The sequence below is a fragment of the Peromyscus maniculatus genome, chromosome 9, assembly GCF_049852395.1.
Source record: "Peromyscus maniculatus bairdii isolate BWxNUB_F1_BW_parent chromosome 9, HU_Pman_BW_mat_3.1, whole genome shotgun sequence".
NCBI lineage: Eukaryota > Metazoa > Chordata > Mammalia > Rodentia > Cricetidae > Peromyscus > Peromyscus maniculatus.
Genome location: NC_134860.1, coordinates 115,432,590 through 115,504,678, shown reverse-complemented (window position 1 = coordinate 115,504,678; position 72,089 = coordinate 115,432,590). Strand labels below are relative to the sequence as shown.

General features: G+C 42.6%; 2 protein-coding genes across 6 annotated transcripts in view; one reads left to right on the top strand and one right to left on the bottom strand.

The window, feature by feature from the left end:
• Positions 1–35,859: 35,859 nt before the first annotated feature.
• Gpr180 (G protein-coupled receptor 180) lies at positions 35,860–62,990 on the bottom strand. Of its 3 annotated transcripts, none has more exons than XR_013042610.1 (9): positions 62,758–62,990; positions 59,963–60,121; positions 52,717–52,917; positions 45,989–46,169; positions 45,807–45,856; positions 42,129–42,286; positions 38,764–38,955; positions 37,183–37,438; positions 35,860–36,222 (listed from the first exon to the last, which is right to left on the bottom strand). XR_013042610.1 is itself a non-coding variant. In XM_006978746.3 (9 exons), exons 1-9 carry the CDS (start codon positions 62,903–62,905, stop codon positions 36,064–36,066), a joined length of 1,326 nt encoding a protein of 441 aa, XP_006978808.1. In that variant the 5' UTR covers positions 62,906–62,990; the 3' UTR covers positions 35,860–36,063. The 3 variants fall into 3 exon arrangements, 2 of the variants coding, with proteins under 2 accessions (XP_006978808.1, XP_042141306.1); XM_006978746.3 differs by having other exon boundaries at positions 37,183–37,260; XM_042285372.2 differs by lacking the exon at positions 38,764–38,955 and having other exon boundaries at positions 37,183–37,260.
• A 3,180-nt stretch (positions 62,991–66,170) lies between these two features.
• The window catches only part of Tgds (TDP-glucose 4,6-dehydratase), a 20,473-nt gene continuing 14,554 nt past the window's right edge, over positions 66,171–72,089 (top strand). Inside the window, exons 1-5 of one of the 3 annotated variants that reach the window (XM_042285374.2) lie at positions 66,171–66,369; positions 68,465–68,527; positions 68,670–68,736; positions 70,208–70,276; positions 71,090–71,180. In XM_042285374.2, the coding sequence (XP_042141308.1) occupies positions 68,716–68,736; positions 70,208–70,276; positions 71,090–71,180 (181 nt within the window). In that variant the 5' untranslated portion in view covers positions 66,171–66,369; positions 68,465–68,527; positions 68,670–68,715. The remainder of the gene's footprint in view (positions 66,370–68,464; positions 68,528–68,669; positions 68,737–70,207; positions 70,277–71,089; positions 71,181–72,089) is intronic. The other 2 variants (XM_006978745.4, XM_076545554.1) reach the window with 2 other exon arrangements.

Sequence of the window (72,089 nt, the reverse complement as noted above, 5' to 3'; positions counted from 1 at the left end):
CTGACACGGCCGAATCCAGAAAGAGTCTCTGCCTCGCTTTGGCGCTCCTTCCTTCTGTGCCGTGTCTAACTCAGTCAGCCTGTGTCCACGGAGTTGCCTGATGACCTTCTCACAGACGCTGCAACACTGTCTCAGTGTGATGCTCTGGGCACAGCCTTCACCCCTCCTGGCCAGCCTGTATCCAGATAGAGCCAGGGCCGGAATGTATGACACCCCTGGGGGAGGGGGTGGGTGGCTGCAGGGGGGAGGGGGTGGGCAGCTGCAGGGACTGAGGACGTGGTGGGAGATACATGAAGGAGGGAGCAAGGCAGTGTTGCCAGAAGTGAAGCAGATGCAGGCACTGGGTAAGCCAAAACAATCACACTTACCTCCCTGTCCTCACAGTCATCTACTGGGGAGGGGAGATACACATACACACACACACACACACACACACACACACACACACACACACACGCACACACCTTATCAGCGAGCTAGGTGGACAACATTACAGGACAAGAGTCATCTACTGGCATGTGTGAGCAGAACTGACAGCCCTGGAGAGCACTGTGAGAACACGTGAGAAGATGCAGCAATCTCCTTCCAGGCATGTCCGTTCTCTATGGGAGAATATGAGAATAATTTCAAAGTACTGGAAATCTTCATGAACTACCAGTTGCCGTGTGGTTTGGTAGAACTACTGCAGAAAAGAATCGGGATCACTTTGTCAAGTGGAATATGCACATTGTCTGTGACCAGCAGCCTCCCCCAACTACAGTGTTTATCTTTGAAAACTGCTTTTAGGTGTACATGAGAACGGCCAGTATTCACGGACAAAAGACTGTTAAATGACTCCTAGTTTACTCACACAGTGGCAAAAAGTAAATCTCATAGATATACGACTTGTCCAGTTACGCCAGAAGCTGGGGCATGGGATTAATTCTTGAGATGTAAAAGGTTAATGGGTCTTTCCATGAAGATAAGCAAATCGATTTAAAGATGCATGAATGAGGCATAAGCTTAGGTATGCTGTAGCTGTCTTTTATCATGTTTAGATATGTATCCACAAATCTACCAAGTGAATGTGCAGAACACAGGTCACATACGCACACACACATAACACAGATAAAGGGTGAAAGGCCATGTAGAGAGCTATGTTACGTAGTACTCACAGACACAGATAAGAATGGAACAGCTTCTTCAGACCCATTCTGTGTATTTACTAGACTTGTGTTTGAAGCACATATCTAACTTGGACCAAATATCTAAGAGCCAAACTTACCTTCCAGTCATGAGCCTTGTTCACCTCTCAGCTTGCATTCAGAAAATATTAGTCAAAATGTCATAGGAAACAAAAGGTGCAATCCAAGTCAAGTACAGAGAAATCCAGCCCCCATAGCAGGCGTTCCTGAGAAAGGGTGGGCAGCTCAACCCTAACTGTACACTTCTCAAAGTCCTCACGCCGATGGTGTGCGCTTTTAGGCAAACAGACTGGCTTTTGCAACACATTGTACCCCACACACAGTAACTACAAAGCCTGACTTGTCACACGCTGGCAAAGGGAAATGGTGCTGAATTGCGCTTCCTGGTAGATGTGAAGAGAGTAGATTAAAGCTCTCACTCTGACACACACAGCACAAATGTGGAAGCCAGTGGGCGGATACAAAAGAAAGTGAAATGAGACATATCTAAAAAGTAGCTGCTGTGCTTATGAGTTAATCACACCTCAAAGCGTAACATTGTTGTTTTTTAAATAACAGAAGCAATAAAAATCCTAGTATGGATTAATCTTCTGCCAAATTTTGTTTTTTAATCAAATCTATTTTGAGCCAAAGAAAATACAAAAATGCAAATGAAGGGCCTGATCCTCAAGATCTTGAGAACATGTAAGGGCTGATACACTTCAAAGATTGTTTTAACTCATCACTTAAGCTACAACACAGCCAAACACACTTATTTGTAAACCTTTTAATTTTACATCCCATGTAAAGTTGGGGCCTTTTAGAAAGAAGGGTTTTTAAATCCTAAAAGTAGGTATTTAATAAGTAAATCCTGATCTAATTCAATAACCCGAGTGTGTTATAATCTGAGACTGTGAGAGAGAATTCAGTCGTTTTTCCATAGTAAATTGACTGCCAACAGCAAAACTGTGCTGGGGTGCATAGCCCGGGCCTCTCCAGACACACTTCCCACCGGAACACAAGGTCCAGACCTTTCAGGGAAGGGTTGTTTGTGCTGTGTTTCCCTGTGTGCTCTCTCCAGCTGGGATGCAGTATGCACCAGCAGACCTAAACAAACTCCTGAGAGCATTTTTACCTCCTCCAAGTATGAAAATGCTGTTCAACCAGGCTGTTAATGAAGCCATCCGCCATGCTGTTCATTGATGTTCTCGAGGCTGAAGAAAGCTCCGGCAGGCCCCAGGCAGTGCCTACACTCAGCTAGCAACTGTTTTAACCTTTGTGTGGCAACTGTGAACATGCTGTCCAAGCGAATCGTGATAATGTCCATGGACATCAGCTGTGTGGTGGCAGACATCACACCGACCGCCATTTACTGTTTGAGGCCACACTCTGGAGAGTTAGCTACATAATGATGTGTCGTTATGAAGGTGATCCTCAGAGTCCAAAGCACAAGAAAGGATGTGGTTTAGTTTCCTGAAGCCAGGGATCCCAGGAAGCACTGAAAAATAAATACATATTGTTAATAAAAACAAGAAAAAAAAAAGTAGTATTACACACATTTTCCCCAGGACCATCTCCTACCAAAGAGAAGCAAATCTATAACGGGAACTAATTAATATCATTTCAAAGCATTTTTGTTTACACATAAACACAAGAACGCACAGAAGAGCAAACACAAAGTGGCAATCTGCGTGTTAAATCTGCAGTTACGCAGAAACAGTTGGGAGGAATCTGCTTGCTTATATTCAAACGGGCAGGCGCGGTTAACAGGGAGATTTGCCTTTGTTTCTTGCAGCACTTGGGACTGAACCCAGGGCCTCACAAATGCTACACAAGAACTCGGAGTTATGTCCTCAGCCCAGGAAAATGATTCTTCAGTATTTGTAATGACATGGACTGTGCGCCAAAGCTCACATGTGCTCTGGGGAAAGTCATCAAATACAGTGCTCTACTCGGGTGACGACCACTGGTACTTGAAACTCAGTACCTCAAATATCAAATCCAGTGTTTAACCCCAGAGAGATTGTCTCCCTGTTTTTTTTTTTTTTTTCTGTTCTATATCTGTGACAGGCAGAATTCTGAGATGTCCCCTAATGAGTGAGGACAGGACTTGAGAATTCCAGACCGCACTCAGCTTGGTGATGTTAAACTGTGTGGAAAGATGAAGGGGTTTTGCACACGTGGAGTCCCCAGTGGTTGACCTTGAGTTAATCGAAAGGGAGGAGAACCTGAGTGAACCTAGTCTAATCAGGTGAGGCGCTTAAAGAGGATCCGGAGGTCACGGACGCCCCTGCTGGCTCTGAAGCATTGTATTGTGTTGGGGGGGGGGGGCTTTGAGAGGGTCTGTGGCAAGGACCTGAGATCAGAACCGTCTGTGGCTGATCACAAGAGACTACAACAAGAGAGCTTAGTCTCAGGACAGCAAGGTACTCAGTGCCACCAGCAACTGAACACACTGAAGGACTCCTCCATTGAGAACACAGCTCCACTGAGAACCTGAGTGTGGATTTGGACTCTCAGCCCACATATGCTGTGACAGAGAAATTCGAGTTGTTTTAAGCCACCACTGTTTGAAATAACAACAACAAGAGAAAAGAAATAACCATCCAGCTCGGCTCTCAGAAGTAAGCAGAAGTCTTGGGAATCATTTTTGCCCGTTCCATGTCCACCGACATGCACGGTCAACTACACTGCCAGGTTACATTGCTAGGCCTCCTGAGCTGCTTCTGGCCTGAGGCCCAGTCCAGGGTCTTTGACAATGGAGTTAAACTTCAGACCTAAAAGCTGAATCTGAGGCTGGCCATCTCCATAGAAAACTCTCCTGTCCCTTCCTCCCAACACATTTGTGGGGACAACCCTTCCTTAGTCTGATGTCCAGCACTTTACGATCATCCGCCGCTCAGCTTGCCCACCACAGCTTCTGGTGCTGTCAGCTCCGACGCTTCAACTCCACCCGACTCAGACCTCTATGCTTCGCACGGGCCATTTGCTTTTCCCAGAATGTCAGCCCTTCCAGGGTGGACCTCCTACACCTTGCCTCCTCTTCATAATCCTGAGAGCTTCACGTCCCCCCTAAGCCCTGGGTGCATACCTGACGCCTGCAGTCTCTCTCTGCCGCCTTCCGGGAAGCTCTGGGCAGAGTTCCTTTGATGCTTACCTACACACTGCTTGACTCCATGTTTCCCCTTTCTCTTTCGGAACTTCCAGAGCCTCTGTTTCCTCTCTCCTTCTCATCTCCACCTCCCCTGCTGCTTAGACAGAGGAGACAGGAATACAGCCTCACCAGTGGAGAAGGACGTAGCAGAAACTCACCACGGTAACTGACTGTTGCCTATGAAATGCCACACGTGGTACGTTAGCACTGTGCCTTTAAAGGACACAGTAAGATCAAACATCACTGGCAAGAGTCCTTTCCGGTGCTTCAGTGGGCACACCGCTACTGGGATTGACCCTAGTGGGCAAGAGCACCTCCAATCACTAACTTCTAAAAGTCTAGCCTACATCCTTCTTCCTGTTGTGTTGAGTTGTCCTGCATAATTCCGCCACTGGTGCATCATGAGATGCTTTCCCCATGCCTGTCCCCCTTCACACTTCTGTTTTTAAGAAATATACTTGGGCTTTTTTTTTAATCCCTATGCCCTGCCTTTCCAATTTAGTTATGCAATCAACTTCAATTTCATGTTGTTTACATTCATTTCCTTCTCAGATTCCTACAGCAGTTGAAGCCAGCTACACTAACAGGAAGGAATAACACCCGTGCCAGCTCCTCTCTGGACGGTCTACACAGTCGCATTTCACTGATCTGGACTCTGCTCTGCACCTCCCTTGCTGACCTCAGGCAGCTTCATCGGCTAGCTGCTTTCACAGCTGCAGGTACAGCAGCATTTAAATATCTTTACATTGTAGTTCTAGTAGAATGCATAGATTGTAAATATACAATTCAATGGATTTTGATAACTGTATAAATCCACGTAACTAATACCCAGTCAAGACTGTTTCTAGCACCCCACAGAGTTCCCATGTGTCTCTTCCTAATCAGTTCTCACTGCCTACATTCCTTTTGCTCTAGCTTAGCTTTGCTGGTTCTAAAGCCTCACGCGACCACAGAACGCTCTTTCACATGAAATACGGACTTTCTGCTCAGCACGACCCTGTGACTCGTCCACGCTGCTTCCCTCATTCCTTGTTAGTGCCGGGATTATTTTTATGTTACTATGATTTGCTCATTCCTTCTTCTCCATATGGAAACTTGGTTTGTTCTTGGGTTTTGGTTATTGGGAATAAAGCGGCTATGAGCATGTGCTCCAGCAAGTGTTTCTCTGGGTGTCTGTTTTTTTTTCCCATCCCACTTACGTAGGACATAGGAATAGAATTGGATCTTAGGATCAGTGCATCTTCAACTCGATAAGGAAATGCCATTCACGTTCCCAAAGTGTGTGTGCCGTTCTACATCCAAACAGCCAAACAGCAACTGTGTGAGTTCCAGCTGATTTTCAGTTCTGCCATTTGAAAACTACTGTCTCTCTGCTTCTTTAGTAAAAAGGTAAAAACAGTTTTCTGTTTGAAAATTTCATAACGTATACAAGTGTTTTCATCTGTATGATTTCCCTTCTCCAACCCCTCTCTTTCCCAGCTTTCTGTCCTTTCCAGTATCTCATTTTCTGGCTTTTCATGGGGTGTCAGTTCAAGACTTCTGACCCCTTTTGTAATCGGGTTGCAAGGTTGTTTTTTTCTAATTCATTTCTACACCTTCCTTATCCAGTGCAGTTAAAACTCTTTCATGGCTCTCTGCATCATGAGTATCTTCTGCCATGGTGTGGCTCACTGTGTATCTTGTCACATGCCTCTGAGCAGGGTTTTCATTACAATGAAACCTGTTTGAAATATTTTCTGATGCTACCTGTTTTCCACATCTGGAATTTTTTTCCCTACCCAAATGTCTTAACATTTTCTCTGAGAAGTTTTGCAGTCTTTTTTTTTTTTTCTTGGTTTTTCGAGACAGCGTTTCTCTGCGTAGCTTTGCGCCTTTCCTGGAGCTCACTTGGTAGCCCAGGCTGGCCTCGAACTTACAGAGATCCACCTGGCTCTGCCTCCCGAGTGCTGGGATTAAAGGCGTGTGCCACCACCGCCCGGCAGTTTTGCAGTCTTAACTTTTGTGCCTTATGCCTATGATTCCTCTCATATTAATTTTTTGAATGTTTCATGAGCTCTACATCAAAGTTTATTATTTTCCCATAAATTTGTCTCATCATCCAATGTCATTTATTGCAAAATCTTTCCCCCATTTAATTGCCTTGGCAGTTTTGCTGTGAAGTCATTGACTCTGTAAGTGGCATTCAGCGTCTTAGTTCTGTATTCTGTCTCATTTCCATTTGTCTGTGTTTACACTAAAACTATGTGATCTTCATTACTACAGTTGTATAACTATAATTTACAGTCTTTGTGGTTTTGAAAATGCAAAGAAAACTTTTGATTTGAGTTTTGTAATTTTATTTAAAACTCGTTTTGTGTGAGGGAGAAAACGCTATGGCAAGAGAGCTCCACACTAACACTATGTACAGTTTCTGCGGGGAGCATTTTCCAGCTCTTACTAATAACACACCTGGTTGAATTCTAGGACAGCCAAGGTACTTACACAGAGAAACTCTGTCTTGAAAATACAAAAACAAACAAACAAAAAAGAATAAGATAGCTAGGTATACAACTTAAAGGTGTAATAAAAGTAAGTGAGAATTTTCTTTTAAAAAATACTCTTTGAGGAAGGTATATTTAATATGAATGAATTGACAGTTTAGTTGCCGAGAAAGAGGATGTGTTGCCAACATCAGGCATACAGAGACCAAGAAATACAGCTGCCCATCCTTCCTTCTGCACACAGATGCGGCACAGCGGTACCACGCAGGATTCCCACCAAGCATCGGCTGCCCCCTTGCTCCGAAGGTCCAGGAGTGTCTAGGAAATCTGTCAGTCTCTGAGAGCAGTTGTCGTCTAGGGAGCATAGAACGTTTCACCTGAAGTTTGTTTCATTGAGATAAGGGGATGGGATGAAGCAGCGAAAGGGTTCAGAAAGAGATGTGAGACGTCCTCCCCGGTCCTCCACTTAGCTGTGTGGTGTCAGGTAAAGCACTTCAACTCTTTAATTCATCTCCTTTTGAAGATGCTGAGACAATTAGGTTAGATAATATGTGTTTAGCCACGTCCTTGAATTCTATAAATGAGGAAGTTGTCACTGCTGTTTCTTTTTTAATTTCCCCCCACAATAAACATAAAACAAATATGTACAAATAGGCACATAATTAAATTTAGTACAGTTATTACAATGACTTCATCAGCCTTGACCCTGAATGACAGGAATATGAACAGAGAGAGATTTTAAACTGAGTAGGACTGCCAGCAAATTATTTACCTCTGACACCTTACGTACAAGACCTCATCAACAGAATTGTTTCAGATAATCTTTAAAACTCTGTTTCTGACCTGAGATCTGACTCAGTAATATTGCTGGTCTGCTCTGGTATAGATACAAGTGTTTAAGACAAAATGTCCCCTCCCCTCATTGTGTGCTAGCACTTTGGGAAGGTTGTAGGCCTTGAGTCACCCATGTAGTCAAAATCTTTAGCAGAGAACAGGCAGCCGCTGTAGGAAGGTGCACTGGCTTTGGGAGGAACACACAACTCCACACAGGTCATCGTAGGGTCCCCTGCCTTTTCAAGAAGATGTGGCCTCTAGTACTTCTCAAACTGGGTCCAGCAGAACAGTCTCTGTCCTGTGGACCAAATCAGTCTCTAAGCAAATTAGCACACAGAGTGTTTCCTTCTAATTTGCTATAACATTCATAACTTAATTCTTGGCATGGTGTAGAGCAATCTAGCTGTGAAAGTTTTTATCCCTGGATATATTGGACAAGTAGACTGCTGTATTATTCTGTGTTCACAGTTCATAAGAAAGGAACCCAGGTTTCACTGATTCCAAGGTGCACATATTTTTCAAAATTTAAAATCTCTGTAATTGGATACCTTTATTGGCCATTGTGTTTGGGAGGCCTTTTGTCATAATTTGATTGGCAGTACTTTTTCTATTGTAGTAAAGTTAACAGTGCATCTCGGGAGCAATGGAATCTGAGGTTCAGTTTGATGTGGTGAAACCCTCACCGTCCAGAACAGCACAGGCACAGGTGAAACAAAGTCTTGTTGACGGTGAAGACATACCTTGGGCTCTCACCTCCTTCAGAAGTCCGTCTGTCCTCAGGACCACTGACCTGACTTCCTCTGTGAAACAGGGAGTGTGAGGTGAGAGGTTAAGGTAACACCGTACTGGCTGTTGTGATTTCCTTGTCTGCCAACGCAATAACTGCTGAACTACATGGGTGAATTTTCCGACCAACCTTCTCCAAACTGTTTTTTTCCCCCTCAGAGATAAGTTACAGTAAAAAGAAAACTCTAGTAAACTTGAAATCAGCTATAATTTAAATTAATATATATATAACTAATCTTTTAAAAATAAATAAATGCTTATTTATAAAACAGAAGCCGGAAGCACTGAAATACAGGTTCATAGGTCTGCATATTCTCATCGAGTCCTGCACTCTGGCGGGGAACACACTCCGTCTTGACACCTGAGCACGGGGCAAACACTTGGTGCTCCCTTGTCCATGTAGCTTTCTGACTAGAGGTTAATCTTTGTGTTTAAAAGTTAACGTTTTTCTGCAACTGATTTTCTCTCGAAGAGTAAGAGATGGCTCTTGTCCAAGGATTGGGAACTACGAGGAGGATGGATAAGGACGTTTGCAGTTTACCTTCCTGGGACTGGGGTGACAGCTCAGTGGTCCAAGTCATGCGCCACCGCTCTTGGGGAGTCTTGCCCAGCACCTGTGGCCGGCGGCTCATCCCTGCCTGCAACTCTAGTTCCAGGAGTTCAACACACTCTTCTGCCTCCTCTGGGGGGCACCTTCACTCATATGCATAATTAGAAATAAAAATAAATTTAAAGTGTTCTACCACCCTGAGGTATTATTAAGGTTTTATTTAATTTAAGGTTTTGAAATTTTATTTACTTAAGGTATTACTAAGAGTTAAGTGTATTTATCCATCTTTTGGATAACACTATATAGGATCATAAAGACGGAATTGGAGTGTTGAGATGTATAAAGTTTATATCCACTACCACCCCTATTCTTCTCACTTTATCACTACTGTTTTCATGTCCATGTGTTTGCAAGGTGAATTGGATCAATCCGGGGAAGGGTTACACTCTTCCTGACTCTGTAGGGTAGTTCTCCCCTCTGGTTTTACATCATGAACCACTTGTAGAATTCTAAAAACTACAGAGGTCATAACCTACCCCAGAGAGTCTGAATTACTCTAGGCATGATTTGTTCTTCATGTGACCCTAATACATCTGGATAAGAACTACTGTTTCATGTCAAAAGAAATTCCAATTAGACTGAGAATTGATTGTAAAAAAAAATAAAATAAAATAAAACCTGAAACCATGGAATTAGTGAGTGAAAATATACATATAACTGACATCTTGGAGTACTGAGGAACACTAAAGACGTATTCACATATGACACGAAAACTTGGCATTTCTGCTTCATACACAAAACTGAACGCTAATGACAAAGTAGGACATGCATTTCCCATATGTGTTATAGGTGAAAATTCATTAAAAACTTTATCCAGGAAGAGCTAGTAGAAAAGGCCTACTACAAGCAAATCACCCGAGCCGGGGGGTGGGGGGAGCCATGATGATGTGTATGGAGAATTAAAACCATTTCCTTTTAAATCCTAAATGGCGGAGAGCTGACCTTCCCTCCAGGATATCTTACTCCCTTACGGCTCTCTGCCGTCAGTAACTCAGGGGCATCCAGCACTGTTTACACTTGTGTCCTGACTCAAAGAAAATATATTAAAACTAAAACCCAAATAAATAAAGAGGAAAGTCAAGTCACAGTGACACATTGAGGTTCATAAAGTCAGATGCAAAGGAATGTTGAACCTCCTCATTACCACCGAGTCCGGCTCCATACAGGTTTAACCTGCAATAGAGGAAGTCTTTCCAATCTGCTCTGAGACTTCACTCTGACTGGAATGCACACTCATTATTTCTTGATTACTTTTCTACATAAAGCAAACCATTTCCCACTTTGGTGTGCACAACCCTTGTTCAATATTCATATTTTATCTCTAAAGAGTAATCAATCACTTCAAATACAATAACCTATTTAAGAATAGGTTTTATAGGCCGAAAGGCACACCTTTAGTGGTGTCATGGCAGGCATCAGATTCTCCGATTCTTCTGAGGCACGCATTACAGGATGCTCAAATGAGGCAGCGTGCAGAAGAGGCTGTCAGCAGCTGAGTGAGTCAACCCGATCCAGTGTGTGCTTCCGGGTGTCGGGGCGTATCCATAGGAACCCTTTGAAATGTTTTGTTTTAGTCTTTGGCTCCTTTCTCACTCTTACTAGTGCCAACACTTTTCAAGATAATGTAGTTTAGACATGTTGCAGCTGTTGAAACCCAATGAAAGCTCAAGCCGGTGATGGAGCGCAATCAGGAAACAGAAACCTCCATACAGCGTTATGATAAAGAGTCAAGGATGAGGTTGAAAAGACAAAGGGTGGGAGAGAATGCCTGACTGGCTTGAGTCAACAGGAGCCTGGGGAAAAACATCTGGCTGGGAGCAAGCACTACCTCTTTTACCCCGAGATCGAGAGCGGGCCTCACTGGGCAGCGTGGAAAAAGGAGGGATCTGAGAGATGGCTTCAGGAGACTGAAGAGCAGGCAGAGGAATGTTGCTTTTGGAAAGGGAATTCATATTCAGAAAGTAACAAAATCTAGATGGAAGTCATAATCTGCAAGTTTTGCTCCATGCTTAAGACTCAAATTCTTTCTGGCAGGCTAATGTCAAGATCCATACTATAATACACACTTTTGAGAAACTGTCCAGGACAGAATTTGCACCGGTATAAAGGGAATGTACACTTCAGAAGAGTAAATTTTCACAAACGCTGGATGTTATTTATTCCCAGAAAACTTGAAACCTTTACAAAATAAAATAAGGATGATCACAGTGTACAAGTTTGATGGTGAATGTGAATTATAGCAATAGGTGGTGTACCCAGAAAGAAGATATTTTCCAAGTTTAAAAAAAACAAAAACCAAACAAACAGAAAAACTTTATTCCTCCTGCCCTGCCCCTGAGGGGGGACTTTTTACAAACACTGGCTTCTGAGTAAGTCTTAAAAGCTAATCTTTTAAAAGATCTATAAAGCTCACAGGCTAGGCGAGAGATGTAAAAGTTTGTTTTGTGTGGGAGTAAGCTGGAATTTAGTCGTGTGTGAGTTAGACAGAATCTTGAACACCTTCCAGTCACACCTACCTTCTTCTGTCTTAATCACATATGTATGATCATTTAAAACAAACATCTCATCTCAGGCCATTTAAATATTATCTCCATGAATGTAGACTAGTAACAACCTTGGGTTCACTGACAATTCCGCACACCCTTTAGGCCTGTACATATGAGCAGTGAGCCAAGGAGTCGCAACACCATCCACACTTGCTACAACAATCCTGGGAATTAGTGATGTTAGAACCCACCTCTCAGATCAGTCAGATCATGCTTCTCTCTATTCCCTAAGATCCATCCAAAGTGCGGGAGAGAGCACAGATGGGAACGTCGAGAAAAACTAGGAGAACCGGGTTTCGAAACCAGGTCTGCCTGCAACAAAGTCCAGACTCCTTCCAGTATATCTTCATGTCTTAATTACGAAGAATTTCAGTGTCTTTGATTCCTAAACAGCCATATGCTGAAGCATTTAGTGGCAATAAATTCAAAATATTAAGTAATACAGGAGGCAAAAACTTAAAAACGTAACTTTTTATTCCGTGTGCCTGTGTGAATAATTGACCCCAACTGACGGTGCTGTGGGGGAGGGTATAAGAAGTGCAGCCTTCCTGGGGGTCAGATTTGAGCCTGAAGCCTTGCCTACTTCCCGTGTGTGCTCTCTGCTTCACGGTTATGGTTGAGGTGTGAGTTCTCGGGTTCCTGCTCCTGCTCCCACACCTTCAGCTCACTGCTGTGCCTCCCCACCATGATAAATAAGCTCATTCGTCTGAAACTACAAACCCAAATAAAATTCTCTAAGATGCCCTGTATTTTATCACAGCAACAGAAAAAAAAACCTAAAACAATCATATAAATAGAACAAAAGATAAAAGCCTATCATTATATTCTTGGATGCTGGAAGACATGACAGCATTCAACATTCCTTTTTCTTAAAATTAAATTCCAAAATAAATTTGTAGTATGAAAACTACATGGCTTATCATTCTTTTTATTTAAACATATGTACATACTGATTACAATTGGAATACAGATCCCATCTATCCGCTCCCAAAAGTACATTCCTGTATAGTCATGTTTAATCCACTTCTATCTGCTTGCAACCACCCATCTGTCCTCCATCCCATAGCTTTATCTGTGAGAATGCCACTTACACAGAATCCCACAGCACAGAGTGTTGTAGAATATTATTTTAAGACCTGTTACATTTGTTTATGCTCGGGAACATTTGTTTAATGCAAAGATTTGTTACATTCCTTTATGTTGCATTTGTTTAACTCTGTGAAGCTGTGTTATTTTGCCTGTCTAAAACACCTGATGATCTAATAAAGAACTGAATGGACCAATAGCGAGGCAGGAGAAAGGATAGATGGGGCTGGCAGTCAGAGAGGATAAATAGAAGGAGAAATCTGGGAGGAAAAGAAAGAAAGGAAGAGCGAGAGAAGGAGGAGGACATCAGGGGCCAGCCACACATCCACACATCCACACATCCACACATCCACACAGCCACACAGCCACACAGCCACACAGCCACACAGCCACACAGCCACACAGCCACACAGCCACACAGCCACACAGCCAGCCATGGAGTAAGAGTGAAAGTAAGATATACAGAAGTAAGAAAAGGAAAAAGCCCAGAGACAAAAGGTAGATGGGATGATTTAAGAAGAGCTGGCTAGCAACAAACCAACCTAAGGCCGGGCATTTATAAATGAGAATAAGCCTCCATGAATGATTTATTTGAGAGCTGGGTGGAGGGCCTCCCAACAGAGTAAAGAGCAAAAACAACCAACTACTTCTTCTTCCAATCAGCAGAGGCCTTTGAGATCCATTGATTTTTTTTTTTTAACCTGGTATTCCTTTGCATGGATGTATTAGACTTTATCAATAAGGGGCATCTGTCTTGTTCTAGAATGTTATGAGCATGGGTAGACTGCTTTAAGTACTGCATGGTGCCTTTAGTGTGAATGGAAGCTTTCCTTCACCTAAGCTGATGCCCAGAAATCAAATTGCTCAGCCACTTGGTAATGTGACTTTGCAAGAAACTTCAACACTGTTCTCCAAAAGGGTTGCACCATTTTTGTTGCTGTCCGTAGCTTGGGAGAATCCCAGCTGCTCCACACCCTTTCCAGGACCCGGTAATCTCAGGGTTTTCATCTAGGTCATTCTAAGATGTGCAGTGGTATTTCACCATGGTTTTAATTTGCATTTCCCTAACAGCTAATTACACTGAACATCTTTGCATGTGCTGATTTGCCGTCTTATAGTCTCTTTGGTGAAATGCTTGCTCAAGCTTTTGGCTCATTTTTAAATTGGGCTGACTTCTCACTATAGGGTTTATGAAGCATTCGTTACAGTCTTTGTTTGGGTGACTTACAAATGCTTACTCCCAGACTACTGCTTATCTAGTCATTCTATTGATGGTGTCTTTTGTACATCACAAGTTTTTAATTTTTACAAAATTAATCATCAATTTTTCTTTTGGAGATTGTGCATTTACTGTCTAAGGACAAGTCATAAAGATTTCATTTCTATATTCTGAAAGTGTCATGTTTTACATTTAGGTATCAAACTCTTTTTTTGTTTTTGGTATAAGGTGAGATTGGGCAGAGGCTTACTTCTTGTGGCTTGCATGTCCAATGACTCTGATGAAGTACATTGAAAAAACATTTCCCTGCACACCTTATCTGTCTCTTTTATTTTTCTGTAATATTGTGATGGTTTGAATAGGAATGGCCCCTATAGACTCTTATGTTTGAATGCTTGGCCCATAGGGACTGGCACTATGAGGAGGTCTGTGGCCTTGTTGGAGGAAATGGGTCACTGTGGAGGCAGGCTTTGTGGTTTTTATGCTCAAGCTATGCCCGATGTGGACACAGTCTCTCCTTCTGCTGCTTGTGGATCAAGAGGTAGAACTCTCAGTTCCTTCTCCAGCACCATGTCTGCTTGCACACTGCCATGCTTTCCACTATAACAACAATGGACTAAAACTCTGAAACTGTAAGCCAACCCCAATTAAATGTTTTCCTTTATTAGAGTTGTCATGGTCCTGCCTGCTAACACTTCTTAAAGTCTGCCCAACATCCCCCAATAGCACCTCCTCCCCTGGGCTCCATATTCTGGCCCACAACTCTGACTGTTTTTACCAAAGGCCAGGCTGGTTCTAGGGACCCAAGGTAAGACTCCACCCACCACCAGTTAACACTCCTTAAAGCCCCAACCCCCACTCCATATTCCAGTCCACAACTTTGGCAGAAGACGTCTGCTTTACCTGAGGCCAGGCCGGTTCTAGGGACCCAAGGTAAGACATCACCCACTGCCAGCTAACACCCCCTATAGGTGGCCCAACAGCCTCCAATTGCATCCCCTTCCTGAAGCTCCAAATCCCAGCCCACAACCTCAGCAGAAAACTTCTGCTTTATTGGAGGCCCTGCCTTACTAGAATCCCAGAGACCAAGCAGGTACCCAGAACTCCAGAGGCCACACAGGTACCTGGAAGCACAGAGGCAAAGTTGGCATCCAAAACCCCAGAGGTCTTGCAAGCTGAAAAAACAAACAAACAAACAAACAAAAAACAAACAAAAAACCAGCAGAGACACCCTACTGGACCTGAAGACTCAATCACCAGAACCACTTGCCACTTAGGTCAGAAGACCAGAGAGGAAACAGAAACCAAGGAACAAAACACCCATCCAACAAAGACAAACACAGAAATAAATACCTAGACCTATTATCATCCCATATCCAGATGCCTAAATGCCAACATAAGAACACAATCAACACCAGAAAGGGCAACATGGCACCACCAGAGCCCAGCTATCCAATGACAGCAAGACCTGAACATTCCAGTGCAGGTGAAGCACAAGAAAATGACTTTAAAACCAACTTTGTGAAGATGATAGAGGTCCTTAAAGAGGAAATGAAAGACTCCCTTAAAGAAATTGAGGAAAAGACAAAAAAAAAAAAAACGTTGGAGGAAATCAATAAATCCCTTAAAGAATGCCAAGAATAAACAAACAGGTGAAAGAAACTGACTATTCAAGACCTGAAAATGGAAATAGAAGCAATAAAGAAAACACAAACTGAGGGAATTCTGGAGATGGAAAATCTGGGTAAGTGAACAGAAACTACAGATGCAAACATCACCAACAGAATACAAGAGCTGGAAGAGGGAATCTCAGGAGTTGAGAAGACGATAGAGGAAATAGATTCATTGGTCAGAGAAAATGTTAATCCAAAAAATTCTTAACACAAAACATCCAGGAAATCAGGGATACTATGAAAATACCAAACCTAAGAATAATAGGAATAGAAGGAGAAGAATCCCAGCTCAAAGGCCCAGAAAATATATTGTATAAAATCACAGAAGAAAATTTCCCTAACCTAAAGAAGGATATGACAATAAAGGCACAAGAAGCTTACAGAACTCCAAGTAGGTTGAGTCCGGAAAAAAAGTCCTCATGACACATAATAATCACACTAAACATACAGAACAAAGAATGAATATTGAAAGCTGCAAAGGAAAAAGGCCAAGTAACATATTAAGACAGACCTATTAGAATTACACCCCACTTCTCAATGGACACTCTAAAAACCAGAAGAGCCTGGACTAATGTGTTGCAGACTCTACAAGACCACAAAGCCAGCCAAGAGTACTATACACAGCAAAAGTTTCAGTCACCAAAGATGGAGAAAACAGGATATTTCATGGCAAAGTCAAATTGAAACAGTATTTATCCACAAATCCAGCCCTACAGAAGGTACTAGAAGGAACACTCCATACAGAAGGTACTAGAAGGAAAACTCCAACCCAAGAAGGTTAACTACACCCACTAAAACATGAGCAATAAATAATCTCACACCAGCATAACCCAAATAATTAACACACACACACACACACACACACACACACACACACACACACACACTACCAGCACCACCAATAAAATAACAGAAATTAACAATCACTGGTCATTAATATCTCCCAATATCAATGGAATCAATAAAAAGATACACCCATCCTTCTGCTGCATACAAGAAACACACCTCAACACCAAAGATAGACCCCTCAGAGTAAGGGGTTGGAAAAAGATTTTCTAAGCAAATGGATCAAGCTGGTGTAGCTATTCTAATATCTAATTAAAATAGACTTCTAATCAAAATTTATCAAAAGATATGGAAAAGGACATTTCATACTCATCAAGGAAAAATCCACCAAGAGGGCATTGCAATTCTTAACATCTATGCCCCAAATGCAAGGGCACCCACATTTGTAAAAGAAACATTACTAAAGCTTAAATCACACATTGAACCTCACACATTGATTATGGGAGACTTCAGTTCCCCACCCTCACCAATGGATAAGTCATCCAGACAAAAAGTAAACAAAGAAATAATGGAGCTAACAGACATTATAACTCAAATGGACTTAATAGATATCTACAGAACATTATACAGAAACACAAAAGAATATACCTTCTTCTCAGCCCTTCATGGAACATTCTTCAAAACTGACCATATACTTGGTCATAAGCAAGTCTCAACAGATACAAGAAAAGTGAAATAACCCCCTGTACCTTATCAGACCACCACAGATTAAAGTTTCAACAACAACAGAAAGCCGACAAACTCATGGAAACTGAACAAGTCTCTACTGAATCACCACTGGGTCAAGTGGCACAGCCAAATCTGATGGGAACAGCGAAAGTCATAAAGCCAGCACAGCTGCTTGACAAAGATGCAGCAAAGCTGAGCCACGTGATGGCTGCCATGCCACTTTTGGTTTTGACCTCCCCCCATTGCATGCTTGCAGGGCTTTTGACATTTGTACAACTTGAGAATATTGGGTTGATGGAACAATTTCTTGTGAACTGTTTATGCCTTCCCAGTACTGCTCCTAAGCTTCCCTAGGAAAGTCCTAAGCATACTACCCCTCCTGCCTTTAGGGAGATATCCTTATTTACTTGAAGGTCTTCCTTATGCCTTGGAGGTTGTGGCACACATAAAGAAATCAGAGGTCTCTTTATGAGGCTATGAGATATTCTTGACACATCTGTCCCTGTACTTACTCAGGAACAAGATAATCAGAACAAAGTAAACTTAGAAAGGTCAACAAGATTCAATGGGCTGAGGAGTTGGCTACAGAGCAGATTGCAAGCCTCTTCCCACTGTACATTCAGGCAATTACATGGCATATACAGCAACAAAGCAACAATGTTAGATCTGAAGTTACCTTTGCCCTATACAGGGACTTATATTAATGAGTAAAGAATGGTGTAAAAAGATGATTTTTTAAAAAGGAGGTGTCAGGACCTCCCTTTCTTAGAAGAGCTAGCTCATGCAGAGCCAGTGTGGTGTCATATGACCAAGGAACAAAAGAATGCCAGGATTAGACATATAAACAAATTCTATAAAGATATAAAATGTAAAACATTATATTATGTCAGTATTTGAATAATAACTGCAGCAGCTTTGGCCTGAGGATTTTTCTTGGGCATTCTGACCATTAAAAGTCAATAATACACTGCTTGGGACATGGCATTCTGCCCAGGATAGCTTGGAGATTTTCTTTATGTCTTGCATTCTTGAAGCCACAAGAGCTACAAGCCTGAGAACAGGCTGTTATGTGCTTGTAGATTCTTAAAACTTGGGTTATGGGGTTAATAAGCAAAAATAATTGTAAAAGATAACTTTATCGATGATGAATAAACTTGAGAGAAAATTATTATAAAAGATAATTCTGTTCTGTCATGTTTTATCAATGATGACTAAACTTATGACCCCAGATGTACAAGAGAAAGTTAAACAAAATTGATGTGATCTATGTTTTGGAACAACATGAATCTATCTCTGCTTACTGAATTCTGTATAAAGAAGCACTCTCTCTCACTGCTAGTTTCTCGCCACCACTACGGCCTGACTCACTTCTTCCCTTGCCTACTCCTTACCTCCTCTCTAGAACCTGTCAACTGCCAGGAAGAAACAAAGAAAGAAATTAAAGACTTCCTAGAAGTCAATGAAAATGAATTCACAGCATACCCAAACTTATGGGCACAATGAATGCAGTGCTAAGAGGAAAGTTCATAGCACTATCTTCATAAAGAAATTAGAGAGATCTTATATTAGTGACCTAACAGCACGCCTGAAAGCTCTAGAACAAAAAGAAGCAAACATACCCTGAAAGAAGCAGAATGCAGGAAATAATCAAACTCAGGGCTGAAATCAATAAAATAGAAACAAAGAGAACAGTTGGTTCTTTGGGAAAATAAACAAGATAGACAAACCCCTATCCAAACTAACCAAAAAGCAGAGAGACAGAATATCCAAATTAGTAAATCAGAAATGAAAAGGAAGTTATAACAACAGACACCAAGAAAATCCAAAAAATTATTAAGTCATACTTCAAAAATCTGTACTCCACAAAATTAAAAATCTAAAAGAAATGAACAATTTTCTTGATAGATACCACTTACCAAAGTTAAATCAAGATGAGACAAACAATTTAAATAGACTGATGACCCTTAAGGAACTAGAAGCAGTCTTTAAAAGTCATTTTAGTCTCCCAACTAAAAAGGAGCTCAAGGCCATATGGTTTTAGCATGGAATCCTACCAGACTTTCAAAGAAGAGCTAATACCAATACTCCTCAAATTATTACACAAAATAAAAACAGAAGGAACATTGCCAAGTTCATTTTATGAGGCCACAGTTACCCTGATACCCAAACCACACAAAGATTCCACAAAGAAAGAGAACTACAGACCAATCTCCTTCATGAACATAGATGCAAAAATAAAATATCTGCAAACCATATCTAAGAACACATCAAAAAGATCATCCACCATGATCAAGTAGACTTCATCCCAGAGATGCAGAGCTAAAGAAAGTAAGAAAATATGTCAATATAGTCCACCATATAAACAAACTGAAAGAAAAAGACCTGTCATTAGATGCTGAAAAAGTCTTTGACAAAATCCAACACCTTTTCATGATAAAAGTCCTGGAGAAATCAGAGCTACAAGGAACATACCTAAACATAATAAAGGCACTATACAGCAAGGTCATACCGAGTATCCAATTAAATGGAGAGAAACTTAGAGCAATTCCACTAAAATCAGGGGCAAGACAAGGCTGTCCACTCTCTCCATATCTATTCAATATAATACTTGAAGTTCAAGCTAGATCAATAAGACAACTAAAGGAGATCAAGAGGATACAAATCAGAAAGGAAGAAGTCAAGGTATCCTTATTTGCAGATGATATGAGTATTAGTGAAATTATTAAGGCCACTCCACCTAGTTAAAAGGGAGGTTTATTTAGTGGCATAACTTACAAGTGAAGGGATAGGTAGGTTGCAGGGTCTGGGAAAGGCAAGTCGCAGTCCAGCGGTGTTCTTTGGAGAACTCTGCTCAGTCTACTTCCAGCGTCCAGGGTCCAGGAACCAAGAGAGCCGGCGCATCAGGATCTTGGGTCTTCAGGGTCCTCTCTTGGCCCTGCCTTGTAGGCGTGACAGTTACCGAAGCCTCAATGGGGGTTGGTACTTCCAGATCAAGGTTGGAATGGCTACCCACTACAATATGAGAATATACATAAGCAACCCCCAAAATTCTACCAGGGAACTCTTACAGTTGATAAACTGTCTTTCAGTAAAGCAGCTGGATACAAAATAAACTAAAAAACAAAACAATAACAACAAAACAGTAGCTGAGAAAGAAATTATGGAAACAACACCCTTCACAATAGCCACAAATAATATAAAATATCTTGGTGTAACTGTAGGGAAAAGGGACCAGCCAAAGAAATCCATCCTGGCCCTGAAACCAGAGCTAGTGAAAGAAACACACCCTGGATCTGGGCTCCGAGCCAGTGAAAGAAACACTTTAGCCCTGAACCTAGAACCTAACAAACAAGCCCTGACTCTGAACATTGCCAAAGAAACACACTTTGGTCCTAGAAACAGAGCCAGTGAAAGAAATACACCCTGCCCTAAAATTAGAGCCAAAAAGCTAAAAAGGACCAGTGAAAGAAACAGAGTTTGGCCCTGAAACCAGAGCCAACTCTGCCCCTGACCAACGAAACTAACCAATTCCTGAGCAGGAAAACTAACCAATCCCTGAGCATAAAACCTTCTCCCTGGAATAACTCCGCCCCTAAGAAGTTCTCTTTGCTTGTTCATTTTTGGGCTGTGCTTTCCCACCCTGGCAGAGGCAGCCACTCTCCTGGATTCCTCCTTCCCAAATAAATCTCTTTCTCAAGAGTCTTGGGTGAAGATCTTCATTCTCCAGCACATAATAGAAGAACCTTATTGAGACATCCCTTAGGAAACTGAGCAGAAAAAAACCTTGCTGAGACATACCTTAGGGGACTGAGCAAGGCAGAGCAGAAAAAGTAACAACTTTTCACCTGAGTTGGAAGAGATTGCTACATGTCTGCAGAGGTTTCACCTTGAGCAGAGTGAGGCAGAAGAAGCAACATCTTGGACCAAAGAGAAGAGGAGCTTGTAGATGTAACCAACCGTCTTATTAAGTAAGAAACACAGAACCAATGCCAAGAAGAAAGCCAAGAGATCAGAGCTAAGAGCCTTACCTGCCTGCTGCAGCTAGCCAAGAGACCTCTCTGAAAAGGGGCCTACTTCCTGTGTGTTTGTCTTTATATAGTCTTTCTGTTCTGCCTTCTCATTGGTTGTAAACCCAAACACATGACTGCCTCATCACTGCCTGTCTGTACAGACCTCCAGGTCTTCTATGGTTGGTATTAAGATTAAAGGCATGTGTCTCCAATGCTGTCTGTATCCTTGAACACACAGAGATCTACCTAGCTCTTCTACCAAGTGCTGGGATTAAAGCCATTCTCCATGAACGCCCAGCTCTGCTATGGCTTGCTATTAGCTCTGACCCCCAAGCAACTTTATTTATTAACATACAAATAAAATCACATTTGAGTACAAATAAAATACCACCATAGGAGCTCATAGAGATTGCACAGGACTGAACAAGGCCCTCTGCATACATGTTACAGTGGCGTAACACTGTCTTTCTGTGGAACTCCCAAGAGTGGAAGGAGGAGCTGTTTCTGACTCTGTTACCTGCTTTTGGAATCCTTTCCTCCTTCTGGGTTGCCACCTTCAGCCTTAATAGCAGAGGAGGTGCCTATTCTTACTGCAACTTGATATGCCTTGGCTGACTGGTATACATGGTGTTAATATTCTGACCCGCCCCTTGAAATCCCACCCCATGGCGCCGCCCTGCCTCCTGATGTAAAAGCCTCATTCTAAGGAAAAACTCCTCCCCTTCCTCTCTCTCTTCTGCTCTCTTCCTTCCTGCCATGAGGTGCGCACACCTCTCTTTTTCTCTCTCCTTTCTGTATTTTGTGTCTCTTTATCTCCTATTATAATAAACCATTTCCACAGGGAGGCAGCACCTGGGTGTGAATGACTTTCCATGCACATCATCTGCCCAGCACGTTTCCCTGCATGCGAGGATACCCTCAGGGTCCCCAAGTAATAGATCATAACACATGGGAGGCCTGTCCTTTTCTGAAGAGAAAGAAGGAGGAGTGGATGGGAGTGGGTTAGCAGAGGTTGGGGGCAGGGACTGGGAGGAGAGGAAGGAGGAGAAACTGTGTTTGGGCTGGAAAAAATTAATTAATTTCACAAAAAAGAAAAACAAAACAAAACAGAGAAAGCTTGAAAAGTATTGAGCACCCCAAAGGGAAAAGTAGCACTTAAAAAGAAAAGAAAAAAAAAGTTGCTGTGGTCATGGTGTTTCTTCACAGCAATAAAGCCCAAACTAAGAAGTTGGTACAAGGATGGGGTATTGCTGTGATAGGCTTGACTATGCTTTTGTTTGGAGGAATGTGGACTTTGGGATTTTGGATTAGGAAGCAGTTGAACACTTTAAGTGGAGCTTAATGGGCCTTACTAGTAGGAGCATGGAAGACAGTGGTGCTGAGTGTGATTTGTACTGTGGGGGCCTGGCTTAAGACATTTCAGAGCAGAAGAATTTTAGTATGTTGCCTAGAGATTGTTCTTGTGATATTTTGGTGAAGAATACTTTTTTCCCTTGTCTGAAGAGTCTGCCCTAGGCTAAAGTGATTTGAATAAATTCTATTGACAGAGGAAATCTCAAAATAGCCCAGTACAGGCACTGCCATGTGGTTAGTAGTGTTCACTCTTACAAAGTTTTATAATGGAAGGGAACAGGCTGATCAAGGGGAAAAAAAGATGCAGAACAATTTGAGGAGAAAAGAGGCACCAGGAAGTGGAAAGGAGCCCAGTCCCGTGTTCAAGGAGAGAATGGGATAAAGGGAGCAGTGAAGGCCAAGACTCCACCCAGCTAAGCTTCCAACTTGTGAAAAAGAATAAAAGAACAGCTTAGAGCCAGGTGTGGTGGCATAGCCCTTTAATCCCAGCACTCTGGAGATAGAGGCAAGCAGACCTCTAGGTTCAAGGCCAGCCTGATCTACAGAGCAAGTTCCAAGACAGCCAAGCTTAAGTAGTGAAGGAAACCATTGAAAACAGAAAACTAGTGAAGGTGTAACTGAACAAGGGAGCCATGTTCCAGCCCCAGTAAGCAGCAGAACTTGGCAGCTTCAGCCTCATGGTTCTGGATTTAAGGACAGAAGAAAGTGACTAAGGAAAGCCACTGAAACCAGGCATGTGTCAGGGTTACCCCTGAATGGAGGCCTAGAGAAGCCATTGTATGAAGCTGTGAAGGTAAAGCCTGGATTGCCTTGGAGACCCCAAGATGTTGGAGATGCCAGAGTTGTGGGATACCTGCTGAGGAGAGCTGCTATGAGGGAGTAGAAACAGCCCAAGTGAAAGAAGTATGTTAGTCATAGATAACCAGGCTACAATCCACACCCCCAGAGAAGCTAGGTAACAAGAAGGACCCTAAGAAAGATGCATGGATTGCCCTAGGAAGGGGAAATAGATGAGATCTCCTGGGGAAACTGGGGGTGGGGGTAGAAGGGAGGGGATGAGGAATGAAAACATGTGGGAATGGGATGGGTAAGTTGGGGGAAGAAAGGAAAGGGAGAGCAATGAAAGAGATATCTTGATAGAGGGAGCCATTATGGAGTTAGGGAGAAACCTGGTGCTAGGGAAATCTCCAGGAATCCACAAGGATGACCCCAGCTAAGATTCCTAACAATAGTGGAGAGGTACCTGAACTGGCCTTCTCCTGTAATCAGATTGGTGAATACCCTGTCATCACAGAACCTCCATCCAGTAACTGATGCACACGGTGATGCAGAGAGCCACAGATCTGCAGATGCAGACATCCACAGCTAGACACAGGGGCAAGCTCCAGGAATCCAGTCCAAGAGAGGGAGGAGGGATTGTACAAACAAGGGGGGTGTGTAGCTGGAGAATTTCTCTCCAGCTCCCGCCAAGTCCCGCCAGTCCTGGAGCCCACTTATAAAATAAACACACAGACTCTTACATTATTTAAACTGCTTGGCCATTAGCTCAGGCTTATTATTGTGTAGCTCTTACTCTTATATTTAGCCCATTTTTATTAATCTATACTTAGCCACGTGGCTCGTGGCTTACTGGTACCTTACATCTTCCTTGTCCTGGTGGCGGCCCCAGACAGTCTCCCCTTTCCCTTCCTGTTCCCTCAATTCACCTCTCTGTTAGTCCTGCCTATACTTCCTGTCTTGCTATTGGCCAATCAGTGTTTAATTTATATAGAGCAATTTCCACAGCAGGGGTGGGGGGTAGGGGGCCAAGATCATGATGGGGAAACCCAGAGACAGCTGACCCAAGCTAATGGGAGCTCACAGACTCTGGACTGACAGCTGGGGAGCCTGCAAGGAACCAACTAGCCCCTCTGAATGTGGGTGACAGTTGTGTGGCTTGGTCTATTTGTGGGGCCCTGGCAATGGGACTAGGATCTATCATCCCTGGTGCATAAGCTGGCCTTTTGGAGCCCATTCTCTATGGCAGGATGCCTTGCTCAGCCTTGAAGCAGGGAGCAGGAGCTTGGTCCCCTACCTTAATTTGATGTACCAGGCTTTGCTGACGGAGGCCTTAACCATTCTGAGGAGTGGATGTGGAGGGGTGAGGTAAGAGAGGTGGGGGGAGCAAGGGGAGGGGAGAGAGGGAGAATTGTGGTTGGTATGTAAAATGAATAAAAAATTTAAAATAAAAAAATAAACTACTCCAAAATAGGAAATTAAAAAAAAAAAAAAGAAGTATGCTGTAGTCAACAAAGCTGATAGTAGTTGGAGATCTGAAGAGTGCTTTGACATCAGATATGGAGATGAAGAGTGTGGAGTTTGCACAGCTGGTTTTCAGTCTTGCTTTGGTTCAGTGTTTCCTCATATATGCTCCCTTTCCTCTCTTCTGGAATGGTAATATAGATCCTGTACCATTACATGTTGGAAGTATGTGATGTTTTTTTCTTGATTTCATATGAGATTATAGTTAAGAGATTACATGAATCTCAGAAGAGACTTTGAACTATTAAACAAATTTGAGACTGCTATAGACTATGGGGACGTTTGAAGTTGGGCTGAATTCATTTCTGCATTATGTTATGGTTACAAGCCTGTGTGGGCCAGGGAGTAGAATGTGGTCTGAATAGGAATGGCCCCCATAACTCATGGGTTTGAATGCTTGGCCCATAGCGAGGGGCACTATTAGGAGATGTGGCCTTGTTGGAGGAAGTGTGTCATTATGGTGGTAAGATTTGAGGTCTGATATGCTGTGGGATGTCTTTCTGTATGCTGTGAATATATGTTGCTACCATTGGTTAATAAAGAAGTTGCTCTGGCCTGTGGAAAGGCAGAATAGAGCCAGGCGGGGAATCCAAGCAAAGAGACAAGGAGAAGAAGGCAGAGCCAGAGGAGATCCTGAGCGCTGCTGGGGAAGCAAGATGTGATGGAACACAGGTAATGTCATGAAGCCACATGGCAAAACACAGACTAATAGAAATGGGTTAAATTACGTTGTTAGAGCTAATTAATAATGAGCCTGAGCCATAGATCAGTTTGTAATTAATATTAGCCTCTGAATAATTATTTTATAAGTGGCTGTGGGACCACAGGTGGGAAAGATTCATCTAGACCATGGAGCTGGGTAGGGCTGAGAAACTTCCATCTACACTGGTATGCTCAAGCTATGCCCAGTGTGGTACACAGTCTCTCCTTCTGCTTGGTGGACTAAGATGTAGAACTCTCTCTCAGCCTTTCTCCAGCATCATGTTTGCCTGAATATTGCCACACTTCCTGCCATGACAATAATGGACTAAACCTCTGAAACTGTAAGCCATTCCAGTTAAATATTTTCTTTTGTTAGAGTTGTCATGGTATCTATTCACAGCAAACAAAAAAAAAAAAAAAAAAAAAAAAACAAAAAAAAACAAAAACAAAACCCAAACTAAGACTAATATATTATATAGAATCACTATTCTTCTTAGATATTTGATATAATTTATAGTGAAACCATCTAGGTCAGATTCCTATTTCACTAGTATTTTAATCAGAATTCATTTTCTTAAAATAGTTATAGAACTTTTGAGGTATTTATTCATTCTTCAGTGCATGTTGGTTGTCTGGAACGTTAGAAGAGGCAGTTCACCATGAATCGGGTAAGTCCTCACTACGTGCATAACTAAAGCAAACTCCCTTGTTAGTGCTTACCTTCGCAGATAACTAGAGACTTCATCCTTCTCTAGTATAAGAGAATGTCATCGCTTGGGTAAGTTGTGAGGAAAAGAGTTTACCTTGTGGTTCCAGAGTCTGGAAATCAAGTACATGGCAATGACATCAGGCAAGGCAGGCTTGAAAGGACAAATGAACACATGAAAAACAAACCAGAAAGGACTGATTAACTGTTATCATCAACCCATCCAGAGAGATTCCATAAATGGATTGGTGCCCATTTAGGTAGGTTCTGCTAATCATCTCATCAGGCTCCACTCAACACTTCTGCACTGGAGATCAAAATTCTAACAAAATTTGTAGAAACAATGAAACCACAGCAACCTTTGCATTTATCACACAGGGTAAACCCTTAAGCCCTTCCTGTCCACTTTTTAAATTACTGATGCATCAGTGTGGGCACACGTGAGTGGAACATGCATGTGCAGGTGAAGAGAGAGTTGCTCTCGCCTTTGACATTGTGGAGACACGGTCCTTCTTGTTTCTGCTGACGGAAGTGAACTCCCAGGCAATTCTGTCTCTGCCCCCCCATTTGTTTTAGGAGTGCTGAGATTACAGATGTGAGCCACCTTATCCATCTTTCTGTGAGCTCTGGAGACAGAACTCAGGTTGTCAGGCCTGTATGGCCTGTATGTCAGGCAAGCACTTTTACCCAGTATTGCTTGACATGTAGTTTCCAGAGCAGCAGCTGTTTCACCTAAATTGACAGGATTTACCTTAGTTATATGTGATTCCTTTGCTCTGCAGTCTTTCTCCCTGGATCCACCACCTACAAGATTTTCTGCAGGGTGGTAGCTTTTATTCTTACTATCGGTATTTTGTGTTTTTCTTTTTATTTTTCCCCTTTGATAATCTTGATGTAGGTTTGTAAATTTTATTACTCTTTTCAAAGAACCAGCTTTTGGACTCAGTAGTTTTTCTGTGACCAAGGTCACTAACATATATTTTTATCTTAATTTTTTTTTCTTTTCTGGTTAATTCTCAAATAAATTTTTTAAATTAAGAAATAGTTTTTTTCTTTAAGATTTTTCATTTTAAATGGTACTGTACCATTTCATGTATTTTCATGCAAGTGCCATGCGCATGCTCCCTTCCACCTACCTTGACCCTCCTTTTCTCATTTCTGCTCCCTCCTGTTAGTCCCCTGAAGTAGTTTTACTTTTTCCATGTCATCAGGACATGTGACTTTACATATCTATAAAGTCTAGGGCCACAAATGAAAGAAACCATGAAATTACCTCCACTTGTACCCATTTTCTAGTAAGTGACCTAACTTTATTCTGTTGATGGATGAGGATTCTGTTGTGTGAATAACCTATGTTTATCCATTCCTGTTACTGAGCATGTAGTTTAGCTCCATAACTTAGCTGTTGGGACCAGGGCTACTTAAGTGAAGTGGATGTTCAAGTATGTCTGTGATGTGGTCATTTGAAGTCACTTGGATGCACATGAGTCACACAGTAGATCTATATAAGTAGATCTACTTTTTGAGAGACCCACTATTGGTGCATAGGAGTTGGTTTGGTCTACGTCCTCACTAGTACTTGTATGTTTTAAAATTATGTTACTGTGTGTGGGCATGTTAACATGAGTACAGGTGTCCAAGGAGTGCCGAGCCCCCATGAGCCACCTCTGCAGCCTCTTGTTTTCTTAATGACCACCATTCTAACAAGGATGAGATGAAACATCAAAATACCCTAACATTTTTACTGCTGGTGACTAAGAGTATTGAACATTTTAAAAAGAATAGTTATTGGTGATTTATATTTCTTCTTTTGAGAACTCTGCAGTTCCTTACACCACTTTTTGATTTTTTTTGTTTGTCTGTTTAGTAAGAATTCTTCATACACTCTGGATTTTAATCTACCAGACATACAATTGGTGAAGGTTTTCTCCCACTCTGTAGGGTGTCTCTTCACTATTTCTTTTTGCTGTGCAGGAGCTTAGTGTTTCATGAAGTATCTGTCTTGGTTATGGCTTCTATTGCTGTGAAAAAACACCAAGAACACAGCAACTCTTATAAAGGAAAAACATTTAATTGGATGGCTTACAATTTCAGAGGTGTAGTCCATTATCATCATGGTGGGAAACATGGTGGCATACAGGCAGACACGGTGTGGGAGCTGAGAGTCTTATAGCTTGATAGGCAGGAAACAGAAAGTAAACCGAACCACTGGGCATGGCTTGAGTATATATGCGATCTCAGAGCCTGCCTCCACAGTGAAACACTTCCTCCAACAAGGCCATATCAAGTCCAACTAAGCCACACCTCCTAATGGGGCCAATTACATTAAAATGACTGTGGTGATATTTTATTTGTGCTGAAATGTGGTGATATCTTATTTGTGCGCTAATAAAGCTTGCCTGGAGATCAGAGGAAAAAGTCAGCCATTATAAGTAAACACAAAAGTCAGGTAATTTTAGCATACACCTTTAATCATACCACTTGGGAGGCAGGGATCTGTCTGGATCTATGTGAGTTCAAAGCCACACTGGGAACAGAGCTAGGCGTGATGGCACACGCCTTAAATTCCAACACTAGTTAACCATGGAGGTATGTACAGACAGTCAGGAAGTGACAGAGCTAGACAGGAAGAGGAAGTGATGTAGCTGGACAGAGAGAGCAATTCAGATGGCAGAACAGCAAAGCATATAGGCGTGGGTAGGTAGACAGAAGTATCTTGCATTTGGAAGCTGTGGAGTTGGTGAGGTAAGGTTAGCTGTGGCTTTCCTTATTTCCCTGATCTCTCAGGTTTCCACCCCTATATCAGGCTCCATGCTTCTTTATTTAATAAGACCATTTAGAAATTCATCTACAAATGACCACAGTACCACTTGTCAATTATTGGCATTGTCTCCTGAATGACTGGAATCCTACTGAGAAAGTTCTTGCATATGCCTCAGCCTTGAGGTGTTCGTTCTTCCTTTGCCTTCAGTAGCTTCAGTTTAGGCTACCAGTAAGAACTTCAATCCATTCGGCACTGATTTTTTTGTACAGGGTGAGATGTAAGGATCCAGTTTCATGACTTCATGTGTGGATATCTAGTGTTCTACTGCCACTTTTTGAAGATGATATCTTTTCTTTAATGTGGGTCTTTTTGTTTTTGTTTTTTGCATCTCATATGGCTGTGTGAGCATATATTTAGGCTAATATGTCTGTTTCTGTCAATACCATGCTGTTCATGTTACTATAACTTGGCAATATAACTTAAAATTGGGTCTGGCAATCCTTCCAGTATTATTCTGTTCGCTTGGGATTTCTTTGGCTATCTAGGATCTTTTATACTTCTACAAGAATTTTAGATTAAAAAAAATTGTGCAAAGAAAGGCATTAGAATTTTGATAAGAATTGCACTGAATATGCAGATTTTTATGTTTTTAACCATAATGTTGTTTTTGGTAATATATTTGTTTTCACAGGATTAATTCTTCTAATCCATGGGCATGGGAGGTTTTTCTGTCTCCTCATGCCTTTAATTTCCTTTCCCAAGTTTCAAGTTTCATTAAATAGGTCTTTGAATTCCCTGGTTGTTTATTTCAAGGTATTTTTATCTTGCTTTGCTGCTGAAAGTATTAGATCTAGGTCTCTCTCTCTCTCTCTCTCTCTCTCTCTCTCTCTCTCTCCCCCCTTCCCTTCCCTTCCCTTCCCTTCCCTTCCCTTCCTCCCTCTCTTTCTCCTTCCCTCCCTCCGTGTGGTCTTTATGGTCTATTGTGTTTTAAATATCATCTGCCAAAAAGAACAATTTGATTTTTTTCTTTTTGTATTTGTATCCTTTTCTAGTTCCTTCTTATGTCTTATTGCACTAGCTAAAATATCAATATATTGAAAAGAGGTTAAAAGAAAAAACAGACATCTTGTTTTAGTGGAAATGCATCACATTTCCCCCTATTTGATATATTGGCTAAAGATTTGTTATATATGGCTTTTATTATGTTAACATAGACCCTCTCATCCTTCACCTCTTATAATTTTGATCATGAAGGGATGTTGGTCTTGTAGGACTTTTCTGTATCTATTGAGATAATTGTGCAATTTCTGTCCTTGAGTCCATTAATATCATGATATTTATTGACTTATATATATTGAACCCTCCTCACATCTCTAGAAAAAACCAACTTGACTATGGCAAATGCTCTTCTTGATGTGATCTTTAATTGTTTGCAAGTATTTTATAGGTATTTTTTGCACTGGTCTACAATTTTCTTTGTCATTATCTGGTTTCAGTACTAGGATAATATTGACTTCCTGAAAGGTTTGGAGGACACCTAAGATGGCTGCTTAGCTGAATCGACATAACACCAAGCCACACCCCTGAATATCTATCTCCACAGACCACAATGGCTACTGAAAGCCTGAAGATCACTTCCCTTGCAGTTAACTGAGATAAATACAAAGACCCATGGCTGCACAAGGTGCTGAGAATAAAGGGCAGCAGAACCTAGACAAGACCAGCCATAGACAAGACATTGGTATCACCCCCTTAGGCTCAGGAAAGAAACACCTCGGAAGAGACTAGAAGAACATGAGCCGCAGGATGGAGATGGAGGCTGGGAAGTACCATTTTCTAAACAGGACATTGATGTTGGAACTACAAACTCACAGAATTATCCAGTTGCTTATCCACTTGTACACCCAGCAGGCACTCGTGGTTATCTCCAAACTCAGGATAATGCAGACAGCAGTGGTCAAAGCACAGGACACCTAACAAAACAGACTGATAAATGGGGGAATAGATTTACAGGGAGGAACAGGGGAGAGTGGTTAATGTGGAAAGAAAGTACAAGTGGGCGGAGGGACCAAACTACACCATGTGCATATATGAAATTATGAAAGAACAAACTACTAATAACCCACTAAAAAAAACCTAATAAAAATCTTCCTCCCTCTTTCAATAATGCCTGACCCTCCACCTTCCAATCAAGTGGCTGGTCCTTCTGTGTGGATAAACCCCACTGTGAGTCATCTTACTAGTCCAAACATCAACACTAATCACTTACAAAACTCTAAGAACTTGGATTTAGGAAGTTGTAGGGTAGAGGGGGTTATCCTGGAAGGAGTTAGAGTAAGCAAATTCTTGATTCCTTAGCCTTAATTTCAGCCTCATCTATATTAACAAAAGACTGGAAACCAACACTGTCCAAATCAATGAAAACAGGTTAAACAAATGAAAGCAAACCCATACAATGGAGCATATTATATGATGGCTACAGAATACATTACTAGGCATACAGGCAGGTGTGTGACATGTTACAACTTTAGTACATAGGTATGTTTATCCATGCATTGAGCTGTTTCTAGAAATTTAATCAGGAAAGTCCCAAGTAATAAGGTAGTATTCACAAAAGGAAAATGAGTAGCTTCTAGACCTTCTAGATCCCCTTTTAAGGCTATCTCAGATTTTTGTGCAAGATGTATATATTACCTATTCAAGAAAAAAAAACTGTATTTTCACATCTGTCTGAGACTATTAAACATGATTTATAACTTCCATATGTTCCTGATTACAGGAAGGGCCCTGGTTACACTGAATAAAACTGAGTGTACTAAGAGACAGGATTGTTTTCAGTACTCTAAATGACCTGAGCTGCTATGATGTGTTTTAGTTTCCTGTTTTCTACCAGCTACTCCCAACTACTGTCATATGGTATGTCAAAGTATTGCATGACAGCAAAGGGGAACCGCCTCTGAGGACTGGAGGAGTCGCCTCATAGCACCTGACTACAGAGCTCACACACCTGCTAGCTCCATGTACGTGAACAAAGGACATGGCAGGAACCACTGAAGCCGAGCGGGTGGTGTGGCTTAGTTAATGCTGTACTGCTCAAGAAATTTTGGGCTTTTTTTTTTCTTCAGAATTTCTTTCACTCATATACAAATAATTGTATTACTGTTGTGTGTCTGTGTGTATATGATATGTGTACACATATGTGAACTGGTATATATGTCGAGGTCACAAGAAAACTCGGCAGATCCACCTTTAGGTGGGTTCTCAGGATCAAACTCAGACTCTCATTCTTGTGTGGCAAAGCACGTTTATCTGCTGAGTTATTTCACTCACCTCAAAGATATATTTGAGAGCCAGGTGTGGTGGCTCATGTCTGTAATATTAGTACTTGAGAGGCCGAGGCAGAATTGCCATGATTTCCAAGCCAGCATGAGCTACACAACGAGCCCAGCCCGTTAGAGAACAAGACTGTCTCAGAAACATAAAAACAACAAACAAACAAACAATATATATATATATATATATATATATATATATATATATATAATCTGAGCATCTAGTATGCATTAGGGAATAATGTCCATGTACAATAAAGACAATGGACAAACTCTCTTACAACAGAAGATAGAGCCATGGGTACCAAGGAAGAAAAGACAATTATTAACTATGACAGGGCTGTGTCAGACAGAATAATGTGTCAGCAGGCAGGGTCTGATCAGAACAGGAAAGCCATTTCTTTGAATGACACTGGGATTGAACCTAGAGCTTTATGCATGGCAGGCAAGTGTTCTACAGTTGAGTTTATACAAGTGTGGACCTATTATTACACATACACACGTATGCACGCACGCACACATGTACAGACAGACATACACACACCTTGTTTTGAAATAATTCTAAACTTATAAAAAAGCAAAAAACAAACCAAACCTGATCTATGATTACCATAATGGGATACTGTATGCCCACCATCCTGCTTTCCCTTTTGAGACTGTATTGGCTATGCTGTACACGGCTGCACAGGCAGGCCAGTTTCTTCCCACACCTCTGGGTCTCCTGGCACTCCCAGAACATGCCATGTACCATGTCCACGGAGCTGGGAAGACAATTACCCAGGTGTGGATGCGGGAGGACTGCAGGATGTAAACTGCAGGGCACCCACACTGGTTCCCAACTTCACAGCAAAGCCCATCAGTTCAGTCTCAGTTCATGCATCCACGTTGGGTTTAAAGGTGGTAAACCTCTTTTCTATCTAAAGCCTCCAACCGTCTGGCTGCTTGTAACAATCCTATCATCTCAAATCAAATCCTCTAAGATTTGACACCACAGAAGCTAGATAGAAGGTGTCACGAATAATTGCACTCCCCTAAGAAAACATGTCAAGGGGGCCCGTGTTCTGCTCATGCCCAGGGTCTATTCTCACTAGCAATGACCTTGGCATTGTGTACATTCTGTTTTCATCAGATATGGATTCCTTTATTTGAGATCCTGAAGTTTCCAAAAGCAAACCCTGGACTAACTCCCCTGTCTGGCTGTAAGCAGGTTCAAGTATGAAAGTGGACTGAGTTTTCAAAGCCACTGAAGTTCATTTCAGAGTTTAGCACAATTGCAGGTCCCATTCTGAAAACATCAGCCACGCCTAAATACAAATGTTCCTTCACCCTAATGAAAAACCATGCACTGGGGGCTGGGAAGATGGCTCAGGGCTTGCTGCTCTCAGGGTACTGGGATTCTGGCACCCACAGCCAGAGGCTCTCCTCTGCCTGTAACTCCAATTTAGGGGATAAGACTCTCTCTTCTGGCCTCCACAGGTACCCGCACACATGTGCACACACTCATTAAAATTAAAAATATATAACCTAATAAATATGTTCAAAAATCATGAAAGTAAAATAAAAAAATAAAAATGTCTGGTGAGCTTCAAAGAAACATTTATTTATTCCTACTCAGTTAAATGGGTGCTTGGTTTTAATGTCTGATGTACAGTAGGCATTTATATTATTTATACATGTCAATAAAATCAACATTTTCACATTTTCTTAAAGAAAGAACAGTGCTTTTTTTTTTTTAACAGGATGGGGGTGTCCATAGACTGTTTTTAAAGGAAAAGAACCCCCTAATTTAAAGGGTATTGTCTGACAGGAGAAAGAAAGGTAGGGTAGGGACATTTCATCCTTCTGTGATTTAGAGTGATTAAGAAAAGAAAACAGATACTATTATAACATGATACTTTAGTCCTTAGATCTGTTAGGTAAGGGATAGTTTCATACATTTGTCAACAACTGTTTTTCTTGACTTAGTAACAGCTCTTACAGGAAAATATAAATTATGAGCAACTGAATATATTAAAAAACAAACAGAAACCCTGTTAAAGGTTTTGCAGACGCAAGCACATTGGTCCGTGTCCTCTGCTCTGCTCTCTGTGTGAGACTCCCTGGGCTCTCTGTGTAAGAGGACGGACTGGACTGTCCCCTTCTCACTGTTTCAGGTTTACAGAACTGTTTTGTGTGGTTTAACTGAAATGTAGTTGAATACAACAGCAGTAACTTGTAGAATTAGTGAGACACAGTGAGAGAAAAAGTTATACACAATAGTGGGCTCTATAAACCTAAAATATGCCTTACACATTTTTGTGTTAACCTGCAGCTCTCGCTTACTGAAGGACAGCCGAGTACTGTTTAGAGAGATACTTGAGTCATGGGTGGACTGTATTACTTCATCAGTTTGCTAGCTGCAAATATATTTTGCCTTTAAAATGAAGCAGAATATTTTCATTTTCCATGAAACTACATGCAAGGGAAAAATAAAGACAAAACCACAGATACTTTTTAATTGTGTTACATTACCTGAACTCTTTCATTAAAAAGTTCAATTAACAGACTATTGCACCACTTCCTGCTTAAAAGCATGATAAAAGCAGATAAAAATATTTAAAATCAGCCAAAGGTAAACAAAAAGACCCAAACGACTTGACAAACACCAACAGACATAGTAACTGCCAATCAGTAACGACTGGTCAGGGCTCTCATTTCACAGTGAGTATGACGGTCACAGAGCAGTTCTGTAATCAGGCACTTCAGAAAACTACACACTCAATCTGAGGAACACACACACACACACACACACACACACACACACACACCATGAGTGCATGCAGCTTTATTACAAAGGATTCAAGATGGCAACTACTTACAATCCAGTGCCAACATGGATTATAACAAATCCAGTGAGTATTTTGTTTTTCAATTATTCATAGAAAATTTAATCCTGATTAAGTATCCTCGGGCAGGAATTCATGGGTAGTTGATGACTGAAACCAACATTTATGTGAAATGCTCCTGTTAATGTAATCTGTGTATACAGCTTAATTATGATTGGGGATTCAATGTAAGAGAAATGAATTATCTCAGGATTAAAATTTTAGTGCCATATCACATACTACTTTTTCCTTCTTTCTTTTTAAACACAAAAAACTGTTTGTCCCTTCACCCCAGTGCTCAGATTTAAAACCCTCTCTGTTCTTACAACCAATGTAACATATCTAAGATTGTCCACACATTGTCCAAAATCCTTTCCTAATCAAGATAAAGCCCGAAATAAGGCCAACAATATGGGAGAAACTGCAAATAACTCTACCCATGAATAAACAGAAGCTAATTCATTCAACTGTTCACATACTTTGTTTATTTCCAATTCCCTTACGTCGTAATATGAAATGCACGTTCTTTAGAGCATAAAAAGTAGTTTTAAAATCAGCATCTCCCACTAACTTCATAACTGGACTAGCTGGATATGAACAAACGTGATCCTCTGAGTGAACACTATTTAAGACTATCAGACCTGAGTTCATTATTAACGAGGCATTGGAAGTGTGAACACCTGACCCACATATCATTTAAGTCATCTCTTCACACTTATTTCTACATCAGCTTCAGTCACCTTGAAACACTTGAAACAACACTCTTTTAAAAGTTTATTGTTTGAGCACACTCCAGACATTTATGACCTTTCTGAGATTTGGCACTGCTGAAATGCAGTTATATAAATAACATGCTTTGCTCTCACAGTTCAGTTTTTCACAGCAAAGGCATGAAAAGAAGTCACTGCATCTGGATCCTTATTGCACTTATTCAATTCACTTGTTCTTTCGACAAAAATCAAATATCAGAAATGAGAGCGACTTTTGTGTCCAGATGAAATGGTCAGTGGTAGTGTCACTGAGGAAAGTGAAGAAACTTCCCAGTATAGACTGTGGGACAGGAAGAGTCTGTACAGAATAACCATGGACACAGCCTGGCAAAGGATTACACCTATTGTAATAACCTGGAAAAGAGAAAAAAGAAAGGGAATGTTTCATCACGTGCAAAAACAGAAAAGTTACATTTCATTTACCATGCATCCACTCTGCGCTCTACACAGTCCTTCACCTTTACCACGGGTGCATTTCAGGAAACACATTCCACAGAGAGTAGACATATCTTCAGGACTGTGACTGTTCAAAGGTAAAATCCTTTTGACACTTAGTTTACAGATGCTACAGTCGGACAGAAAAGTACCTGGTTTCCCAAGGGAATGCATGTTACAGACATGGGTTTTGGTAACAAGAAAAATCAGGAATGGAGCTAATTTAATCTAGCTAATAGCAGTAAAACATACTTCTGCCTCAAGTCACAGGTCTTTTTGTAGGCCATGTTCCTACTTTCCACCTGTAAACACTAATGGCGAGCTTTGCTGTGAAATGCTGGAGCCATCTGCTGATGAAGGAAGGCAGGTATCACCACATCTAGAGTCAGCCTGCTCTAGTCCTGCAATGTGACTGTTATGTCCATCTCGGCTAATACCTTACACAGGGAACAATTCCAATCAGTTCTGTTTTTAAGAGAGATGCACTACATGTCCTCTAGTTTAATTCATAAAACATGACTCCAAAATAGGCTAAGGCCTACAGAAGCTATAGGCTGGAATATAGGCTTGTAATCCCAACATTTGGAAGGCAGAAACAGGAGGATCAATTCCAGTTTGAGGCCCAGAGCTATATATTCTGATCCTGTTTCAAAAACAAACAGACCAACAAAAAAAGCTATTCCTATCATTCTGCTTATAAACTAATTTTTAATTTTTTTAATGTTTATGAACTTCTAATTTATATACTCACCAGTTTTAACATTTTCTTTTGAGTTTTTAAAGAACTTAAGAAACTTCTGAATGGCTAAGTAGGTATCTCCTACTTTAACATGTTCTGAATAAAGACTTAAAAACATTTTCGTCATGAATATCACTTACCTTATCTCTTTGGTAGTCATTAAAAATCACAGCAATGCAGGCGAGCACTGGCTGGCATAAGAACCACAAGATACAGCCCTGAAAGAAACCGACAAGCCAGTAAGAGCTGCTGTCTTTACTTGAGATGCGCCAGACTGAGAACAGAAACAAAAGCATGGCTGGTCGGGGCAGCGTACACTGTGGTCCTCTCAGCATTAGGAAGTCTTACAGCGGGAACACCGCGGCTTGAGGGCAGCCTGGGCTATAGAGTGAGATCCTGAATCAAAAACCAAACAACAATTATTAATATACTTATGGCCTCGGGTGGAGAGATGGCTCAGCAAATGTTCTTAACTGAGCATTTGCTGTTCTTGCAGAGGACCCAGGGTTAGTCCCCAGCACCCACGTGGCAGCTCACAACTGTCTATAACTCTAGCTCCAGGGCACCTGACAAAACACACACACTCATTAAATAAAAATAAGACCTTAACACTCTCTCTCTTGTAGGTCCTGACTGGCCTTAATTACACTTCAGCATAAACTTGAAATAAAATGTAGAAATAAATTTAGTTTTGCTGTGATATTAATACTTCTTTTCTCTCAATAAATTGCCAATTTTTAGAGTATTTATAACACTACATTGATAAATCTGTCCCATACATATACTTTATAGACTATCAATGCTGTGATATAGGCAGCAGTCAGTAACTGAGAAAAGCAAGGTACAAATGTATACTATTTCTGCAAAAGGAAATAAAACCATGAAGTCATAGTCACATGTCCATACTCAAGTGAACTAGTAAAAACACCCAAGATGATCACAGCAGTTACTGTGAATGGCAGAGTGGACTGCAGGGGAGAGGCAAGAGGCTGAGGAGGAACAGGAAATTTCACAGTTATGCTTTTCAAATACTTTTCTCTATTTTCCCACAAACTGTCCCAATGTATCTCCTTCTCAAAATTCAATTTGAAACAAGTTAAAAATGCTTGGGGCACTTTGAACAGTTTTCAGTGCGTTACTCCTCATAGAAAGAGAGGGAATGCAGAGGAATGCATGTATTTAAAACTCTCCAGCAGAGAGACATGGGGGCCAGTGACGAGGAAGAGGTGGGGACTATGATGAGCGCTCAGAATTCCTCTGCTGCTCTACAGCGCTCTGATTAGACGGGCACAGGAAGGACCCACTCTGCTCACATGGACACGGGGTGGAGCAGCAGCCCACGCAGTACACCCACCAGCCTCTGGGCTGCAACCTCCTACACCGAGGACAGCCCCTCGTGGCTTGTTACACAACACTGGGACTCCAAGAGTAACAGTTCAGACAGTTAACAGCTCCTAACAAACAATTTTTTTTTAAATTCCCACAGAAGAGAAGAAAAATCACTACTGGTAAGGAAAACCCAAGATGTAGCCCAAGGGCCTTTCAAAGACTATATGGAAAATACTGTTCCATGGTTTCTGTACGATGGGTTCAAAGCCACATCATGCATGGCGTGAACAGTGCCCTGGCACACAGAGAGCAGTCCAGGTTAACTGCTCGCTAGCTTCCCAGAAAGGAGAGTGCAGCGGACCATGGGAAGCCACTTCCTGCCCCACGCATACTTTGGCGAATGTGATGTAGAACTCTCTCTTGAGCGTGCTCCTCTCCATTGTGATGATCTGGTAGAGTCCACAGCCCAGCGACAGGGCCAGGCAGATTCTTAATATGATCAGCAGGAGCCCTGCTAAGCTGTGGTGAGAATGTGAACTATGGTGACTAGTGTCTTCAAACTGCTCCCAAAGCAGCAAAATGCTCTGTAAATAACAACAATTAGGGAAAAATAAATACCTGTTTACAATAAAACATGTTCTCAACTCTTTTGTAAGCATCCTTTACATGTTAGAAAAACATTCCTGAGGGATGCAAAGATTATCTGACTGTAAAGGCTGTCAGTTAGCAGTGTAGTTCTTTTCCTGCTCTCCGAATCCTAAGCGGGATTCCTATCGAGTGACACACAAATCATCATCTCTGAGACAAACACAGGCGGAAAAGGTGAAGAACGGGAACTTCCTCTAAACCCCCCTCCTTCCCTCCCAATTCTCCTCACTACCACAAGGTTAACCTGCTTGTTTTTTGAATCTTGCTATGTATCCCTGGCTAGCCCCAAACTCACGATGACCAAGCTGGCCTCAAACTTTGAGTAATCTCACATCTCTGCCTCCTGAGATCTGGCAATATGGCATGCGTCACCATGCCCAATTTAAGACCACTTTCAAATAGCTCAGAATCTTTTCTAGTAGAATGTGCCAAGTCCAAATTGTCAAATGTCACTCTTTCTGGCAACTTCCCTACATAAAGGAAGACATTTTGTTTATTGACTTAGATTTTATTTTACCATTATTGTATGTGAAGGTGCATGCCTGTACCACACCATGTGGTAGAGGTCAGAGGACAACTTTATGAGTTCTTCCATCGTTACATGGGTACTGGGGACTGAGCGAAGGTGGTTAGGTATCAGCCTGAAAGCACATCTGGTACATCTGGTATGAGCTCCTGGGCACTGTCACACACCCTTACTTTTCTGCTGACCTTCCCTCTCATCTAGTTATCGTGACAGTAAAAAAACAGAGCTCTCTGCTGTTCCGTTTATTGCTATCCACGTTCCCTCTGTACCTACTGAGCACCAAGGACTCATTATTGTAATCTTTTTACCATCAAATATGCTTTTGGGCTCCCTATGTAAGCCCAGCTTTCAAAATTGAATTGTTAGTCACTTCCAAACACCTTGGTAAATAAAATTCAGTATTAATCCAATCCTTGGGCAGGGCACGGTGGCTCATGCATGAAATCCCAGCACTAGGGAGGTGCAGGCGATCTCTGTGACTTTTGGGCCAGCCTGGTCGACATAAAGAGACCCAGCTCCAAACAACAAAAATCCACTTCACTGGCCTTAACGGGTTGCCAGCAGCCTCCTCCTTCCTCACCTGCTCTGTCTACTCCACAATTTCCTCCTGCCTCACCTGCTCTGTCTACTCCAGAGTCTCCTCCTTCCTCACCTGCTCTGTCTACTCCAGAGTCTCCTCCCTCCTCACCTGCTCTGTCTACTCCAGAGTCTCCTCCTTCCTCACCTGCTCTGTCTACTCCAGAGTCTCCTCCCTCCTCACCTGCTCTGTCTACTCCAGTTCTCACCACTACAGCACTTTCAGTAGACAGCTGCTTTTGTGACTCACACAAAGGATATTTCCTTTGGGACATAAAACTCGCCATTGCTGGGGTTAGGAAAATAGCTCAGTCTCAGGCTAGCGTCTTACAGGTGTGAGGACCTGTGCTCATACAGAAAGAACTGCATGTGTATAGTTTATTGTGTTTGTTTACAAACATCAAGTTACCTAGAGTGACTGGTGAGCACGGACTTTAAGAATGTAACCATACTTAAAGTCTAACACACACAGAGTGGATGCTACAGTTTCTTTTTACTCTTTGAAGGTTTTATACATGTGTATAGTGAAACCGAGTCTTCTCCCCTCCTCTCTCCCCTCCCTCCCGAGACCCTTCTTCCGACAAGCCCCCTATTTGTATGTCTTTCTGTTGGAGACGGTAACCAAGACTTCGGGCTGCTTGCATGGGTGAGAGGCTGTTTCCTGAGGCGTGCACAACTTGTCACTGGCACTGAATCAAGTGACAACCCTCCTCCAGCAACCATTAACCAACACCAATAAGGACCCAGTCTGTCCTAGAAGTCACAGTAAAAAAAGAAAAGCTGGGTGTGGAAACATGTGCCTGTGATCCTACAAGCACAAAAAAGCACACACACACACACACACACACACACACACACACACACACACACACTCTCTCGTATACCCTCCCACAAGCTCATTCATATACGTCCCACATTTCCCCCACAAACATGCATACACAAGTATGCACAGCATGCACAGCGCACACACACTGTTGATCACTAAAAGCACTATTCTTTCCTTACACTAAATTATACCTATCTGGTGTCTTAAACTATACTTCTAAACTTGACTTTTACAACAAAGAAGTATGATTATAGAACTATCATTTCCTATAAATTGGTTTTCCATATCTAAGTCTGTATTTCCATACACATGTGCTAATATGTGGTCAGTATAGTAATAGCACATGTATGCATTTATGTACTGATAGACTGCTGGTATCATTAGCATTGTTTGGCTGTTGCTGAAGATAACAGTTATGTCTCATACAGGCTTCAGTTCTAGTGCAGTGTCAAACTTAATTATCAGTTGGTTTTTTGTCTGCAACAATCAATTAAAATTACAATGGAATGATGATTTAAAAAAACCTGCATTTTAGGCCAGGCGGTGGTGGCGCACACCTTTAATCCCAGCACTTGGAAGGCAGAGCCAGGCGGATCTCTGTGAGTTCCAGGCCAGCCTGGTCTACAGAGCGAGATCCAGGACAGGCACCAAAACTATGCAGAGAAACCTTGTCTCGAAAAACCAAAAAAAAAAAAAAAAAAAAAAAAAACAAAACAAAACAAAAAAAAAAAAACAACAACAACAACAACAAAAAACAAACTGGATTTTTAAGAGAGCTATAATTTTAGAATATACATGATTTTTTAAAAGATTCATTTAATTTGTGTGTATAGGTTTTTTGCCTGCAGAGGTCAGAAACGGGTATCTGATCCTCTGGAACTGGAGTTACAGAGGACTGTGAGCCACCATGTGGGTGCTGGGAATTGAACCTGGATCCTCTGGAAGAACAGCCAGTGCTCTTAACTACTGAGCCATCTCTGCAGCACCAAAAAATGCTAAAAGTTTTCTTTTAATATTTAAGAAAACAGAAAAAGTAGGAAATGACATTTTTAGTAAGTCAAATCTACACATACTAGCACTCAGGAGATCTGTGAGGTCATGTTATCTGCATTTCTTAGACTCCCGGGGCCCGTTGTGCAGTGAGACACATTCGGATGCATTTCTGCAGGGTCAGCGCTCACCTGGGTTATGACAATGAACACCGCAATGCCTGTGGACGCAGGGGTCGAGTCCCACTGCAGAGGTCGGCTTTGAGACTTCTTCATGCGGACTATTGTCCACCCCATGCATAGGCTCAAAAGCAGGTACAACATCTGAATTTGGGAGGCAATGTCAAAAACTAAAGGGAAATGAAAATCAAAGTCAATAAAACTTCACAATTCACAGAATTGGGCACATTTTATATTGAGATGAGAATGCCCCTTTTCAAATCACAAAAACTAAGAAAATTCAGTAAGAGATATTAATGTGTAATAGTTCTAACACATTCAATATTTGGCATAAAATTTGTAATTGATTATAGAAACATGGAAATATTACCATTTAGAAATATATATACATGGCTGTATTATATTATATCTTATATATTCGTCCAACCTTAAAGCTATTTTTTCAATTCTTCTCTTTAAAGCTTTTATTGCCATATACAATTCTGACAAAAGAAATAAATTTTAAATATAATTTCTGCAATGTGGAAAATATTAGGACCCTTTCTAGGATGCTAATGATGTTTGATGGATGAACTGTAATATGGGAATATTTTTTAAAACTGTTAAGAAATGGTATGAGATGAGAGCTCCATGAACTAGTGCCATGCGCCACCAGGTGGCCAGCACTTGCACTGCAGGAGAACAAACACCACCACTTTAAAAGGAATTCAACACATCACCTGTATGCAGATGCACACGACATAGAAACAAATGAATACACAAAAATGTATAAATGCTTCAGGTTCCGTGCATACTTATCTTATAAATTAATAGGTGCTTGCCTACAATAAAAGCTATTACTTTTTATCATCATGACACCAACGGCTTGTGATCACCAAGTAATGCACTGCCCCTACACAGCTAATGCTTTCAGCTGTCACCGCTTTGGGTAAGACTTCCTGTAGCACAGAAGCAGCTGGGGTGTAATGCAAGTTTATCAACCATACACGTCAGCTGTATTCTGACAGACTTCTCCTGCTCTGTTATCTACACTGACACCGGCTGTTCCACACGCACTGTACTGGCACACACACACTGTCTTCTGGACCTGGCACTCATTGCCTTGCCTTCCTGGTTCCCGATAGGAGACCTGCACAGATTAGGCCCGCTCACTTCCCATCATGGAAGGTGAGGAGAGGCCCACAATGCCCTACTCCGTCCTGATGAAGCAGACAGTTAACAGTTGCTAGGAGAGGGCACGTTTCCTCAGCTTGCAAGCCGCCCATGCTACCATAGGTTACCCTAACCAAATTCACTGGTTCACCAGGCCAGACTTGGGGGCAACCGTTGTGGTCTGCTCTTGGTGTGCTTTCTGGAGACGTTTCTCCCCAGGAAAGGTTCACGTATGTATGCTTATGTATGTATGGCAGTGAATGCTGACAATAAGCTGTGACTATACTTGAATGACACAGCCTGTCAGATCAAGCACATTTTTCTTTCATCACAAATGTTTAAATGTGATGTGAATTAATTTCGTTAAACATTTCACAAATATAGTCAGCTAGCCAGATAAAGATGTTGCTGGAGGGATGCCTACATAAGCTCCTAAGTAGCAAAAACAAACACCTGGGGAAATCCCCTTCATTTTCCAGCTCATTTCTTTATACACAAGTTTACAAAAACCCATCAAATACCATAGCTGGACAGGAAAACCTATGCTCATTGTTGCTGAAAATAATTACCTGTTATTTTATATATAAATAGATACATTTATAAAGCATTTATAAATACATATTTGTAAAAATGTAAATGCATATAAATATTATTTAGTATAGATGAAATACTCAGATCACATAAGAACTCTGCTTTCTTGAATTCACTCACTTAACCAGCCAACTCTTGTTGGAAGAGTCACCACCACTCAGAACATCAGTTCATTGCAGCTAACACAACTAGTGCACAGAGCACAGCGAGACACATGACACGTGGTGTGTACTTCATCCCAGGACTTGGGGACAGCGCCAGGGTTGAGAGCGGAGGGCAGCCTAGGCTACGTAGTAAGCTCAACGACAGTCGCAAAGTGAACCTCCCTCTCAAATACCAAGGGACATAGCTCTTGCTTCACAGTCTTAGAGTCCCCAGAACTGCAGAGGAAAAGAAAAGTCGGGTACCCAACGATTCACATACAGCAGCCCTGGACAAACAGTCCACTGTGACCCTGACTTCAGAAAGAGGCTTCTGCTAAGGTCTGTGCTGTGTGCTTTCCGCTTCAGATGTCAATTTCCTCAACTGCTGGTTATCTCTACAGTTTTGTCCTGCCTTAGCACTGTGACTCCATTAAATCTCCAAGTACGCTCAAAAGAAAACAAGGGAGAAGCCAAGGACTAGTAGACAGTGTTCAGAAAGGACAAGCACCTTGTGTTCGTGTCCAAGGTGAATTGTACCCAGGATTTCACAAGGTAACAGAAAGTTCCTCAAGTTTCTGAATCAAAACAGGTGATGAGAGCAGATGAGTGAGTCCTGAGAAGGCAAATGGCAACTATCCAAAGACACCTTGACTAAAAGAGAAATACAGGTAGAAAACGAAAAGTCAGCTCCAGCACGGTTCCGTAGTCAACATTTGTTGCTTACCAAAGCATTAATTTCTGAGTATAAAGAATGGTGTATGACTTGATTGCTCAGAAGTTCTCTTTAAAAGTCATGATTCACTGGGCGGTGGTGGCGCACGCCTTTAATCCCAGCACTCGGGAGGCAGAGGCAGGTGGATCTCTGTGAGTTCAAGGCCAGCCTGGTCTACAGAGTGAGTTCCAGGACAGCCAGAGCTGTTACACAGAGAAAAACCACAAAAAGTCACAATTCCAAGACCTTTAAATTTTTTAATTACTAAGAGTTTCTCTTATAAATAAAAGAACAAAGATGTGAGGTCAGCTCAATTATAGGCGTGAACGTGGTCTTGGATCAGAAACAGAGAAAGAGTATAGGAGAAAACAGAGTTACAATAGGAGAGCCCCTTCACCCCTGGGACGGGAACCTGGGTCTGCATCTGGGCTCTGCAGCTCACTAGGTGAATGTGCCTGGTGCACCTGAGCACAGATCCTGCAAATGGGGGTCAGCAAAGCATGTCTACTTTTTATTGAGGACAAACTGAAGGAGCACATGTGAATAACAAAGAGTGAAGAACTAAGCTAGACACATCACTTACAGTAAGATCAAACAAGATCTGAGAACTAACCCAGTCCTGTTCTAGTTAATCTGAGTTCTTACTAACCGTGACTAGAAAAAACTACACCACAGCAAAATAATTATTTCACCACTATCACCACCATCATCATCACCATTACTACCATCACCACCACCACCACCACCACCACCACCACCACCACCACCACCACCACCACCACCATCATCACCACCATCATCATCATTTTACAGAGCTGGAGATCAAACCCAGGGCCTCATTCAATGCTAGGAAAGTACTCTACTACTGAGTTACCCCATTAGCTGAAAATGAAGTTCTTTGGCTCTCTCTCTCTCTTTCTCTCTCTCTCTCTCTCTTTCTCTCTCTCTCTCTGTCTCTCTCTCTCTCTCTCTCTCTCTGTCTCTGTCTCTCTCTCTCTCTCTCTCTCTCTGTCTGTCTCTCTCTCTCTCTCTCTCTCTCTCTCTCGAAGACGGCAAATTTATCTTTGAAAAATTACTCAGAAAGATTCTCACCTTCTGCCAAACTTCCCATAAGAGGTACCCCGATTCCATCTTTGGAGTATCTGAGGGATTGAAGAGGAGAGCATTAATATAAATTACCAATGGAGGGGGGAAACTCTCCTAATCAGAGCAAGGCTAACTCTGTGGATTAACTAGGATACATTAGCTGGGACGACAAACAGTGGTTGAGTTACCTGGAGAAGTGAATGTAATTGGCTAGGGCTGAGGCGGCCTGGAGCAGCAGTGCTGTGGTCAGGACCTTCAGGACCGTGTGCATGGGCCCTCCCTTCCTGATGGCCTGCCACAGCGACTGCGCACAGACGCACGCAGTCACGAAGTATGCCAGGACGAGGAGGAAAAAGAACTCGTGTAACCCTGTGGAGAGAAGAACGGGATGCTTCAGTACGACGGGACAGTGTTGTCAAGTTACCCTAGAGCTCATCTTTTCAACTGGAGTCATAGCATTCAGTCTTGTAAGGAAGAAAGACGGAAATTACTAACCTCTTCCCCCGGGACCAAGTTTTAACTCTAAGAAGGCAACTTAAAAAAAGCAGCTAAAGTCAACCTGTGGAACAGTCACTCAAGGATGCGGCGACTCACTGTAACCAGAGTTCGGTTCTGTCTGAAAACAGCCAGCAGCGACTTCAGTGCTCAGTTAGAGACACTTTAGAAGCTCCAAGTGCATGTCTTTTCTGAGAACTGTAGAATATTTATTGTTACCAGTAGCTTAATAGACCTTGACTGCGTCTCCAAGTGTGGTCCCTGATCCAGCAACATCACCACAGGACTTGTGATGGAAATTCTTGGGTCCCAATTCTAATCCACCAAACCAGAAACTGGAGGGTGAAGCAAGCAGTCTGTTTGGAAAGCCCTATGGTGATTCTGATAATAACACATGTGAATCAGTTTGGGGAGTTTCTATTACCTTGAATTTTCATTTGGGCAAAGCTTTAAGACATCTATGTCCAGAGCCCTCTTGTGTGGTACTTTCTGTAGCTACTGCCAAAGAGGAAACCCTCTGGAAGTCAGTGACTCCATGCCAACATGAAGTAGAACTACGATAACAAATGACCACCATTGCAAGTGGCCAAGAACAAAGAGGAGTCATCCTGTCTCTTCAGAATCAAATGACAAACTGCAGAAAGTCGGATGTCAGCGTTGAAGGTGGAAAGAGCTAATGCTGGACTCTGCCAGAGTCAAGCAGGCAGTGATGATGCAGAGTTCTGAGTGAGCAGAACCGTGAGCAAACAGGACTAGTGAAGTTCAGAACCAACACCAAAAATGGGGCTGCTCATGACGTCACTTCCGCCTGTCTCCTGTAGTGTTCCTGTGACCTCACAATAACCAGCATCTTTGTACTTAAAATTATTTAGAGTTTTATTTGAGAAATTTCAGGAAAAAAATTCTAATAAATTTCAAGTTAGAAGACTGGGAATTTCATGGTTTTGAATTTACAGGATTCAGTTTTCTTTTCAATCCAAGAGGGACTGGTCCCAGGAATCCCTCAGACATCAAACAAAACCCATGGATGCTCAAGTCCCTTAAATAAAATGCATGGGATTTATGTATAAAAGCCAATGCATATCCTGCTATACACTTTAAATCACCTGTAGATTATCTTCAAAACCTAAGCCAATATAAGTGCTATATAAACAGGTATTATACTGTATTGTTTAGGGAATACTGAAAAGAACAAAGCTGGCATGTTTTCAGTATAGACCAATTTCCACATGATACTGTCCATCTGTGGCTGGCTGCACACATGGACATGGAATCTGCTGATATGGGGAGTCAGCTGTACTGAGTTAAACCCACAGTGGTCCCTAAGAGCAGGGCGTTTACATTCTACCCAACACCAGTGTGCAATACTGGCCGCACACAGAGAGCTCTCTACTGAGTCTGTGGATGGACTTGGATTTGCTCCCCTTCCAATGACAAGTCTGAGATTGCTCTAGCTTCCCATTTGGGTTAAATGCCAATTAATGAAGAAAAAATAAGGTACTTTTATTATTAAAAAAAATCATTTTGGAAAAGCAAACCACAAGACACAGATCTCAGTAAAAACTGCAAACAAACAGCTCAACTCCATCATTTTGGGGCCATCAGCAAGAGAACCAACAGGAGCAAGAAGGTCTCCTACCACTGGGTGTCTCTCCTGCTCTGCCACACATTTCCATGCAGAAAAGAAGCAGGTTAGCTGGCAGGAAGAACCATCAATTGTGAGGAGGGGGAACAGTTTGTAAGCTCCTTTTATAGGGCGAGACTGCACTTTAGAATGATGGCACCGTAATCCTTAGATTATAGTACTGGAACAAGGCAGAAAACACAGATGCTGCCAATATATTCAAAGCTGTGAGCCAATAAAATTCCTTACGCTAGCCCATGTTTTGATCTTAGTTTTTAATTTTTCCTTCTTTGTATTAAAGAATTATACAAAGCACACAAAGCATCTATTGAAAGTTTTTTTCTTTGTAATATTTCGTAAAGCACCCACACCAGGATCAGGTGTCAGGGTTTGTTATGAAACAGATCCACATGACAAGAAAATCATGACTCTTTACTGAGAAGCCAAAATAACTTAAGGCCAAAGGGACTTTATTCGGTGGTAAATATATTTCTCTGAAGAAGCTAAGATTATAGAGAACAAAGAAAAACATTTGATTGGGTGAATATATTAACCATACTAAGACACTGACTCAAATCTTGTTAACTAAATCTGTGATAAGTGAGTCTTACCTTGATCCTGTCCATAACATACTTTAAAGATAAAAATGCTGGCTCTCCACCCTGGGCTTTATTATTATTTTTCATTTTAAGCAGATCAGCTCTAAGACATATCTCTGTTTTCTCTTTAGCTACCAAGTTTACTTTTGCTTTGCCTCTAGCAGTCACAAGTCACAAGAAAGCCATTTGTGTTGTTCACATTGGAATTAAAATCTAATTTTAAAACAGGTGGGTAACTAAGTCTTAAAAGTCAATGCACACTAAAGGAAACTCTTAGAGGAGCACACAGCAGATGGTGAACACTTAGGGAAATGTGTCGACTGTGAAGCGAATCTTAAAGAAGCCTTGATGAGACCGAGTAGGGAGGACGCTTAGACGGCAGCTCCAGAAGCCTTAGCTTCATCTCGAGAGCAAAAAAGTAAAGAGAAGGGAACAGGGGCCACGTTCCTGTCCAGCCTGCCTCCGGCCTCAGAGCCCAGCTCTTCCCTTCCTCAAGTGTCTCAACACCAATCAAGATTCCAAAAACATCCCATGATTTCCAACACTGAAACTTGATGGGGCTGACACAGCAAAGATGTGTGATCCTGGTCAGGCCCACAACATCTCTGTCTCTGTCTGTCTCCCCCCTCACCATTCCCTTTTATTTTTTAATTTTTAGTTTTTAGGTTTTTGAGACAGGGTTTCACTGTGTAGCCCTGGCTGTCCTGGAACTCACTCTGTAGACCAGGCTGGCCTTGAACTCAGTGATCCGCCTGCTTTTGCCTCCGGAGTGCTGGGAGTAAAAGCATGTGCCACTATCATCTGACTCTTTTCTTAAGATACTGAGTATCTTCACTATCTACATGGCATGACTATCTACATTGCATGCGTTGAGCCCCACAGCTGCAACATTTTACTAGAGCTAAGTGGGTGGTCCACTCATGGTTAGACCATGGAGGGGAAGAGGAAACAGAAAAGCACAAATGTATCTGCTGAAATCTAGACAATATAGCAAAGCCTATAATATTTCAATAAAAACAAGCTGTTTGGGCTGGAGAAATGGCTCAGTGGTTAAGAGCACTGACTGCTCTTCCAAAGGACCCAGGTTCAATTCCCAGCACCCACATGGCAGTTCATAGCTGTGTGTAACTCCAGTTCTAGGGGATCTGGCACAGACATACCTGCAGGCAAAACCCCAGTGTACATAAAAAATTAAATAAATAAATCTTAAAAAAAAAAAACAAAAAAACAGCTGTTTGCTTTAGGCAACATGCTTTCAAGAGTCTAGGTTCTTCGAACAAAAGCAGAAAATACAGTTGTTAATTTTAATCTTTTAATTTTTTACGTATTTTGAGAATTTCATGAGTTAATGTATTGACAATATTTCCACCTCCTTCCCCCTCTAGCTCCTCCCACTTGCTCCCCTCTTTTAAAGACACTATTCATTTTTTCTACCTGAAAAGTCTTATATTCCTACTTAGCAGTTTGTTAAGAGCCATCAAATTTGCCTTGGTTAGTTTTGTAAAATAAGATTTAACTACAAATCAGGGATTAACCAAAGTCTAGATTTAGAATGCATTAACTGGACCAAAGGAAAGGAAACAGTTGTGCATTTAAAGAGAATAGCATGCAACATTAATGGTATGTTGGCTGTAGTACGTATGACAAAGAGGTTTCTAAAAGAACTGGAGACTATCCCCTGGAAACCAATTCTATAGCAAGGCTACACAATAGGAAGGGCCCTCTTAACCTGTACCCTAAAACCAACAACTCTCCCACAGGGTGTGGAATACAGCTTTCCACAACAGTGGTTCTGCACATTAGGAACAACTCCAGCTCTGATTCAACGCCTGGCTTACAACCCAAAACAAGTCTGAGTCTTGGGAGAAGTGAATTTATTTTTCATTTTACTTTTTGAGTTTTTCGAGACAGGGTCTTACTATATAGCTCTGGCTGTCCTGGAACTCACTATGTAGACCAGGCCTGCCATGAACTCACAGAGTCTGTCTGCCTTTGCCTCTCAATATTTTATTTTTTGAAAAATAAAAATAACAATAAAAAAGCTTCTCTAGATGTATACACCTTCTCTATATGTATAGTGATGGGTTAAGAATCACCAACTTAAACTGCAATATAGACCTACTCACAAGGGCTTTAATGCATTTTAATCGATAAAGTAATGTAACTTTCAGGAAGTAAGCCAGCCATAGACTGGTTCCCAATAACCCAAGGCACTTCTGGGCTCTTTCGACCGTGAAATAATCAGTCCCTGTAGGGTGGCTCTGCAATAATCTCATGACCAATCACATACTGTCAGGGCGTGACCTGTGGAACTTCCCCATTTTAGAATATGCTTTTGGATACCACATCAGTAACAAAAGCCAGAAGAAGTAGGCCAGAAAGCTGAGGACTGACAGCCGGATTGGAGTTATTTGTGAGAATTCTAAAGAAAAGCTGGCAGAAGTCCTGGATGCTAGGAAACCATTAGAGGTGTGGGCAAGTTCAGGGAAAGTCAGGACAAGATGACTCGGATTTGGAGGCCCCAGCGCAGCAAATGGAATTGCTTTACGCTGTGGGGTTGAAGATGCCAAACCGGGGAGGCGGGGAAAGAACAGAAACAGGAGCCAGCACAAGGAAAACAGCGCTCCTTGAGGTTCTGAGAGCTGCAGGCCGAGCACCTGCAGGCAGCAGGCGGGAGGGCCCGTGGCCTGGCAGGGCATTACTGTCTCGCACGCCCTGAGCAGTCCTAAAGTAAGTGTCCCAGGAGATACTGGAGCTTGGGAAGTGAACGAGGGCCGTTAGCAGAAAGCCATGGCCAGTGCGCTCCCCTGGCCTGGGTCTCACCGATGTCATCTTACAGTACTGGGAACAGCCACCATGGCTTGCAAGGATAAGCATGGCAGACTGACTTCCAGAAACGGTCTACAGGCCATGGTGTCATTAGCCAACACAGCCTAAGTTAGTTTGTGCTCACAAACATCTTGAGTGGCTGTTATTTCCTTGACAGAGTAATGTTTTAAAACTACTCGAAGACACTTAGAGCCCCCCCCTGTCATTCTAAACGTTTTCAAAATCAAAGGACACTTTAAGACTCACCCTGTGGCCAGGCGGTGGTGGTGGCACGTGCCTTTGATCCCAGCACTCGGGAGGCAGAGCCAGGCGGATCTCTGTGAGTTCGAGGCCAGCCTGGGCTACCAAGTTAGCTCCAGGAAAGGCGCAAAGCTACACAGAGAAACCCTGTCTCGAAAAACCAAAAAAAGACTCACCCTGTCACATTCCATTTGTGACCTGCTATTACACATGCTTTGATTGGTTTCTCTAGCGATATTCATACGCTGAACTTAATCAATCAAGTCTAATGTGGCCTTACTCCTGCTCAGCTCAACTGCTCTATTGTCAACAAGACCCAATGGCATCTTCTTTATTGACTTCTTCAAATGGCCAGTGACCCATGAAGAAGTGAACCCTAAGCCCCTTTCCTTGACAGGGGGCCTACATAGATGCTTACCCCAGCATGCTAACTGACAAATCTGTCACACTTCGAGGACATTCACCATGCTCTCACCAATCACTCCTACGTGGCTACAATCTCACTTCAGTAGGGCAAGGCACAGTGACCTGAAATTTTAATGAAGACTTGTGGGAATAAATTTGATTCCAGAAAACACCACAGACTTGATCATTACTACCTAAGAACCCAGAAAAGCAAGGTCTAATTCTGCTCAAAACTAAGGGAAGGGTAGTTGAGTTTATACCTCAAAGTAGATTGTTTAGTTCATTAACATTTTTGTTTATAAAAACAATGCTGCTAGGTGGTCATGTCGCATGCCCATAATCCCAGCACTCGGGAGGCAGAGGCAAGCGGATCTCAGTGAGTTCGAGGCCAGCCTGGTCTACAGAGTGAGTTCCAGGACAGCCAGAGCTGTTACACAGAGAAACCCTATCTCCAAAAAAAAAAAAAAAAAAAAAAGCCAAAACGTATAAAGAAAACCAAAAATTATATGATTCTATTAACTGTATATACAACTACCTATTAATATTTTATAATTTGTTTTATTTTCTGTCTTTAATATACTCAAAGTCAAGCTATATAAAATTTAGCATTCTGCTTTTTAAACTTCAGCTGCTTTCCGTTTTTAATATTCTAAGAAGGTAAAATGAAGATACCTGTGTACAGATCTCTTTTGTATTAGGATATATTTAAACATATATATCTCACCAGATTCTCTAGCACTGAAGTGGTCAAATGGGTTTCCCTCAGCATCCGGGTTTAGTAACACCATTTCAAATGGGATCTCTTCCAGCTGGGGACTCTCCGTGTCGTCTGCGCAGGTGAACTTGTCTGCATAAAACACGTGCCACGTCTGGGGAGCTGGAGTCTGGGACACCGTCAGGTTGTGCTCTGTCTGATTCATTGTCACTGAGAGAGAAAGAAAGCAGCACCTTTCAAAGCAATCTTCTCAATGTTTTAGTAACAGAATTAATTTGAGTTTAAAATCTTTTTTTTTTTTGCCTCAAAATTCAAGCCTGGTGTAATATTAGAATAAAGCATAGAGACCATAAAGCAGACTAAAATGAACAATTTAAGCAATAAAATGACTATAAAAGTATCAATAACATACTACAAAAGAGAAATGGTTTTATTGAAACTGAATTTTTAATAAATATTTACAAAGTTTTCAGTGGATCAGCAACATTTGAAAATTATTTCATGTGGTAAAATATACCAAACAATCATTTTAACCGTACGATCACAGCATGTGGCTGTTACAACCACACTTTTGGAAGTAACTTCCTTAACTTAAATTTTTTTGCTAGGAAAATCCTTATATCCAAAAATTATGCCTGTTTATAAAAATGTTTCTTGTAACTGGTCTTTCTTTTCCAAAGGTACTATTAGTAGTAAAAAGAAATGACAACGATTCTGGGTCAGATCCGTACACGGACGTGAGACACGCAGGAGAGACCCACGAAGGCTGGGCCACAGAGGTCTGTCCTGGGAGCTGGCTTCAGTGCTGTGCCAACCTGACACAAATTGGTTATCTCAAGGAGGGAACCTCAGTTGAGAAAGTACCTCCGGCAGATCTGGCTGTAAGACATTTTCCTAATTAATGATTGATGGGGGCGGGCCCAGCCCAGGTGTGTGGTGCTATCCTTGGTGGTCCTGAGTTCTGTAAGAAAGCAGGCTGAGTAAGCCAGGAGGAGCAAGCCAGTAAGCTGCATTCCTTCATGGTCTCCGCATCAGCTTCTAGCTCTAGGTTCCTGCCCTGTTTGAGTTCCTGTCCTGACTTCCCTCAGTGATAAACTGTGATGTGGAAACATAAACTACAACAAGTATGATGCCTGAATTTTTGTGTGTACAAAATAAAGATAAGACCCACAGTAAGTAACTGATGTAAAGACTAATTCTGGGAATCTAGTACAGTATTTGTCACTTATGTGGGACTAACTCAATGTTAACTCTGCCAGCCTCACTCCAGCTTCAATGAGACTTGTCAAGTCAGTTAAGAGCAGGGAATCTGACATCCTTCTCTAACCCGAGTGAAGGCACACACACCCCACGCACCCCCCCACACACACACACACAACCACACACATGCGTGCACGCTCCCATTTAATTCCAGTGCTTGGGAGGCAGAAACAGGTGGATCTCTAAGCTCGAGGCCAGCCTGGTCTACAGAGCGAGTTCCAGGGCAGTCAGGGCTACACAGAGAAACCCTGTCTCAAGACCATCCCCCTGCACGCCCCCCAAATACACAGATTCTGAAAAACTGTGGCTAAGATTTCAGTTTGTGTCAAATTCTCAAAGCTCTTAGTAAGAATTTGATATGACATCAATACAGGGCTCAAATGAGACAGCTCAAATGTGGGCATGTCCTCACAAAACAAGGCTCTGTCATGTTGCTGGGTTTGCATTTAGACGTTGTCTCAAATACAGACACAAAACTGTGACATTGTATCTCCACTGTGAGGCAGCTCTGGATGCTTCTCTTTAAATTATACAGACGCATATAAACAGAAACACAGCAGTGCTTCCAAAAGTGACACTGGATTTGGTTTGTCTCACTGTCTTTTTGCAGCCAGCCTCCTGACAATACTGTTATTGTTTTTGAGACAAAAGACTACAACACAGCATGCATGTTCTATGAGGGTGTAATTAGTATCTCAAATATTAACAAAATGTGAATCACTGAAGTAGTGTTGAATGGCTAATTGCTCAATCATTATAAAAAGAAATGAATACTGTTAACTAGAATGCATTGTAAAATACTAATGCCTAAAATGATTTTTAAAGTATACCAAATACACAAAAGGGATCATGGGCATGAGATATATAAGAGAGCAAATTATTCTCTATGTAATATTGTATTTAACTACTTGATCTGACAACAAATTATTTGGCATCTGTTAGTTTTTGAGAGAAATTTATACTAATTTTCAGTGTCTTTAACTGTCTTGTGTGCTTGTTTTTAGCTAAAATGGACAAAGTAGTTTCTAGTTTAAAAAAAAAAAAAAGCCTGAGCTGGAGGCATACCTTAGTGGCAGTTCACTTACTTGTACCAACAAGACTCAATCCTTATACACCACCACCACACACACACACACACACACACACACACACACACACACACACACGAAAAACCTTTTATGTTGGGGATGGAGCGATTGCTCAGTGGTTAAGAACGCTGTTGCTTCTGCAGAGGACGTGGGCTCAACTCTCAAAACCCACAAGTGCTCACAACCACCCCTACCTCAGTTCCAGGGTATCGATTTGCAAGACTCAGCACAGATATTTCAGATTGATCCTCATTTTCAATGTGTACCAGCAGTAAGGGCAGGACAAAAATAACGAGCTTATTAAGGTTGCTATTCTGTAAAAATCAGGTTGCTAGTCTGAAAATGTACGTGTTCCTAGGGATTATTATTAAGTGGCACTATTACAGTGTCATGAAACAATGAATATGCCTTTTTCACTGAAGGCTCCTGAGTAGCAATACATTATAAATATGACCATTAGTAATTCAAAAGATTAAAACAGATTTTAAAGCTAGGATTTTGTTTAAAAATTGATAAAATTGATAAAGCATACATATATAAAATATATATACACCAGCCGGTTTGTCAACTCAACACAGCCAGATCATCCTGAAAAAGGAGCCTAGGTCAAGAAATTACATCCCAGCCTGTGGGCAAGTCTGTAGGGCACTTTCTAATTGGTGGTTGAGGAGAAAGGGCCCAGCCCACTGTGGGTGACCCTCCCCATGAGCAAGTGGTGCTGGGTTGCATAAGAAAGCAGACTGAGCAAACCATGGGGAGCAAGCAAGTGAGCTGTACTCCTCCATGGTCTCTGCTTCTGTTCCCGCCCTGCTTAAATTCTGCCTTGGCTTCTCTTGATGATTGGCTATTATCTGTAAGCTGAAATAAACCCTTTCCGCCCCAAGTAACTTCTGGTCATGGACTTGATTACAACAGAAGAGCAAATTAGAACACAATGTTGTTGTTTTCGAGACAGGGTTTCTCTGTAGCTTTAGAGCCTGTCCTGGAACTTGCTCTGTAGACCAGGCTGGCCTCAAACTCACAGAGATCTGCCTGCCTCTGCCTCCTGAGTGCTGCGATTATAGGAGTGTGCTACTGCCTAGCTAGAACACAATGTTTTATACAAAATACGTAGGTAAAAAAATATATAAAAACTATGTAATATAGATAAGCATATTTTTTCAGTACTTTATTTTAGGTCCTCAAATTTAACAAAATAATATTCATTCCTCTAAAATCACTATTTCCTGTTCTCTCTCTTTTGCTTGAATTGATGTATGTATGGTACGTATGTTAGGTAAGCCCAGATGCCAAAAGAAGGCATCAGATTCCCTGGAGCAAGAGTTACAGGGAGTTAGGAGCTGCCAGATGTGGGTGCTAAAACTGAACTCAGGTTCTCTGCAAGAGCAGCAGCAAGTGCTCTTAACCACCAAGGCATCTCTCCAGTCCCACTGTTACCTTTCATTTCATAATTCCAAAAAATACTCCTGTCTTTGAAAGCATGGGGAAGGGAAAATAGACGCACACCAAAAAAGGTGAAAGATTTCATTAGGTTACAGTCCCATGTCTACCTCCACGCTGAAAAATAGTCATTCCAAGCAGGCAGTAATGGCACACACTTTTAATCCCAGCACTCAGGGGCAGAAGCAGGTGGATCTCTGAGTTTGAGGCCAGCCTGGTCTACAGAGTGAGTTCCAGGACAGCCAGGGCTACATAGAGAAACCCTGTCTTGAAACACTCCAAAAAAGGTAGTAATTCCAGCTGCAGCATTTCAGAGTGGGCAGGGACCTAAACATGGACCAATCTGCTTATTTTACAAAGCACAGGTTTCACAAGTCACTAGCAGTGATTTCCACTTGTGGGCTTGCACTCTGGCAATGTAGGAAATGGCGTTTCTGTACATGGATAAAGGGTAGGGTACAATAAGGACCACGTGGTGTCAGGAAACCAGGTGACAGCACCAAAGCTCAAGGCTGACAAACAGCTGACAATTTATACTGGAACAAGAAAAAGTTTCTGTAGTGCCAGATTAAAAAAAAAAAAATCAACTGGCAAACTTCCCTTCTTGCTAGCCAAGCACGAGGCTCTGGGACTGCTCATCCTCCAGGCACTTATAACATATTTCACTAACACCAGGTCTCATAAATTGTCATTCGACAGTATACATTGTAAACAATATGCACTGCAGTTACTGTAACTGAAGTTTCATGGCATGTTGTTTTAGATTTATTAATTTTAATTACTTGTGTGTGTGTGTGTGAGAGAGGGAGAGAGAGAGGAAGTGTGGGTTTCTGTAAATGAGTGAGTTGTCTGCAGAGATCAGGTGTCAGATCCCCTGGAGATGGACTTACAGGAGGTTGTGAGCCATCCGACCAGAGTGCTGAGAACGGAACTCAGGTCCTTGCTGATGTCTTTCTGTACGCTGTGAATATATGTTATTCCCACTGGTTAATAAATAAGCTGCTTTGGCCTATGGCAAGGCAGCTTAGAGGCAGGCGGGAAATCCAAGGAGAGAGACAGGAAAGAGAAAGGCGGAGTCTGGAGAGACGCCAGCCTGCCACCCAAGGAGCAACTTGCCAGCAGACTGGTAAGCCCATGGAGCACATGCGAAACACAGATTAATAGAAATGGGTTAATTTAAGAGCTAGCTAGCAAGAGGCCTGCCATAAGCCATACAGTTTGTAAATAATATTAAGCCCCTGAATGATTATTTCATAAGAGGCCGTGGACTGCAGGGCTGGGCGGGACGGAGAAAACGCCAGCTGTACAGTAACACTCAGCACCTGTGTCATCTCTCCAGCCCTAACCGTGTTTCCTCACACTGATCTGATGTATTTCTGGCGCCATTACCCTTAAGGACTGTCTGTGTTGTGCTTACCCATGTACCAGTCATGCCTAGCACTGTGCATGTGACCACACAGTTGCTCGGTGAAGGGCCGAATGGATGGACACAGTTTATGGTACTGCTGTTACTGACCGAATTTTGAAAAACTAAAACAAGAAGTGGGAATCGTGAAAATGCTGTTGAGGAAAACAGGAGGAGTCAAGGAGGGAGAGCTGAGGGGACAGCAGCCGACAAGGGGAAGCCTGTGCAGAGGCCTGTGAGAGCATTAACCGAGCACAGACAATAAACTGAGGGATGAAGCCGCACAGCGGAGATCCCAGGGTTCTGCTGATCAAGCTCGGGCCTGCGAGCATCAGAGCAGGAAAACACTCAAATACTTCGATGGTGTGGAGACAAAGCAAAGGCAACATGACCAAAGGTGCTGTGTAGAAAGACCACTGGTGACCAGGCATGGTGGCACACGCCTTTAACCCCAGCACTCTGGAGGCAGAGGCAGGCGGACTCTGTGAGTTCGAGAACAGCCTGGTCTACAGAGTGAGTTCCAGGCCAGAGAGCAGATGTTCAAAAGGGATTGGAAGCAAACCCCCAAGACTGAAGTGGAGGAGACGGATGTGGACAGCTCCAGAAACAAGAAGCTCTGAAGAGTAGGATGGGGAAGTTGGATAGGGAGCTCGGTTTGAACACTAGAGACATAGAAGAGCAAAGGAGGAGGACTCTTGTACACACGTGAGATGCAGAGGTGAGCAAAGGTGACGGAAAGGAAACACAGGGATTTGTACAAATGTCAAGATAAATTCAGAGATTTGGGGTTGACATAAATATCTGTAATATCACTCAGATCTCTTCAGCATACCACTGGTATCAGCTAATAATCTAGGTAACAAACATCCTCAATGGATACCGGTGACCAGGGAACTATTTTCTTTCCTGCTCTCACTGCTTACACATTCAGACAGCTGACTGGATGTTTAGAATGGGAACATTCTACCTGGCTTGGCTATGAGAAAACCAGCACACTTCTGCGTGAGGATGATGCTTATGAACACAGGAGAAGAAGAGAAGAGGATGGTTGCTCTTTCTCATGGACGCTGAAGTGGAGTGAATGCGAACAGCCCTCCCAGACTCATACATTTGAACACTTGGTCCCCGGTTGACGGGGCTGTTTGGGAGGGATTGGGAGCTCTTTGGGGTTTTCAGAAGACTTGTGCTGTTCCAGTGTGCTCTCTGCCTGCAGCCTGTGGATCACGATGTGAGCGCCTGGCTACTGCCCCAGCTTCCTGCTACCCTGCCTGCCGCCAGCCGAGTCTCTAGCCCTCCGAAACCGTAAACCCAATAAACTCTCTTATAAGCTGCCTTGGTACGAGTGTCTTATTACAGCAATAGGAAAGAGGCTAAGACAGGTTCTTCACCATGTCTCCTGCAAGCAGCTAATTTCAGGGGCGTAACAGGTGGAATGGTGTATGTACTTCATTCCTAAATTATAAAAGCCCCACTTTCTCTCTCAATGGCTAGCATCCTAATCATGAGACGCTGTTGATTCAAGAAAAAAAATGGATGAGAGCGATGATAAGGCACCTCCTGAGGCAAACCTAAGTGACGTGGTGCAATATATACTGCTACCCCACCATCACACAACTAAGTCTCCATGGCATGCTAAACTGTATGAAATAACACGTTAGTGTTTAGTGAAGTGCTGGCAGGCAATGTTATTCACTGCATACTACAGCCAGATAAAAATGTATCTGGCATATTAGCATGAACTACATAAACCACAGAGTGCAAATGAAGACTCCTTTACAAATTATTTGGACATTTAAAAACTCTTTGAACAATAAAAGGAGAAAAAGCATTCTATTCTTTGAACAAAGAAATGGTTAGCTTTTGAAAAATGCAGCCGAAAACATAACAGCCAAAATATCATATCATCAGTTATGTGTATATAGTCACACACACACACACACACACACACACACACACATATATGTCTTAGTATATACATATATCTACCATGTTGTACTAAACTTCAGCATTAAAGGGGGGCGGGAACACATCTAATGGTCAAAGAAAAAACCAAAATACTCACTTGTCAGCTGAGCTCTGGATAACCTCTCACTACAGCTATACCCAGGACCGCCCTCCTGTAGCTTTAGCCATTCCTGGGCTTGGAACAGGTAGAGTTTAGCTTCTTTTCCAATGGCCACTGCTATGTTGTTGATTCTGACACACAGAAGCGCATGGTCACCTTGACATTAAAACAAAAATTATCAACTAGTTTGGTCTTATAAAGAACTAAGGCAGTAGGACAAGTCTGTACCTCCATGTATCAATATGGGAATTTTATGTTCTTAAATCCCATTTATGTAAATTAACCACAGCATAATGAACACCTCATTCAGGTTTAAGTGTTTATCCAACATGGAACGTATCTGTTTAGCTGTAGTGGCAAATGGTAACGGTTCACTGAATAAAGAGCATGATCTGGGACAAATGGACATTCATCATCATAGAATTTCTGCCTCACTCTACAATCCACTTCATTCATCATATACATTTGTTCATAATCTATAAGACTTCTTGCTGAACTATCTTTTTTTAAACATAATACGCTATTAGTATCTAATTATATATGTTTTTGTTGGGGGAGGGGCATTGTGAGACAGGGTTTCTCTGTGTAGCTCTGACTGTCCTGGAACTCACTAGACCAGGCTGGCCTCAAACTCACAGAGATCCACCTGCCTCTGCCTCCTGAGTGCTGGGATTAAAGGTGTGCGCCACCACACCCAGCCCCTAATTATAATTTCATGTGAAAATAAAACACAGGTATGTGTTTGGGGTACCTATTTTACACCCCAAACATATTTTTACACTTATGACTTTTACAGAAGAATTTTTAGACTGATGTATTGGATGAGTAATAACAGGTGAGCTCAGCTGCACAAGGAACAAAGACCCTGTGGAGGGGCTAAAGCGATGCTCCACCGTGGAGGGGCTAAAGCGATGCTCCACCGTGGAGGGGCTAAAGCGATGCTCCACCGTGGAGAGCATTTGCTGCTCTTGCAGAGGACGTAGGTTTGGTTCCCAGCACCCCGTGGCAGCTCACACCATCTGAAATTCCAATTATGGGGGACCTGACTCCCTCTCACGTCCAAGGGTACCCGCATGAAAGGGACATGCATAAACTCATGCAGGAATGCACACTTAAACAAAAATAATAACTTAAAAAATTAGTATATAAATATTGAAAAGTACTCGCCTTAGGGGAAGGGATGCTAGGAAAGAGGTGAAGCAGTAGACGTCTCAAAATTTTACAATTTTCTATTCTTTTGGTTCTTCATTTCTTCTGTTACTAGAATTACTGCTTTGGTTAAAGCTTTTCAAAAAGTTAAAATGCACAGTGTACATAAAGAGTAAGTCTCTTACAATAGCTGGTATGCTGCATCAAGTTTCACAAAGTGCCTCTAAAGTCCTAACGCTTTAAATTGTAGTAAGCTGCAGTTCTGTTTCAGCAAAGATTTATTGAATTAAACTGGAATCGACCAAAACCTGGTAAGAACTATGCATAAGAGAATTATATGTGCATAATATATAAAAGAAACTGTACATGGGATATCCCTTCTCCAACCTGTTATGAGACTTATGAAACAACATGTAACATATCTTTTTCATTCAGCTGATACTTGTAACACTTCCAGAACAACATCTGGGGTGTTGACAACCTAGATTATTTCATGTTTCCCCTCACATTCACAAGGTAATCATGATCAGGGTTATGTGTATCTCTGTGGGGCATGAAGAGCACAGATCTCAGCTTCCACAGATCCTTGATTGACCAGCACTATCCAGATCATAGTGACAGCATGGTCAGTTCTCAAAGGACTGCCACAAGGTTATGAGACTGAAAATATGACAAAAATACAACAAAACTGTTTATTCAGGGGTCTCTTTTTCCTTCCCCCAGGCATATTCAGATTTTGGAAAACTGACAGGTTTTTCCTCAGATATTGTAAAACCTTCAATTTTTGTGTTTTTAAAGCATCCTTTTACACCATCAATTCGGCAAGTTTCCAGGACTTGACATTCCTTGCCACACTCATTTCTATTACCTTCTCCTAAGACCCCTACGAAGGCACACTGATATCCTGTTGCATGTAATGCAACCTGATCTTATAAGCCAAAGATCCGAGCTTCATTAAGGAAATGACTCACTTGAAATGCAGTTATGTCAAATTCAAAGTACCAAGAAAACGCTGAAGCTAAGAGCGCAAATGAACTGGGGCAAAATTAACAGAATGAATCGCCAATTCATCAGCCGAAAGGGTTATCGGTTTTCCTGGAGGATACCAGGAAGTTAAGAATGAAACGCAGCCCTTTCAGACAGGCCAGAGCGTATCAACCACGAAACTTTTCTAAACACTTGTAAACGCATTCCCACCAACTGAACTCCAGACACATAGTAAGTAAATCTACTGCTCGGTAGCGCGGTAACCAAACTGTTGAGGCAATTACAGGTCCCAAATCCGCTCCAACTAGGTTTCCTGCAACCGGTGTTACAGACAAGACAGGTTCCTGGGCTGACATTCACTCACAACCGCAGGGCCCAAATGCACACAACGCGAGGCGAGGTGCGGAGTTGGGGACCGGCTCTGGGAAGATGCAGCAGAGCGGTCCTGTTTGCACGGGGAGCGTCGGGGAAATGGAAACCGCTTTCGGGTGCAGTAAGTAGGCTGCGGCCTGGTGAAGGCGCAGGGCCGCGGCGCCGCGGGGATCCAGGTGAGGCCCGGACGACGTGGCGGGAGGGAGGCGCCGCGGCCGCCGCCTACCGACCCCGGGCCTGCGGGAGGCCGCGCGCCTCCATCCCTCGGCCCGCCCGGGACCTACCGTGGAATTCGAAATGGCCGATGCTCTGGCCCTGGGCGTCCCGGGCCGCAGCGCTGCTGAAGCTGCCCCGCAGGGTCTTGCCCTGGCCGCCCTGCGGCCACCAGCAGCTGCACGTGAGGGCTACCGCCAGCAGCCGCAGGCCGCCCATGCCCGCAGCCCGCTCCACCGCGCGCCGGGCAACCGCCTAGGGCCTGCCTGCAGCCCACGTCGGCAGCGGGGGGCGGGGCGGCGGCCGCGGGGGCGGGGCGCTGGAGAGGGACGGCCAATGAGACGCGGGGCCTCCGCCACGGGCCCGAGACGGCAGCCAATCATCGGCCGTGGCGGGCGGGACGCGCAGCGAGGCCGGTCCCCGCGCTCCCCAGCCGTGCCGCTAGTTCGCGCCTGTTTCGAATGCAGCCCTCCGGGGATGCTGTTCGGGGACGCCCGCAACCATCACCCCAGCAACCCTCGCGCCTTCCGCCACTCACTGCGCCCTCGCGCGCCTGTCATTGACGTCCGAGGCGAGAAATGCGTGGCCGAACGATTGCTGTCGGGAAAACTCCCTCGAAGTTGCAAAAACGGGCTTTGCTTTTTCTCTCCCGCGCCTATGCCCACTTGAATGCTGCGAGGACACTTCACCTGTCCAGACTGAAAAGCCTAACTTCTCTGGGCACCAAACCGGCGTTTCCGCCCAGGAACAGAGTTCCCAGTCTAGTTGAATTATGTCATCACCCAGCTGAAAATGACAACGACCACCTTCATTACACGTCTAATCAAATATTCATCGGCCTGTCTTCTGGTGATGGTTTTTAGGAAGCAGCAGCCACTATACTTAATTGGCTGGTGTCAATGACCTCCCTCCATCCAGTATTAACTCTACTTAACTACCGTCCATCTCTGACTTTCAAGTTACAGAATGCTAAAAACAAAACAAAACACCATTTCCCAGCATCATTTTCTTTCAAAGGGGGTTTATCGCTTTTAGTACACAACCCAAGCTCTTTAGAATATGGGTTCATTTTTTTTTTATTTTATAATTTAATTTTACATATCAGCCACGGATTCCCCTGTCCTCCCTCCTCCCACCCTCCCCCTAACACTCCCCGCCCCATCTCCTGAATGTGAGTTCAAATATTTCAAATGTCCATCTCTCAACTAATGCTCGTCTTTAACACTATCAGTTTCATAAACACCCCAAGCCTCTGTGCTGATGAGATTTGCGAATCCATTGGCTGCAGCGCTTCTTACTCGAGGACACCTCCGTGGCTTCACTTTGTTTCATTTTTTTCTAACATACTTGAAGAAGCCTTCCTGACACCCCGAGTCTGAGTTGGGTTTCAGTGGAATACCTCACTCCCCTGTCAGGTCACTTACAATGCACTGCTGTAAATGACTTCCCGTTCTTCTGACTTTCTCTATTGTAAGATGCAGAAGGTCAGAGTTTGTGACAGTCTTGATGAAAGCAAACGTAGGAATCCCAAATTATTTCATAAATAACTGTGTACAAGTAATTTTCACTCAAAAAGATGTTTTTATAACATAAAAGCACGTGCTCACAACATACCTCACCCTTTAAATAAAGAAACCCCATCTCTTATCAGCATTTTCAGCACTCCTGGCTTCCCAGGGGAATAAGGGTATTAATATTTTAAGACTTTTAAAAATTACCCTAGTTCTTTTTAAATACAAGTAATTTTCATGCAGCTTAGAAAAACATACACAGTCAAGTGTATAGAGCAACATTTTACATTCTGACTTCCTAATTTCCTTGCCAATTACCCAACACTGAAAGGTGGCTTTGTTAATATTTCAGGTGGATCTTTTCAGATAAGCTTCTGCAAATACATGTGGTATGAAACTAAATTTGCCTAGAGACTGCCCACGGTATTTTGAATTTCTGTGTAGCAGCTGCAAGCTAACTTAGGGAGCTTCAGCTAACCAACAGACTCCCAACTGATCGATTATGCCTGGATGTAGAAGATGCATTGTAACATGGGTCTCTTTGAGAAGGCACAATTAGATCTATAACCTGTTAAGTCTTTCCTAAACATTATCTTTTTATAAAAAAGATCTGTTAATTTTTTTTTTTTTGTACAGGAATTTGCTTGCATGGTATTTATGTGCCATAAGGGTACTGTGCCCATGGAGGCCAGAACAGGGCTTCCAATACCCTGGAGCTGGGATAACAACAGATGGTTGCTAGCCATCATGTTGGTGCTGGGAATCCAACCTGGCTCCTCTGAAAGAGCAGTGTGTGCTCTTAACCACTGGGCCATACTCCCCCCCCCCCTCGCCTTTTTCCATACATACTGACTTCCTATGTGGCGTGGTGGTGCTCTCTGAACCTTTCTTCCTGGGTGTTGCCTCGTTTTTCATTGTTTGCTAAAATAAAACTCTAGTAAATTTAGCTTGTCTAAACTTTTAGTAGTATTATTGATACGCCAAGAACAGGGGTTGGGTAGTTCCTGAAGGAAAAGCAGAACGCCGGCTTTGACTACTGTCAGAACTTTTCTTTCGTCTCGTGTTTTTCTTCTTGGTCAGTAATGCCGCTCTCCCACCAAAGACAGCCTTTTGACGCCTCTGTTCACCTGAAAGAGTATGGCTGCCAACCATTCCCAATTGGGAGAGCCTCAGAATTCATGAAGAGCAAGCAGACTACATCAGAACAGTTCTAATATACCAGGAGCAATGAGCAATTTCATCATGAACCTACTTGTTGACGAATGTTTGTTCTGACAGATCTGGTCCCTTACCTCCACAGAGCAGAGACCGTGAGCAATCATATCATTGACCTCTGTGTTGATGAACACTAAGAAAGAGGACAATAAATGGTTCTGCACGGTTGGGGTGTCCGTTGCTGTTTAAATTGAGTCGAGGAAAGACTCCAATAGTCTTGGCACTCAAACTGAGAACTGAAGGAGTATGGGTCAACACTAACAGACAGTCCATGAAAGGGCTTCTGGGCCAGGGCAGAAGCAGCCTGGTAATACAGTCAGGGCGGGGAGGAACATGATGGGGCAGAGTGAGCAAACGGGAGAAGAGAGTAAGGTCCAGCAGGGGAATCTACCAAACATCTTTACTATGATTTCAAGCAGCCTTCACAGTCTGTGATAAGATTAACAGTGGATCATAACTTTGCAGTGCAACTTCCCATTCGCATGCCGCATACATCCCCGAGGTTTCTGCTCGGGGGGTGTTGGCACTTGAAGTACAAAAATGCAGACATCCATTGGTAACCCCGAACGTCCACGAATCTCCCGAAGTAGCCCACGCCGGTTCCACTGGCCTAGCGAACCTTCCAGACCTAGCTCCCCAGCGACCCCGATTTCCCGGCCGCTCGGGACCGGCACAGAGCCTGCGCCTGCGCAGTGTCACTGCCGGCCCCGGCCCCGCCCCTCGGGCCGCTGTCAGGCAGAACCCGGAAGCTGCAGCCGACTTCCTTTGAACGTGTCGGGGGCGGGGACGTGTCGCAAAACGTCGTGGTGGTACTTGCCCGGGGTCTCGGGCTCCGCGCTCTACGGCGCGGGCGCTGCTGCCGAGCTGGAAGATGTCGGCGCCGGGCCGGGAGGAGCGCCCTGGTCCTCCCGGCAGCTACGCGAAGCGGGTCCTGGTGACCGGGGGTGCCGGCTTCATGTAGGTAACGGGGCTGGTGGCGAAGCGTCTCCCCGCAAGCCTAGCCGTTCCCCGCGGCGCTCCGCGTCTCCGCAGGCACGGGGGTCGGCGGCTTGGAGGATGCAGTGCTGGGTGGGTCTGAGTGCACGGCCGGGGCCGCCCGCCCGGCTCCCCTCGCTTTCCGGGCAGCCCAGAGAGGCTGCTTTGAAACTGCGACGGCTTTACCCCCTGCCCCGCAGAAAGAGGAACTCGGGAGTGCCGTGGGAGCCAGCGTCCGCGTACGTGCCCGGGTGGTGTCTTAGCAGCTGTCACGTCCCGAGGTGCACACGCTGAACTCTTTGCATTTTTCTTCAGGCTCCCTCTGCCCAGCCTCCCACCAGCCCGCCCCAAAGCACGTCTCGACACGATGTGGGATCGTGGTGGGACTCACTTTTTCTTTTAAGAACACGTTGACAAATCCTCTGTGACAAGCGGCTTGTGCGAGGCTCGTCCCCACATTCCGTGAGCCTGCCCTTTTTCTTTGTGCCCAAGGTTATCCTTGGTTGAACTTGTCACCACTGTCGCACTGTCCCCCGACTGTGTTGGGCCTAATACTGCGTTCTTTTGCTTAGAGCACTGCTACTGTGCCTCCCTGGATGGATCTCCCTGCGTTTTCTTTAGACTCCTTAAAGCGCGTTCCTCGCACAGATGCCACTGTTTTTAAGAAAGTGAGATGCTGCTGCCACATAGGATTTTATACTTGTGGTTTCTGTGAGACCTGTAATAAAGTCCAAAATCTTTATCATATCTAGAAGACTCATGTGCTCAAGCCCTGCTTTCCAACCTAATCTCTTGCTTTTCTGTATTTGCTACAACCCCCTCAGGGTTCTTGGACCACAGTAGGTTAGTGCCCCTTCCTGACTTGAGACATTTGCACTTCTTTATTTTCTTAGGCCATTTGCACTATTCAGTTCAGGCATTAGTTTACCCACATATCAACTTAAGAGTCCTTACCGGACCACCCTAGGTAACTGACCCACTTAACACCACCTGAAATAGCAGTGTTTGTGTTTACTTGTTTATGCCCTTGTCCCTTTTCTAGAGTATGAGCTCTGAGGGCAGACTGATGTTCATGAAGCACCCGCAGAAAGGAAGGTCTGGTCCATATTATGAAGGTCTTCAGTAATAGTTGAGTAGATGAGTGCATGAATAATAAACAGGAGACTCTTCCACCCTCATGGAACGCAGTGTCTCCGGCTTGAAGATACAGAGATTCTCGTTCACTGCATTAACATTTTAAATCCAACAGTCACTTTGCTAAGGGTACCAGGAAGCCACGTTTCACTTAATGAACAGGAGTGTGGATGTGGGGAAGTGCCTGTACTTCATGGAAGGCCTGGTCCACAAGAATGTCCTAGAAAGTGAGGGAAACGGCCTCCTCACAGTTGGTCAATGCTTGCCATTACGCCTGAGAACCCAAAGTGTTTAAAATATCTGGCAGCTCGTTTTACTGAGATAGCTTCATGTCAGGGTCTGCCCACTGATACTCAGGAAGCCCTGTCAGTACCAAACTTCAGGATGGTGCCAACTACTGTTAGCCTAGGAAGCCTTTGTTCAGTCCAGGACCCTCCCGAGATTTCAGGCTTACACAGCCAACTTCTAATATCAAGAGAGCAGTTGCAGAGGTCAGTATAAACAGGCAAATGACGGTGTTTATGCTGAAGTAATATCTGTATAATTACGTTGCAGCTCCTGAAAGGGCACATTGGACCCTCAGTGTACTTGCTCTGACTAGACCTTACATTTTTCTTTTTTTTTTTTTAAATCTTTTTTTCTCCATTTTGACTTTATTTACATGAGTGTTTTGCCTACTTTTTTTAAATTAATTTATTTTTTGTTTTGTTTTGTTTTTTGAGACAGGGTTTCGCTGTGTAGCTGTGCGCCTTTCCTGGAACTCACTCTGTAGCCCAGGCTGGCCTCAAACTCACAGAGATCCACCTGCCTCTGCCTCCCGAGTGCTGGGATTAAAGGTGTGCGCCACCACCGCCCGGCTTAGACCTTACATTTTTCATGCTCATACTCACAGCTTTCATGGGCAGCATCATTTGGTTAAACTGGTTTTTTCTTTATTCTCCAGACCAGAAAGTTATACATGTCACGAGGAGGATGTGAGAGTTTGTTTATAGATTCTGTTGAGAAGGTGGGTTAAAAGTGTATATGTGTGGTGTGTTACATCATTGCTTTTGTATTGGAAAAGTGTAATGTTATCTAGCTCAGGAAAACTTTTGAAGAGTCTAGGAAAGTAAACATTTGTCACTCATAAAGTTCTTTTCTCTTTGTAGTGCATCCCATGTGATTGTCTCCTTAGTAGAGGATTATCCCAACTATATGATCATAAATCTTGACAAGGTAAGTGTTATAAAAAATGAGCTTCATGTACTACAATTAGACCTCCTTCTGGCTTCATCATTAAAAAGTGCCAGGGAGCTTTTAAGAAGTAGTGCCAGAGAACTAAAGAGTACTAGCATTGGAATAGAATTAAAACCAGTTGCAGTGGCCCTTGCCAATAATGGGGACACTAGGGATGTAGAGGCAGGAGAATTAGAACTTCAGGGTCATCCTTGAACCATATAGCAAGTTCAAGGCCAGCCTAGGAACACATGAGATCCTGTCTACAAATAAATAACCAAAAAGCAGTGAAATTAATTGAGTCTTGGACAGTTTTGTAGTGATGGTTGACGTCTCCCTGAAGAATAGAATTTTTTAGTTTAAACAAAAGATACAAATGGTTCTAATTTCATAAAATACAATGGTAAAGTGTACAGCCAGAGAACTAATCGTTAACTGTTGGCATATTTTTTTCTGTCTTCACGTTATATGAACAGGTAAATGGAATTCTTTCTCATTTCATTTATTTATTTGGAGGCAGGGGCACATGAGTTATAGCTTGCATGTAGAGAGACCATAAGACCACTTGTGAGGGTCAGTTCTTTCCTTCACTGTGTGGCTCCCAGGACCAGGCGTTGTGACAAGTACCTTTACCCACCAACCCATCTGTTCTGCTCTAAAGGTAGAGCTCAGACTGCCCTCAAACTTCGATCCTCCCACATCTGCCTCTTTAGCAAATCCTCCTGGTATGCTAATTACCACAACCATCAGAGGCAGGTGGATCTCTGTGGGTTCAAGGGTACATAGTGAGACCCTGTCTCAAATTACATAAATGAAAATAAAAAATAATAAATGATGGGTGTGTGTGTCTGTCTGTCTGTTTGTCTGTCTGTCTGTCTGCATGTGAGTATGTGCACATGAGTGAAGCTGCCCTCAGAGGCCAGAGATGTTAGAGCTGGAACTCTAGAACGAGTTACGGACAGTTGTGAGCCACCAGATAGGTGGTAGGAACTAAACTCTGAATAGCAGCTAGTGCTCTTAACTTCAGAGCCATCTCTCTAGCCCCAAGCAGCTCTTTTAAAAATGTATGCACTGATTTACCGTGTTAGAAGAAGAGGTGTAATGAATTATAGATGTATAAAGCAGGTGTTACTTTATCTTCAATCGATAGTTCCTTTTCTGTCAAGAACTAAATGTTTTTAGTTTTTAGCCACCAGTGCTGAAGGTGAATTTGAGCAGGAACACTTTTAAAGAGAGATTTGTAACAGCGTTTCTCTTGGAGTTACTTCTTCTGAAAATTAATAGTGACCTGCTTTTACTTTTAGGATGTCAGAAACTTTAAAGGTGTAAAATACAGGAAGCCTTTTTAGAAGATATGTTCTTGTATCGGTGTTTTAACATTTGTGACCTTCAAACTAACTCGACTTGTTATAGAAAGAGCTGATCTTGCTTTGTGTGCTGTTTCTTCCCCACCATGTTCCCGTGTTTTAAGCTGGATTACTGTGCAAGCTTGAAGAATCTGGAACCTATTTCTAACAAACAAAACTACAAATTTATACAGGTATGGAAGCTTTGTTGCCTCTTAGTCATGCAGAAACCATAATGCTTTATGTTACAAACATGTTAAAGATCAGATAGTTTCCAGAATACTACATGATATAGAGAGTTCTACTTGTAGATTGGTATCACATACAAAACTGCATATAAGTTTTGGTACCATGGCAAATCTGTGAATAATTGGCAAGATACGTGAATTGAAAATACATACAAGCATCAGAGTAGTATAATTTTAGTTAGTGGTGATAAAACATACTTCCCAATATTATTCCAGTTTTTATGCTTATTTTACATGTATTTTAGTGTAGCTCTCTGAAAGGTTTCTTTCTTTTTTTTTTTTTAATTTATTTATTTATTATGTATGCCTTTAAGCCAGAAGAGGGCACCAGATCTCATTACAGATGGTTATGAGCCACCATGTGGTTGCTGGGAATTTAACTCAGGACCTCTGGAAGAGCAGCCAGTGCTCTTAACCTCTGAGCCATCTCTCCAGCATGGTTTATTTTTCTTAGTGCTAAAAAATTTCTTTGTGATCTTAGCTTTACAAGTATGTGATAGAAGTCAGCACAGTACTTAACAGAAGTTGGTATTCAACAAAATTATTGCTTGACATATTTGCAAAAATACTTCGAATTAAATACATATGTTCTAAGGTGCTGAAGAACCACATTGTTATTATACTTGCCTGGCTGCTTGGTTGACTTCAATTTTTTGTTGAATTCAGGGGTGAGAAGTGGAGGGCTGCTAAAGTAACCTGGCTATTGCGGATGCGAGCGCTCTTGAAACCTCACCTGTCCATGTTTACCTCTCCATGCAGGGTGACATTTGCGACTCTCACTTTGTGAAGCTGCTGTTTGAGATGGAGAAAATAGATATAGTCCTGCATTTTGCTGCACAGACACATGTAGGTAAGCACTGTTTTATGCTGTAGTTATGACTGGCCCCTTCTTTCCCTAGTGAATAAATTCAAAGTCCAGGAATAGGGATGAATAAACAGGAACATAACACAGTCTTTGGAAGAGGGTACACCCGCTGTGCCCAAACAGCGCTTGTCCCCATGGAGTCAGGGCTTGTTTCCCTTTGTTTGTTTTTAACAGGGGCTCTGGGAACCCACTCAGCCCTCCTCCCTGGTGGAGTGGCACTCACTTCCTTGATTGAACCACACCCAGCCCCAATAATTGGGCTTTCCACAGATCACTTTTTAATTCATGTGTATTGAAATGGGACACTAAAAATGGCTTTAAAAAGTTTTGAGTTGAGTCAAATTCAGACTGATGGTTATTTCTGAAAGGAAGGAATAAGATGAGCTTCAGTTTTGTTTCATGTTCTTCTTGTGTAGCTGTAGCTTTCTCCAGCCCCATGTTGGAACGCCAAAATGTAGTTGGTTTTGCTCTGTAGCTCTTTTGGGAGGCCCACCACTCAGTACCAAATAAATCACAGACAGAGGGTTATTCTTAATTATAAATGCCTGGCTTTAGCTTGGCTTGCTTGTGCTAGCCAGCTTTTCTTAACTTTAAATTACCTCATCTACATGTTGCCTCTGGGTGTTTTCCTTTTCTTCTGTAATCTTACTTTCACTCTTACTCCATGGCTGGCTGGGTAGCTGGGCCCTAGCATCCTCCTCTCCTTGTTTTCTTACTCTTTCTTCTTTTCCTCCCAGATTTCTCCTTCTATTTACTCTCTCTGCCTGCCAGCCCCACCCATCCTTGCTCCTGCCTCGCTATTGGCCATTCAGATCTTTATTAGACCATCAGGTGTTTTAGACAGGCACAGTAACACAGCCTCACAGAGTTAAACAAATGCAACATAAAAGACTG

Coding starts and splice junctions, on each gene's coding strand:
- Gpr180 (XM_006978746.3), bottom strand. CDS start 62,905: ATGGGCGGCCTGCGGCTGCTGGCGGTAGCCCTCACGTGCAGCTGCTGG. Junction 52,918..59,962: donor ATCCAGAGCTCAGCTGACAA/GTGAGTATTTTG, acceptor TTTCTCTCTCAG/TGACAATGAATCAGACAGAG. Junction 36,223..37,182: donor ATGACTACCAAAGAGATAAG/GTAAGTGATATT, acceptor TCTCTTTTCCAG/GTTATTACAATAGGTGTAAT.